The sequence below is a fragment of the Patella vulgata genome, chromosome 7 (genome assembly GCF_932274485.2).
Source record: "Patella vulgata chromosome 7, xgPatVulg1.2, whole genome shotgun sequence".
Lineage (NCBI taxonomy): Eukaryota > Metazoa > Mollusca > Gastropoda > Patellidae > Patella > Patella vulgata.
Window position 1 is genome coordinate 56,601,366 of NC_065885.2, and position 67,260 is coordinate 56,668,625.

Genomic DNA, 67,260 nt, shown 5'->3' on the forward strand with positions numbered 1-67,260 from the left:
TACTGTTTTGCTCCGAACTGGGCTAATGAAGACGGGCATACGCCATACAGTGTGCTATGGGGGGAATTTTGCCCGGACAGCGGCACTACGGCCTACTCTTATATCGAATTCCAACTGCCAAGGGATCTTTTACGTGCACGCCAATGTGTACACGGGACCTCGGTTTTTTGTACCACCCGAACGACTAGACAGCTGTCCTTGTCAGGCCCTCCGTTCTGCATCACTGACAAGGGAGAATCACGCCGGAAAATCTGGATGAACTTTCTCGGCCAATGCAGAGATCGAACACCCGACCTCCAGGCTAGCGAGCCCGCGTCTTTAGCCACTACGTGATCCCTTTGAGTCCTTGACCATGACAAAACATGGCCTAAACCCTTCAGTAGGCCCTGCTGTTTTTTTTTGATACCCATATTTATAGTATTTTCTGTAGCGGCGGTCTAGTGCAACCACGGACTAGTGAACCCGCTACTGCACCTGCCGACTAGTGAACCCCTCTGCACTTAAAACAGGGTTACATAAATTATCTGTTCGGGCACTTCAGAATTTAAAAAAACTAAAATGCTCAGATGTAGGCCATGTCATTTGGAGCTGCCTGGGCCAATTTCCCCCTTTTCTGTTCGATGCTAATGATCAGTTATTTCTGCTGTTTGTGTTGCTTATTTCCTCCCACAGCCATATGGCCTACATATGAGCGTTTAGTATTTTTAAATACTCTAGTGCTAGGGAAGACAATTTAAATAACTGCATGCGTGTAGAGGAATTTCCCAACGTTAGTCAGGTATATAAATGGGAGGAGCAAGAGATTTGGAATTTTATCAATTATACCACGTGATAGGGCCTAACACTTATTGTTTTTTCAGGTCAGTTATCAACAGAGGAAATTCATTCAACTCAGTAGTATATTGATTCGGTAATAAAGATCCGGAGTAGGTCAAGGTCAAGGTGGCAAGAAATCCATTCATTCAGTGTAAATGACCGCGGTGCACAAGGCCAAAAAGCAAATACGCGTGTTATCTGGCCAATCCTATGTTATGAACCAAAATCGCTGACGGTAAACGGTGGCTATAGAGTTTTTCTCCGTTTCACAAGTCGTTATATAAATCAATTTTAGCATAGTTTTCTAGGACAAATTCCAGCATTAATCGTAAATTTAAATTATATTAGACAGAGAGACCGAGAGAGTGAAATGGGGTATAACGTCCACTCGACACAAATAAACCAGGTCATTTCGGGACTAACATAATTCAATTTTATTTCAATAATTCGCTGGCGCAGTGGGAGGAAACCGGAGGGCGGAGAAAACCCACGAGGTTGGACAGGCGACTCTATTCCTTGTCAATTGTACATCGGGGGAATCGAAACCACACTAGCTGACTCAATGACAGACCTTATGATGCAGCGCGGACGCGCTAACCAATCGGCCCACCCCCTTCCCCGTAAGGAAATAAATAATTAAAATCTATGTTTTGGAACCTTAAAATAAACGATTTTTTTTCTAAAAGCACATATTAATGTAATATGAATGTATGTAAAGTGATTTATATTCACGTGTTGAAAATAATATTGTAATTTTTGATCAGTTATGTTCAGTGAAATACGTGAACAGTTCAATTTGAACGGCAATCGTTTATGTGTTGTTTAATGGTCGAGAGCGAGACATTAAGTAATATATTGTAACAACATGAGGGTCGTCGGCCCGAATGTTTTTACAATATATTACGCAATGTCGTAAGCTCGAGACCATTAAACATCTTAAAATACTGACACTCCGCACGAGCTTTTACGTCACACTAGTCCAATATCTCACGGTATGAATAAAGTACCATTGGCAAGTTGCCCGTACGATTATTTGAAATAATGGTACGCCAACATCAAAGGGTGACGTCACATCTGTATTTTAAATCTGCTTAATCCATTCTAAACGATATTTTATTGTTATTTTGTCGTTTATGAATCGGCCTGTACTAATTACTTCCACATTGTCTTGTAGGATAGTTTTTTATTTGTTCATTACACAATGACACCCGCAACCATAGAAGTACACGACTCGTGTGCTGATTATAAAATGTTAATTGTGTTCTAAATATTAGATATGGGATCCTATAATTTCACGGCAAGATTAACAACATCAATGTTGATTCAAATTGACCAATATTGAATTCTAATTCGTGTTTTCAATTTCAAATATCATTCGTTGCATGGTATTGTTTCGTTTCGTTTGCCTGGGTCGGCCTCTCATTTTCCGGTCCATAAAAATTATTTATCAGAATGGTTTGTATGTGGGGTGCGGTGGGGTGGGGGTGTCAACGTTGAATTCAAGAAATGCTGGAATTTGTTCATTGATTAAGACACTACCGCCCTTTAAAACAGGGACGGACTGGGATCCGGGGTTCAGGAGCGCTACCCCTTTAAGGGTTTCCGGGGTTGAGACATGTTTTGAAATACTGACCGTGAGTGTTTATCATGAATACCAAACCTCAAGTATAAATTCATCAGTATCTACAAGCATTATAGTGAATCAATAATACTTTCGAGTTTCATTTTGTAGGCTGTCTTTTGTCTGTGAAAATGGTTTTTATTTATATAGTCAAGAAGTAATGGGTGATGGTTACTTATTTATAAGTAATTAAAATTACTTTCAATGTAATAGGCAATGGTAATGAATTACATTGCTATAAATGAGAAAGTAATTGTAATGATTACATTTAAAACGTAATGGTAATTATCCGCATTTCGTCTCTTATATTTATACCCAGGAGATATCGCCAACTTGCTATCTTAATAATAATTAAACTAGAAATATTTGAAAATATACATGATAAGAATAAAACATATAATAGTCCATGTGACAGACCTGGGATTTTGGAACATCATTACCAATTTGATGAATAAATTCAACCATGATTTTCAGTTAGCCTGGTGGCTGAAGTGTTGAAATTTGGTTGATGGACTTCCGGGTTACTTTGCTAAATTGCATTTTGGCGGCCATCTTTAAAAATGGCCGCCATTATTTCATTCATCGGGGAAACCTTCATAACTCCTGAAAAGATCGACCTATGGATATGGAGTGTGGCTCACAATGTTCACAAGAAAATGCTACTTCTGGTGCTATATGATACTTGTTGTTGAATGAATCATATATTTTCCAAATCAACAGATTATTCTGGAAAAATCAACCTTTTGGCATTTTTATTTTCCCAGGTTTTCATGATTTATTTTATAAGTTTACTACCAAATCATGTTCAGAGTAATTTTAGCCAAATTATGTGTGTGGTCTTCTTAAGTTATTCAATTAGCATAAATAAATACGCCCAGTGGTCCTCCCTATACAGCTGCGGTGGCCGCAAACTCAACAAAAGTATTAAGTAGACTGTCAAATTTAAAATGTTGAACGTCGGCGAGGCAGGGCACAAACTTAGTGAACTTTTAGCTAGTGTGTCACAATCGAAACGATATTTGGGGACGGGTTGTATTTGTGTCAAAATTTGTCCCTAAAGACAATTTTGAGATTATGTCACTTCTGTGACGTCATTTTCGGTTGGGGTTCTGTCCAATTTCCAAATGGCCGCCATAATTTAACGAAAAATAAATTTCTAGTTAGGATGGTTGAGTATCATGCAAGTTAGGGCTTGTGATATATCATATATAGGGTTTTCGTAGCCACTGAATTTGAAATTGAATTATTTATTGGAATTTTCGATGAAACGGAAAGGATTGTTCCGCACAGGTATTAGCTTAGAAGGGACAAATACAATTTGTAGAACCAGATATTTGATGTTAGTGAACCCATTTTTCCAGGACACCTGTTTCACACAAAATCTTATTTTCTATCCAGACGAACCTTCAGTATAATTTGTAACATGTTTAACATCATATCTTTCCATGCGAATTAACAATAAATTGTTCATTCGATAAAACGGAAACATTTGTTATACTTGTAAAATAAATACCAATTGTTTATATGATACGTTGAAGTCTACCATGTAATACGGAAATTTGCAACACGTTTATAAGCACCATATCTTTCTACATGAACTAACAATAAATTGTCCATTGGATAAAAAGGAAACATTTTTTTTATATAACTGTAAAATAATATACGAATTATCGTGTTAACATATCTTTTGCCTCCCTTTTCAGGGGTCCCTAAACTAGTCAATGTTCTTGCGTAGTCATGAATTTATGTCGTTTTTGATGAATTATTAAGATATATGCATAAGCTAAAAACGCCAGGATATACTCTAGAAAGTACCATTTAAATTACAGTCAGTTTTTTCAAAGGGAATTTCGAGCCTGGTTGTAGAGAACCCTGTCGTTCACCTCGCGGAGCAAAGATAAGCCTGTCCTATCCTAGGTATCATATGTTTAATTTTATGTCAACTTCACAATTGTCAGTATAAATATAACATTTACTTGACAATTATCACAATTTTCCTCTGGCCTTAAAACATTTTAATTGGATTTTTGTTCCTGGTGTTATAAGCTTTCCAAATATGTATAGTTTGTTTAATAGGGAGGACCTTGTAGCGGAACAATGTTTCTAAGCACGCTAAAAATTTTGGCTGCAGGCCTACTAGACTATAAGACAAAAGTTGCCGGGCATAGAGGCGTTAATGTAAAAACGGACCACATTACCATGTCTGAACGAATAAGAGATCTTAAATTCTTAACAACTGGATATATCATAAGTAATTCTCAATACGGCTAAAAATGGTGCAAAGGCATAGTAGATGAAATTAAAATGCCTCACTATTTTGGTGAAATGTCTTGTGATCGGTGAGATCCAGAATAATCAATTCCATATGCCCTATTGTATTGTTAATGGTTTTTTTGTAGGGGTAGCATAGGATGTATCATTTTTAGCAGTATCATTAACATCATTTTCAGCATTAATTTTTGAGTTTTTATTCATGTTCAGTGAATCTGAAAACCTTATAAAAGAGATATTATAAGCTATATGAAACAGTCATTCATGTTATGAAAATTCTGGCCGCCATTTTGAATTTTCCCCATCTTGAATTTTTAAAACTTTTTGTTTAGATTAAACATACATTATGCAAGAGCTAAATCTGCCTATTCCAGGTCTTTCTTTAGGCCTGAAATGTTTTCTAAATTATTATTTAGACATTAATTAACTGATCCAGGACATAATCAACTTTCGATGGCATCGGATTTCTCCGATATTAAATAGATTAGAACGGTTCAGCCATATTTTGATTTAATCTAGAAATGGAGCACCCTTTCAGTTGGATAGTACATGTCATATCAAACAATGAAATGACTATTATCTGACATATTGGCCATTTTAGGAAATTTTGTCGCCATTTTTAATTTCCGCCATCTTGGATTTGGGACACTCATATTAGAGATTATTTTTTATGATCAATGTTTCTGATATCTATTAAATCACTTTAGTTGATCAAAGAGATAATTTGGCTTATATGGGTCTGAACACGATTTGTTAGTAAACTTACGAACAGACATGAAAAAAAATCAAAAATGTTGCTTTTTTAAGATTAATCTTTTATTTTAAAACTGATAGTATTGATTAAACAACATATATCATATACCAGCAGATGCAGAATTATATTATGAACATTTTGAGATATATTACATATCCATAGGTGAAACTGTCGAGGGGTTATGAAGGCTTCCCCGACTCGCACTATTTCAAATAAGAAAAAAAAACGGCGGCCATTTTTAAAGATGGCCGCCAAACTGACATTTGGGAAAGTGATCCGGATGTCCATCAACCAATTTTGGAGACTTTAGACCTAAGGCTAACTGAAAATCATAGTTAAACCAATTCATCAAATTGGTAATGAATATCTGCCTGTCACATGGACTATAATACAAAATGTGATATAAATTAACATATTACATTATTGAGATGTCACTCAAATATAGGTATCTACTGAATCAATGACTAAGATCCATGTTAAGTAATATTAAAGTATTTTAAGATAACTGTTCAGAAAAGGTAAATTAGTTGGTTCGGATTAGAACGCTTAAGGTTCGGAGTAAAGATTAACTTTAAAGCAATTTAGATAGGTAATTACATGTACACTAAAATCTGTACTATAACACTGCTATAGAATTAATGTTAAATTCTATAGTTTTCTATAGAATTAACTTGTATACTATATAGAGATTATTTGGTGCAATCTGATTAAAACATGGGTCCTATTTCGTTTCTTTTTTTTTTGTATAGTTCAAAATTTCGTTTTATTTTTCTGTCTAGGATCTGGAAGAATTGTTATATAACTTGCTTTCTGGATGGCATGAGGGAGTAGCCAATGAAACCATCTGTTACGGCGACTTCTTGGCGTGCGATGCACGGAACTGAGGATAAACCACTAGAAACGTCAACGCTGATTGATTAATCAATGTCTGGCGTCATAGGGTCAAAAGCCGTTCGTACGACCTCTGACACGACCTTTTATTACAACCAGTCAGATGTTCATGTAGTGTAGGCCATGGAAAGTATAAAAAACGAAACGAAATATAGATCTGTATTTTAATCAGATTGTGCTGCTATAGAATAAGTTATGAATTGCTAGAGAAGTAACTTGTATACTGGAGTATGGTGGCTGAAAGCGTCCATTTAGATCGGCGGGTTTCTAGATACAACGCGAGAGTCGCCGTTAAGCCAGCATGACGAAAAAGGCGCCGAAAAAATCGGCGACTTTTTCGGCGACTTTTTCGTCGCTCTGGCTTAACGGCGACTCTCGCCTCGGAAGTTTATAGTTAGTTACATGCGCAATGGTTACATGTTACACACACAGATCACCAAATATTTCTACGCCGTCACCCACCAATGTAGGGCGAAAGTTATTTTTAGTCTTTCTCTCCCTTTCCCTTTTCCATGACGATTTTTGGTGTAGAATCGAAGAAAGGGGTTTGAAAATACATTTTCTGTCATGTTTTGGTGAATATTCATGATTTTGAGGGGTCGGTTAGGTTGAAATGTAGGGCCGAAAATTGCATCTTTACTTGTCTCTACTTCCAGCTTGTGTATTTCAAGTTTTTCATGGTGAACCTCATACATGCTTTTGTACAAGAGTTTGTCACATGTTGCTCCATCTGTGGCAGAAAGCGTTCTACTAGTCTGGAGGCCCAGCGCGGGGGGGGGGGGGGTCCATCAAATGGGCACAAAACCAGACCCAACTTTTCTAGAGTAAAATTTTGCGTAGAATACGATGCCGAGTGGTAATCAGTCCGCCGTTGGGGCCTTTTCGAGATATTCGGGGTCAAAGGTCAAATGGGTTCATTTGCACTGACAGTGAATGCGCGGTTATTCTTGTATCATGAAAATAAGCTGAAAATGATCGAAAGTAATCACACTTTCAATAAAAATGTAAACTTGCTAAATTCACCACTCGGCATCGTATTCTACGCAAAATTTTACTCTAGAAAAGTTGGGTCTAGTTTTGTGCCCATTTGATGGACCACCCCCCCCCCCCCCCCCCCGCGCTGAGCCTCCGGTCTATTAAGCTATTAAGCCAGAGCGACGAAAAAGTTGCCGAGAAAGTCGCCGATCAGTGTTATGTAACTGTATACAGTTTTCGGTACTGTTCTATGGAAAACTATACCACGACGAAATAATCATTTGATTCAATAGATTTTAAAGCTAAACGGGAGTCACGGTGGCTAAGTGGCTAAAAGATCAAAGATATACTCACTCTACAATACAATATATATAAGTTGTGACTTTTTTACCTGTGTTTTTTTTACTGTGTTTTTTTTTACTGTGACTTTTTTTCCTAGATTCAAGACGCTGGCTCGCTAGCCTCGAGGACGGGTGTTCGATCCCTGCATTGGCCGAGAAATTCATCTGGATTTTCCGACGTGGTTTCCCCTTGTCAGTGGTGCAGAACGGAGTGCCTGACAAGGACAGCTGTCTAGTCCTTCGGGTGAGACGAAAAGCCGAGGTTCCGTGTATACATTGGAATGCACGTAAAAAATCCCATGGCAGTTAGAATTCGATATAAGAGCAGGCGATAGTGCCGCTACCCGGGCAATTATTGTTGGTTTACTGTCGGCTTATTCTGATTAAAAGGAGACGGGGAATATGGCATTATAAAACAAATTCTAAATTGGATCTTAAATTAAAATATATTACAAAACAAATTATTCCGTAGTCAGTTGTTTTATTTAACTAGGGGATTAAGGAATCAGTCAGGCGTTAATGAATACACAGACCGGCTGTATATAGGTAATTAAGAAATAAACATTCAGAATATGCATTCGATCACTGGCGTCTGAGGGGATTAAGAGTGTTTTCGATAATTGGCAAAGTCGTTTTTACGGGAGGTCTATATGGGGTGTTCCCACTTAGCCGGCAGGCTTTGATGTCAAATTTTGCCGCTAATCCAGAGTTAATCCTAGAACAATGGTGTTATAAACTATAGTCCATATCTTTTTTAAGACTAAAACTGTATTGATTTTAGCAAATTTAACTTTTATTAAATAACATTAAATAGCTTACACATATAAAAATATATTGATTTTAGCTGGCGTGGTTTCGATATCCCGGTCGTACGTGACAAGGAGTAGGGTCGCCTGTCCAACCTCGTGGGTTTTCTCTGCGTCCTCCGGTTTCCTCCCACTGGCTAAAGACGCCTACGTGCACGCGAATTATTGAAATAAAATAAAATTGAACCATCCGAAATGACCTAGTTTGTGTCGAGTAAGGTTAAATCCCCCCTCTCTCTCTATCGTACAACAATTAAGTATATAATTTAGTGTGACACTTAGATTGGATTATGTATATATAGATATTTTATTTTCCTGCATATTTCTACTGGATCATGTTTTGTGTATATTCAATATTAGATGCCAAATTACAAACTGTGTTTAATAAAGTCTTAGAATAATCTGCCAGTTTTTGTTTAATGTTTAATATCAGTGAATATGATACATATTTGTCAGTGGTGCAGGACCGGAAGCCTGGCAAGGAAAGGCACCTAGTCGTTCGGATGGGACGAAAAACCGAGGTCACGCGTACACGTTGGCGTGCATGTACAAGTGACCTTGACAGATTGACGTTGAGATAAGGACAGGCCGCAGCGTCGCTGATCGGGCAAAATGCACGGCTAAATCCATTTGTTAAGACCAGCTCAATTTTTGCCAAGGTCGTTGAGATGTAAATAAGGTTAGGGCATGTGTTTGTTGGCGAGATTGTAGGTTAGGGTAAGCATTGGGGCTAGGTCCAGGGTTAGGGTTGGGATTAGCGCAAGCCCTGTTTACATCTCGTGACCTATGACGATAAATTGAGCTGGCCTTATCATTTAGTACTAACCCAAAATGCACCTCATTGTATATTGCATGATGCGTGTGCCCGTCATCATTATCCCGGTTGGTGCAGAAGAGTAGGACGCCAATCCCCATTTCATTTCATTTTTACTCGGTGCACTATGGTCTAAATACAACATATATATAATAATAAGTTGATGATGGACGCCTTGTTATCATTCATTACAGGGTTTATGTAAGGTAATGATCAACATTAATTAAACTAACGAAGCTTATTCATTCACGTAGCTTATTTCAACTCAGTCAATGATAAGTCTAATTAAAACAAACACATTAATCATCGCAACTAGGTGGCCGGCTAATTCAATTTTAGATTTTAGAAATAATATGAAATGCAATAGCAACACTATTAAACCAAGGCAAAAGGTCGGGCGTCAGATATAGATAACATTTAAGGACACTCATACGTGCGCATTTGTTTTCATGAGGGGGGTGGGGGTGTCTTTATAAGCAGTCACGGACGTGCCAATTTCCAATAAGGGTCGGCATTTGACAAGGAAAAGGGTCGAATGCCGGATACAGGTAAAAGAGAATATGCGACTACGTTAAATGTGGGCGTATAAAAATATATCAATGAAGAAAAGGTATAATATCTTTGTTTTTGTTTCACCTACTCACATTGCACGCGTTAATCGTAAAGGTAACGCACATTCCAGGTGAAGGAAAATACGTACCGAGATGATGTAACAGATTTTTTGCCAACTTATCTCGGGAATATTCCTATACAATTGTTCATTAGTTTTAAAGTGGAACTCATACAACTATACAAAGAGGCTTCGTGCACAAAATGTGAGGTGTATTCGCAGAGCGGGGATTAATATAGCTTTGGGGGCCTTAAACTTTATGGTGTGCGCATAATTCAAAATGTGAGGTGTATTCGCAGAGAACCCGGATTATCACCTTTGGGGGCCTTAAATACTGAAAACAATAGGATGCGCGCATGATTCCAACATAATAATAATAAAAAAAAACCCAATAATTTTGCAGATATTAAAATAATTTTTTTTTTTGATCATCTGATCGCATAATTCTATAATGTGGGGCTCCCTTGTGTGGACCCTGATTAAGTTTCACTATTTGCACCATGGTAAAACCAGCACTGGAAAAAATGGTTAACCCCGGACTGTAGGCAATCGTACACATGTCCATTACCATGGCACTGGTTCACTAACCATGAGTTCCATGGATTCCATCCCGGTGTTGGTCGAGGAAGTTCCCCGGGATTTTCCAAATTGGTTCCAGCAATGCAAAACGTTTACAAGTAGTTTCAAGTGAGCTTTGTTTAACGTCCTACTTGCTCAGAAAGGGCTAATAAAGACGGGCTTACACCATACAGTCTGCTATGAGGGCAATTTTGCCCGGACAGTGGCGCTACGGCCTACTTTTATATCGAATTCCAACTGCCAGGGGATCTTTTCAGTGCACGTTAATGGGTACATGGGGCCTCGGTTTTCCGACCATACGTTGTCCCTTGTCGGGCCCGCTGTCTTGCATCACTGACAATGTGTAACTTCCTCGGCCGACGCAGGGATCGAACAAGGAACCTCCAGGCTAGCGAGCGAACTTCTTACTCATTTAGCCACCATGGCTCATCGGTATCAAAATGGTTGCATGGGACGAATAAGGGGTTTTATCTGTTGCTCTATAGAGATACAATTTCGTTTAGTTTTTATCTGATATTTTTTATCGAAATGCAGTTGCTATCTACCTTTTAATAAGTTTGTCAAAGTATTTTGAGTTTCGGTATGCGGTTAAATGGGCATTATTCAAGGGCCAAATCTGCCCACTGCGGGTCTTTCTTAAGGCCTTAAATATTATATAAATTATTAATTAGACATTTATTAACTTGCCAAAACCATAATCAACCCACGATGCCGTCGGATGCTCGAAATTCTCAACGGATTGACAGTTAATGGTTTAATTAAAAAATGGATAATCGAGACATTGTTTACTATCGTAACAACGGTAGCAATGCCACTCGACATTCCACTATTCTCCCAACAGCCATATATAACGTTGCTCAGAATGAAGTAATTTGACTGAAATCTTCAAGATATTCCCTTTTCATTATCTAGTTTTTAACTATTATAGCGAGAACTGTCAGATCCTTATCTAAATCCTACATAATACATGGTTAATGAGATTCATGCCAATACCGGAATTATCTTGAATTTTATAGTACATATTATTTGCCTTGTAAAAGTCAAATATTGGCTCTTTAAAGTTACAACTAGAAATATACACCGGTTAAATTGCCATGACATACATACAATAGTCCTACGTCATGACTTGGAAAATTACAACAGGTAATATAATGTTCAACTATTGGTCTACAGGAACGGACGATTCACAGACTGAATAATTTACAACTTTCCTCTTGGAAACAGGCCAAGAAGTACAGAGATCTTTATCTTTAAAACCAACTTTTACATTTCACCCAAACAGAAACCCCTTGCATATTCCCACCCCTTACCGCCTCCTCTTTTTAATAAAGGTTCTGTTATTGGGTATATCTTTTCTCGTGTGTTTGTGCTGTATTTTTGTTTGGGGGGGGGGGGGAGTGGGGAGCGATATAGGCCAACAACACCCTTCATATATATATTCTAATTTACATAGGTCGTTGAGGTTAGGGACAGTGCCAGATTAAGACATACGTTTGCGGACACCGGAGTACTTAAGTACATGCCCTTCACCTTTCCTAACAAAGCATTAAACATACATTATGCAAGAGCTATTTCTGCCTATTGTATGGCTTTCTTTAGGCCTGAAATGTTATCTAAATTATTAATTAGACATTAATTAACTTATTCAGACCATAATCAACTTTCGATGCCATCGCTAGCCTATGACATTTACTGAATTTGAATAGATTTTGTGATGGATGATTTAACGTCAAAATGGATAATCGAAACTTTGTTTTTATCGTACCACCTTTAGTAATGATGATCGAAGCTAGGCCTAAAATTCAATCGCTAATATTTCGGTTCAGAGTGGAGCAATTTGACTGAAATTTTCAGCACATTCTCTTTACCTTATTTTTTTAAAAACTATAATAGCGAGAACTGTCAGCTATTTATCGAATCTCCCATAATGCTTAGATTTGAATACGCCATGTAGGTTAAAAGGAAAAGTACAATCTCAAATCACGGAATGTTCGCTCGGTAGTTAGCATTGTATGTCAAATCACAAATTGTTTACGCGCTCAAGAAATCAACGAATCAATGATACGTTGATAACCCAAATTCCTGAATAAAGTCACATTCAATTTCCAACAACGCAGAGTTGGTTTAATTCGTTTCAAGCGATGTAAAATTCACAAACAAAATTAATATATTCAAATTAAAATATAATATGAATTAAAAAACCAACATATAAATTATTTACATAAATCTAGTCGAACATATATATATCTTAGATAAATCTGTTATATACTCAGACGTGTATATTAGACGGGTATTATGTATTATAAAAGCTAAATCTGCTTATTGTTAGTCTTTCTGTGGACCTTAAAATTTGATATTAATTATTAATGAGACATTTATTAAAGATACATTATTAAAGGTACATTATGGGAGATTAGATAAACAGCTGGCAGTTCTCACTATAATAGTTAAAAACTAGATAATGTTAAGGAAATTTGCTGAAAATTTCAGTAAAATTGATCCACTTTAGAGATTGAATTTTCGGTCTATAGCCTCGATCACCATTACTAAAGTCGGTACGATAAAAACATAGCCTCGATTATCCATTTCGTGATTAAATGATGAATGAAAGTCGAACAGCAAATCGGAACCTAATCCAATAAACATCGCAGGCTAGCGATGACACGGAGAGTTGATTATAGTCTAGATAAGTTAATTAATGTCTAAGTAATAATTTAGATAATATTTCAGGTCTAAAGAAAGATCTGCAATAGGCAGATTTAGATCTTGCAAAAGGTATGTTTAACATGACAAGACCATAATCAACTGTCGATGCCATCGGATGGCTCCGGTTTTAAGTAGATTAGAATGGTTTGGTCATTTAATGATTTAATTTAAAAATGGAGAAGCGAGGCTAAGATTAGAATGACCCGTATGGTAGTTACGATTAATACACAAATCTTGTCAAAACGACAACCATTAGATATCGTCGCTAAAAATAAAGTAAATTTTCAATATTCATTTTGCATTATTCATATTTGAAATATTATAGCGAGAACGCCCAACTCTTTTTCTAAATCTTACATAATGTCCCTTTAATGTTATGCACTTGATAATATGAAATCATTTCAAAAATCGTCAATCATACGTTCGATGATGCATGTGGATCATATATAGTGGTAGAGCATTATAGTCGGTTTCTAAGAGCGTTGCCCCAAAAGAACAAGATGGGTAACGCTTGGGGCCCAATATTTGATTCAAGTCGGAGTTGGCCGCCCCCCCCCCCCCCCAAAAAAAAAAACAAAAAAAAAAACAACAAAAAACAAAAAAAACCCAAAAAACAAAAGCAAAACAAAACAACAAAAAAAACAAAACAAAACAAAACAACAACAAACAAAAAAAACAAAACGAGGTCCTGTTTACACCTTGGTCCGAACGTAAAAGAACCCTCGACTACTGGAATTTTCCTCATGGCATACTGCATGGCGTGTATCAGTAAAGTAAAAATACGATAAACACATTTTCATTCATTCATTGGTTGAGGACAAATAACCTTGTGACGAGTGGGAAATTACCCGCGAGAGAGATTATTTTTACCATTGTTAAAGTCACAATGACAAATCATTTATTATCTTATCAGTGTTATTGCTGGAATTTTCTGTTATGTTTGCATTTTGATAACATTTAGTACATCGCGCTAAGTTGTATGGTTGTTCAGATAATGAATGTCAATACCACGTGTGTCCTACGCACTTGATTGACAACCCGAGAGCGCAAAGTCACCAGATGTAGTGTTACAACCCCGTTGACAATCTTATGAAATGAAATGGAAATTGACGTCTCACTCACTTTTATGCACCAATCTGCTCAATGGATTGGAGTGGAAAAGTTGGATGTTAAACCACATTACATTCATAGACATGGTATGAATAGTATGCGAAATTTCAACACAAGGGAGATAACTACATATTTAACAAAGAAATTTTACGAACATAAAATTGATATCGACTGGCGGCTTTATAAAAAAAATATAATCAGGCAGAATTTATACTCCCAGAACTAAAGATTATGCTGGTATGTAGGATATTAAAAGATCGGTTGCCAGGCATTACACAATGGTTTCTCTTGGTTATATTCCTGATTGTTTTCAATTTTGAGTGAAGTCTGTGTCACTACAGGCCTGGGACTGTACAGCGCAGTGGACACATTCGTTTTATTTTAATTGTTAGTTTGTTATTTCTGCATAATATGTCTTGTCCGTATATTATTTTTGGTGTAAATTATGTGTGGTGCAGTCCCCCTGCACTTACTATTTAGAGATATGAAATGGGGTTTAAGTCTTATTGTTTTGCTCCTCCAACTGGGCTAATGAAGACGGTGTGATATATGGGAAGTTTGGTCCGACAGCGGCGCTATATTGGGTTACAACTGCCAAGCCAAAGTGTACATGGGACCTCGTTTTTTTTCATCACATACGAACAACTTTATGTTGTCCCATGCCAGGCCCTCTGTGCCGCACCACTGACAAGGGGGGACCATGCCGGAGAATCCTATTGAATTTTCTCGGCCAATGCTGGTATCGAACACAGGACTTCTGGGTTAACGAGCCAACGTCTTACTCACTGAGCCAGCGTGGCTCCAACCATCTTTAAATTCTAAAGCCTCCACAACACAAGCAATTATACAGAACAGGAGTGATGACATGCGGTTGTATAAAAAGAAACAGAAAGGAAAGGAAAACTTCCTATTTTTCGGCTCCAACCTTGCTAATGAACATGGGAAAAGAAACAAAAACAAACTAATTAAAATGCAACAGAGTTTATTTACATTAACATTAAAACGTGGCCATACATAACAACAAAGGATAACATGGTCCTTCCGTAAGATTATTTACATAGTCTCTCTTTATCTCTTCTGCAAAAAAATATATGACTTTCTAAAACTAATTAAAATATCTTAAAACTATCTTAACATGCCCTTAAAGATAACCCATCAACAGTGTGACTATATATATATATGTATTTTATGACATAATGAAGCCTGAAGAAGGCCAAACCAATTTAATTTTTAGTTCTTCAGGGTCTCAATAATTCGAGTCTTGTGAGTTTTGTCTTAAATTTCAAAACTGAAAAATGTGGAATTAAAATCGTTTGAGTTTGAGATGAGAAACCAAATATTTTTTTGCCTTTAAATGAATCCCCTCCCCCCTCATGAAATAGGAAGCAGAATTTGAACAAGTGTTCCCCTGAAGAACAAACTTCAAATTGGTGTGGCCCAAGTAAAACAAATTATTTACACTAAAACAATCATTTAAAGATGCATCATGTAAGATTTAGATAAAGAGTCGGTCATTCATGATCAATCATTACATACATCTTTTGAAAACTACAGTGACAACTTGGCTCAGAATAAAGTAATTTGAATGAAATTTTTAATATATTCATTTTGCATTATCTATTTTTGAACCATTATAGCAAGAACGGCCAGCTCTTTACATGCATCTAAATCTTACATAATGCATCTTTAACCAAAGATAAATTGTTATACACATTAACTACCATACATGATTCAAAATAAACTCATGTCACCAGTGATGTGACAAAATAACAAAACATGAAAGGAAAAATTTCATGCATTTCAATCATTTTTCATCTTTGAGAATTACCAAAATTCTCTGAAAAATCAAAATGATAATAAAAAATGTCATTTTTGTGCTATATATACATATATCTGAAATAATACTTTAATTTGACTTAGCCTAAGCTTGTAACAAATCTTCGGTTTAAGAATAATTTCAAATTTTGATCTGCCTACATTGTAGTTTTTAGATGTACAAATACATGATTTTGTTTCTAGAGTGAGTCCAACTTATACATGGATAGAGTGGTTCATGCCTCAAATATTTGTCCTTATAAAATTCAGTTTTTATGTTAAGTCTTATCATATAAAATTCAAATAAGCCCGAAATATTGTTGGTTTGTTATGAACCACTCTAACATGGACTATAATCAACAGAACCGGTAGTGTTAAGGAGACATTAAATTAGATTTTTAGACAAAATACATCCATTACTGATGTAAAAATAGGTTTATTTAACATCCACGCACACCGGGTGATTAAATATAGTATAGTAACCTTAAAAACAAACTGACTTAATAAAATAAAGAGCACTGACTGAGTTAATAATTTTTCGATTCAACATCATCTACACAAATTGATTATCTCTGTATGCTTGAGTACATATTTGCAGCTCTAAAAAAAATGCAGTGCTTCCAGGTTTGATATGAACATGAAAGTTAGTTACTTCACATAATTACTTATTTATATCCAGTTTTTTGAACACCTTATACTGGTCTTAGTGGTCTATCATGCAATATATAATATATGAAATATATTTTTTGGGTGATAGTGATACATGCTTTATAAACAATGAATAACTTTGAATAAAACCCTATACTAAACAATTCAGTATAAAGTTAAAGAGGCACTAGCGCTTTAATTCTTGGGAGGTCTTTTGTCATCTGGTAATAACATTGTCAATTTGACATTAAAAGACTATATAGCAGAGAAGCTACAGAGTACACTGTAACCTAAATATTCAAATTGGATGTAGCCTTGATATTCAAACGGGATCGTACACAAAACTTGAGATAAACTTGCTTCATTATTGCTGAGAAATAAAAGTTTTAATTGCCATTTAAGAGTCATACAATTTTCTTAAGTGTTTATTCATAAGTAGACCTATAATATAAGCCTTGACCGATTAAGTACCGTACGGTAGGTTAATGTTTGGATTTTTGTTAGGCAGTGGATATTTAACCGTATACAGCAAAGTATCTACTTCCGCTATTTTACCGTACATCGTTTCTGATTGGCTAATTTGTGTGATGATGTCATACCTAATTCAAAATGGCGGAAAGTACAGATGTTCTGAAAATAGGAGATAAATTTGAACCCTAACCCTAACCCATTTTTCTAATCCATCAAAATGGGAAATTAAATTAAAATAATTAAAATAGTGTGTTCTTAATTTATTTTCAAATTTTGGGATTAATACTGATTTTTAAGATAGCCGTATACGGAAAAATTCATCTCATGTACGGTCAAATAATCCAGGAACTGACACTTGATGACGTCACTATATTCCAGCCAATCAGAAATGATGTACGGTAAAATAGCGGAAGTAGATACTTTGCCGTATATGGTTAAATATCCACTCCGTTTTTGTTATTTAAGTAAGTAAGAGAGCCTTTCTAAGACTTTCCTTTATCTAAGATTAATACATCTATTTTGTTTGGGGAGAGTGATAATGCCTCTTTAAAGATCTGCAAATTACTGTAACAACAAAAACTATTATCACATTAACATGAGATTTGACAATCTTAATTTCTAAAAACATTTCTCTATTTCTTCTTTCTCTCTTCTGAACATCTTGGACAGAACCATTTTCCTTTAGGCTTAGCATTCAGTCCGACACAGGCAAAATGAAACCACTCTATTGGACAGTCCGGATTGTCACAGCCTATCATTTCTCCATATGAAACTTGGTGACACAAGCAATAGGTCGGTTCATTTGGATCGACTGGCATGTCCAGAACATCTGATGGATGCGTTATTGAAAGCGGGTATGTGGAGATAACTGGCTCTGGTTCTTCAACTAGAGCTTGCCCCTTTTTCTTCTTCTTCTTGGGAATTTCGTCGTCGAATTCTTCTTTCAAAGACTTGCGTTTTTTCTTGTCTTTTAGTTTGTCCCTTTGTTTATTGTCCATATCTCCAATTTTAGACGAATTCTTATCCTTCAGCTCGGCCTCAAACCTGGCCAAATCAGCATCAAGTTTTCTGATATGTTTATCAACAAGTTCGTAAGTCTGCATGGCCAGCTGAACTTTATCATCACCAAATTCTTTACTTTTGCTGAATAACCCATCGATTCCGCTCAGTTTTTCTTTCCGTTTGTCTGACGATAATGTCTTTACGTTTTCTAAATAATCCTTAGTCAGACCGTCAATTTCTTTCATCAGATCTTGAGTTCTCTGGTCAAGATCGCGCATGAGATTAAAATTTCTCTGTAATTCTCCTGGAAGTGATTCTAAACTGTCAAGATAATGTTCTAAATACATAGCAGTGGCCATCTTGACTGAATTAAATGGACAGTTGCTTCTAAAATCGGTGTTATGGACTCAACGCAAAAAATGCATTAAAATTGTCCATGTTCAGCATAGGGCATGATCCCTTTCGCTATAATTTATTTAATCTTATTTAATTAATACATGATTTCAAAATGATTTTGATTACTGAATTATGGAACTGTTTTTAAAAGATTTATAGTTTCAAAGAACGCAATTATTTGATCCATGGTCCAAATAAATACAACACCATGTACAAAATAAAATGGCGGGAATCCCTAGCATGCAAGTCTCGGTTAACAGGACACTCTGTGAACATTAAATTTTACATTGTCGATCTACCTCGATGGCATTTTAAATCGTACTCGCCTATGGACAAACCGAAGCCCACACACACATACGAGTCACACAAAGCTCTATTTATATGAATTAACAATTATTGGGTTGATTTAAAAAGGGGAGTAAGATTTATATTTTTTTTTTATTATGATGGAGAGTAGTTATTCTGAGTAGGGACTCCAGTCTATCTAACCAAGTCAACTAAATGAAAGTTATGTATGATGTCAGATTAATAACTTTTAGCATGGTTTTCATTTTGTCAGTGTTGCAAGAACAGTGTCCATAGTCGATCAGATGGTACGAAATGGATGGAATTCAAAATAGAGTCCTGGCAAAATATAACTCATAGTTACTCATAATAGTCATAATATGCCATATGGCATGCGCGTGGTCAATGATACCTGTCGCTCGTACGGAGTAGAGAAGTAAGATGGGTTGAATGCGTGGGTTTTAGATCATAAGGTCAGATGGCATGGTTTTGATCCCAAGCTAGAACATAACAAGGAAAAGTACATCGAGAGATAGAGAAATGGGGTTTAACGTCCACTCCACACAAACTAGGTCATTTGGGACTAACACATGGTTCATTAATTCAAGGGGTCTTTAGCAGTGGAGGAAAATGGAGGACCCAGAGAAAACCCACGAGGTTGGACAGGCGACCCTAGCCTACTCCTTGTCCCGTATACCATTGAAACCACGGCAGTTAACTCAATGACAGACCTTATGATACAACACACACACGCTAACTATTCGGCCATCCAACTCCCCTGGAAAAGTAAAGAACGTCTGTCCAACCTCATGGGTTTTCCCTGGGTCCACCGGTTTTTTCTCCCTCTGCGCAAGTCCTTTGTTCGATCCTGTCGTTGGCTGAGAAGTTCATTGTGATTTTACGATGAGGTTTCCTCCCTTGTCATTGCTGCAGAACAATGCCTGTATAGCGGTATAACATAGTCATTTGTATGGGGTGAAAAACTGAGGTCCAAAGTACACATTGGCATGTCTGTTAAAAAGAACCCTTGGCAGTTTGAATTTGATATTAAGGCCGTGCAGAAAAGTAGGATGTTAGACCCAGTTTCATTTTTCCCTTTCTTTCTCTCTCTCTCTGGCAATCTAATTAAAATACAGATCGATGATCTGACCAGTTGTTTTTTTTTGTTTTTTTTGGGGGGGGGAGGCGGCGTCAGAGGTCATACGAGTGACTTTTGACATTATGACATCAGATATTTGATAAACCAATCAGACCGTTTCATTGGCTAATCCCTCACATCATCCAGATAACAAGTCTTCCAGATCCTAGTGTAGTAAAGATAAGTAAAACGAAATTTTGAACTATAAAAAATGAAACGAAATAGGATCTGTGTTTTAATCAGATTGTCTCTAGAGAATTCAAGTGATTGAATTACCAAGATACTTTAATCTAACTCATTTCTTTCTTTACAGGTGAGGAAATACAGGTGAGGAAATATGGAATTAAATGATATGATGACTTAAAGCAGCATCCGGTAAGATTTGATGAAGAGCTGACATTTCTCGCTATATTAGTAGTTACAACATAGATATGGTAATGAAAAGAGAATATGCTAAAAATTTCAGTCAAATTACTTCACTCTGAGCCAAGCAATTGGCAATGCAATTTTTGTCTAGCCTCGATTGTCATTACTACTGTTGTTACGATAATGAACAAAGTCTCGATTATCCATTTTTACGGTTATTTCATCAACCACTGAACATATTTAAATCTACTAAATATCAGCCATCCAATGGCATCGAGAGTTTATTATGGTCTTGGTAAGTTAATTAATGTCTAATTAATAATTTATATAATATTTCAGGCCTAAAGATTGGAAGACCTGCAATAGGCAGATTTAGATCTTGCATAATGTATGTTTAATGGACTTATTCCAGCAAATGATACATGTATGGCAACAATAAATGCAGAACTTGCCTTGAAAGCAGCACAGTCTGGGAATCTGGAATATTTTCATCACTATGAGAAAACAATCCAAGATGGTTGTAATGGTCATGAGTTGTTGTCAATCACCCATAAGAAGTCAGGTGACAGCTTGTTGCACATAGCAACCAGAAACGGTCATTTAGAGTTACTACAGTATTTATATGAGCACAGTGGAAATTTAGAGATAGCAAACTTTGATGGGAAGAGGCCTATTCATGAAGCTGCCCAATACAGCCAGTTAAAATGTTTACAGTATTTATTAAAAAATGGAGCTGTTGTGGATTGCTTAAAAAGAGCTGATTGGTATTGTTCATTTCTGTTCTCTTCAGTGTGGACCTGGATCATTGACTAGGAGGTCCCAGGTTCATTCCCAGTGTTGACTGAGAAAATTAATTGGTTTTCCCTTTTCAGTGGGGCGTCAGTATTGCTGCTCCCTTTGCTCAAAAACTGTACACCTAAACAAAAAAAATTATTAAATCCGTTAAAGGGACTATCCCTTATTTGAACAGTCTCAAAAATAAAAGTCTTGAGTATGTATGAAATTTAAACGCCAAAATATAGATAAATGGTATTTTGGCCGTATCTCAAAATTTCAGCTCAAAATATTGAGTCGTTTGGACGTGACCGTCAAAACTGCTTATCCGGACACGTAACCCTTTTAAGATTCTGGGTCAATTTTTTCGTTGGGAGACCTGATAATCGACTCCCGTTCATTGAGAGGTCTATACAGTGAATGACCCAAATACTGTATTTGATAATGAAAGGTAAATTTCACCTACACATTATTTTTATACAAAAAATGTCTGGTTTTATCTAGACACTGCATAATACAGCTTGGACACCGGTCTCCATTTCCAGATGAAGACTGACGGGTTTCAGTTATTTGAAAACTTATCACAAATATTGACTTAGTTGCTCGGCCCTTAGGTAGAGGATTTTAAGGGATTTAAAAACAAAATTAAACAGTTTTATTCCCCAGAAAATTATCGGGATTAGCCCTTGAAGGTATAACTTCTATAATAGGTTTTTTGCAAACAAACGGGAAGGACAGACAGAGACCATTTCATTTTTAATGTTCCTACCTTAACTTAAGGATGCATTATTCAAGAGCTAAATCTGACTAATGCAGATCTTTTGTTTGGCTTCAAATGTTATATAAACTATTAATTAGACATTTATTTACATGTCAGGCCAATAATCAACTCTCAGGACTTTTTTGACTTATTTAAATACAATTGGCAGTTTCCGGGTATTAATGATTTAATTTAAAAATGGATAATCAAGACTTTGTTTATTATCATAAGAACGGTAGCAATGACAATTGAGACTACATTGTTCTACTCAGAATGAAGTACCGCCGGTAATTTGACAGAAATTTTCAATATAATCCCTGTCAGCTCTTGATCTAGATCTTACATAATGCATCTTTAAGGTGACATGAACAATTAAATGTCTATATATGATAAAATGTTTCTAAATGTCTATATACAATATTATATATATTTAATTATATTATAATAATTCTAAATACCAAGAATTATCTTTTATTTTGTAGGACACCATTGATGCTGGCATGCACAAAGAAAGATATTGAAATCGTTAAATTGTTGTTGAAATATGGAAGTAATCCAGCCCTGATAAATAAAGATGGCTGGAATTCAGTTCATATAGCATGCCGGTACGAATCTCGTTAATTAAAGGGGGAGGTATGATGATACAATAACCAGGAGACCCAGGTTATGATCCTAGTTCAGGCCGAGAAAGTTCCCCAGAAACAGTGGTGCAGGACGAAGGGTCTGGCAAGATACAGCGTCTAGTTGTTTTTAAGGGGGTGGGGGGTTTGGATGGCTGAATGGTTAGCACATGCGCGCTGTATCATAAGGCCTGTCATTGAGTCAACTGGCGTGGTTTCGAATCCCTGGTTGTACGTGACAAGGAGTAGGGTCGCCTGTCCATCCTCATGGGTTTTCTCTGGGTACTCCGGTTTCCTTTCACTGCTAAAGACCCCTACGCACTAGCGAATTATTGAAATGAAATTAAAACCATATGTTCGTCCCGAAATGACCTAGTTTGTGTCGAGTGGAAGTTAAACCCCATTTCTCTTTCTCTCTAGTTGTTCAGATCCCAGTGTACACGTTGAGGTGCACTTAAAGGAACCCTTGACAGTTGGAATTCGTAATAAGAGTAGGCCATAGTGGCACTGACTGGGCATGATGTATGGCCATCTTCATTAGCCACGTTGCTGCAGAAAAGTAGGATGTTAAACCCCATTCCATTTCATTTCTTAATGGAAAGGGAATATTTTCTTCATACACATTTTATGGGGACAGCGACATTGAACCCGTGGGTGTAGACTAAGACGAGTTTTGCCAATCTGGTTCCCTCTAAATAACAAACTTGTTAGTCTCAGAAAGTGTTTGAAGATGTAATATTGGTATTTATTTGTAGAGAAGATAGTATTGATATTGTTCAACTATTACTAGAGTCTGATGGTGGCATGATTGATGTCCGTAGTAAAAATGGAAGAACAACTTTACATACTGCTGGTGAGTATAATCTCTGTCCTTGACAGAAGATTGTCAAGATTTTAAACTGAGGCCACACCAAATTTTAAGCAAAACATAGTTAAAAATTAAGGCCCATCAAATGATTTTAGTGATAACAGGTGACATAATCTTTTGATTATATCCCATTTATGCTGAATATTGACAATTTTCGATTCATCATATCTGAACGGAATTGAACCATCCATTTTGGGACTGACATTTGGTATAGAGATGCAGCTTTTACAATATTGTTGTTTGCAAGGGATTCCTCAATCTGTCAAATCAAGTTCAGAGACATTAAATGCTTTAATTTGCTCTAGATCAAAGAATATTAACCGCTTTGATATTTGTGCATGTATTAACAAAATCTTTCTCCGTTCCTCATGAAAACTCCCGCATTTCTGCTGAGAAAGATAACAGTTTATTGGAGGTTGTCTAACATTTGAAAATATCTACATCTTGTTATATAATCATGGCCGTTTTTTTGCACATTTGACCAATTTCCCCAAATTGGGCCCAGCACTAGAAAGTGGCCCCAGCAGCTCACCAACTTAAAAATTTTCCAGGCAATCTGTTGTCAAAATTATCTACATTTTGTCAAAATTATCTACATTTTGTCAAAATTATCTACATTTTGTCAAAAATATCTACATTTTGTCAAAATTATCTACATTTTATCAAAATTATCTACATTTTGTCAAAATTATCTACATTTTGTCAAAATTATCTACATTTTGTTAAAAAAAACCCACTACATTTTGTTAAAAAAAAACCACTACATTTTGTTAAAAAAAATCATCTACATTTTGTTAAAAAAAAAAAAATTTACATTTTGTTACAAAAAAAATCTACATTTTGTTACAAAAAAAATCTACATTTTGTTAAATCTATTTACATGTATTTTATATTTTGAATTATTATAATTGCTTGAATTATTTCAGCATTGAATGGGTGTATGAATACAGTGGATTATATATTACAAAATTCCTGTTTATCTGTGGACGAGAAAGACAGCTGTGGAACAACACCATTAATGGACGCTATGAGAATGGGTCATCTGGAAATCGCTAAAACTTTAATAGAGAGTTACCAGGTTGTGTTTAAGATTAAATAACTTTCTAAATTTTGTGTAATGATAATGTTAAACTTTGAGAGAGATATCTTATATCCTGTTGGCATGAATGACAGTTACATATTAAACTTGAACTGGTTTATTTTATCGGTCAAAAATGCTAATTATTTTGTGTAATAGTAAGGAAAATGGAATAAAATGAACCTACTTTCTTGAAATGAAATGAAATGGGGTTTAACGTCCTATTGTTCGCTTCGATAGGCTAAAGAAGACGGACACACGCCATGCACTGTACTATGAGGGAAATTTTGTCCTACTCTTATATCAAATTCCAACTGCCATGTGATCTTTAATGTGCACACCAATGTGTACACGGGACCTTGGTTTTTTGTTCCATCTGAACGACTAGACAGCGGCCCTTTGTCAGGCCCTCTGTCCTGCACCACCGACAAGGAGAAACAAGCCGTAGAATCCTGATTAACATAATAGTAAGCAAATACAGTTTTAAGAATAATTAAATGTTAAAAGTCTGGGATAGTTCATAACCTTAGATAGGCCCTCGAAGAATCTGTAATATTTTATGACATTAGTAGGGTGACCCACCATAAATAAATATCTCCATATATCTCGACAATTTCGCCACAATATTTATATATATGCCAAGCCTCAAATCAGTTTCACACAATTATAGTCACTAAATAAACGATCATGTTGTACTTAATAAACTATGACTATTAATCATCTATAAATAATAGACTGAAAACTGGTTCCATGTGTCGTCCATAACATCCAGACACTCTTGAGTAAAAGATAGGTTACATGCCCTTGTTTTGAAATTAGTCTCGCTTAACCAGTCTATCGACCATTCTAGGGCTGATTGACAGGTCGGGATAATCAAGACTACTTTTTTACGAAACATAACAGAAAGCTAGAACAAGAAAATGAATTTAGAAATGAGCACGTTAGCTAGCTAAACAATTGTTTTAAGAAGCGTGTAAAAGTAAAATGAAACTACTGCTAGTATCATGTTCCTGTCTAACCCGAGTGCTTCAGAGATATTATTTGTACCAAACCAAAAGATGCCGCTCTTAACGGTACAGTTAATGATAAAGCGATTTAAAAAATGAAACGAACGTAATTTCTAAATCTGCTGTAATAACCAAGAAGCTTAATTTTACTGCTATTCAAAATCGTCAACAATAAATTTTTTACGGCTGTAATAGTTGATAGATTTGTAGAGAATTGCACGTGCCATGGCTATTTATAGTATCATACTGTCAGAAAGTTGGACTCGACACGGCGAATGTGCACGCTTCAGTGGTAGTCTCGAACTATCAGCGGTTGACTATTTCTGTAGGTGCATGGGTCACCCTAACATTAGAAAAGCCCCTTCACACCTAGAAAATTAATATTTTGTTTCTTTTTCAGGCAGACGTAAATATATCTGATAATGAAGGGAGACAACCGATACATGTAGCCAGTCAGACTGGACAGTTGGAGGCTATCAGATGTTTGATAGATAAATATAATATAGATGTTAATATAGCTACATACTCTACTGGTATAACATCTTTACATATAGCAGCCAAGGTTAGTTATACACCATACTTTACATATAGTAGCCAAGGTTAGTTAATATAGTATACTTTACATATAGCAGCTAAGGTTAGTTAATACAGTATAATTAACATATAGCAGCTAAGGTTAGTTATACACCATACTTTACATATAGCAGCTAAGGTTAGTTAATATACCATACTTTACATATAGCAGCCAAGGTTAGTTAATACAGAATACTTTACATATAGCAGCTAAGGTTAGTTAATATAGCATACCTTACATATAGCAGCTAAGGTTAGATTCACTATTCTTTAAACTTGTCATTCTCCTATGGAGGAATTTTAATCAGTGAAGAATTTATGTCAACGTAGGAAGTCCAAATGGGGGGGGGGGGGAAGAATAATGTATATTAAATAAAATACCAATATACACAACCATAAAGGAAGATCATAAATTAACAGTTAAAAATGCATCTTCAGTTTGGAACTATTGATCTGAAAGGTTTATAATATTTAGATATCTGCAAATGTATCAAAAATGCCCCAAAATTTATCATTTCCATTAAACAGCATTCGGATAATGGCTTACAATTTTTTAATAGTTAAATCAGCATTTGATGTGACCAATCAACATCCGTTATCAGTTAAAAATGATTTCCCAGGCAGTTAAAAAATAGAGTTATTTCCCTTGAATGGGATATCGACATCCAGAATTTTTATACATTATCTGAACTTTCTTTGGTTGGTCGGCAGGTCCTAAGGAGGAATCCTATCATAATTGATAAAGAGTCTGCCCTTGTCTCTGAAACCTTGTAAATAAGAGTAGGCCGTATTGCTACTACTGTCCAAGCAAAATTTCCCTCAAAGCACACACTGTTGAGCATATGCCCGTCTTTATTGGCCCAGTCAATTCAGAACATTAGGAAGTTAAAGGAACAATAACACTCTTAAAGATTAATAACACTCTTGCTGGCTTGACAGCTCCAGAAAATAAAAAAATAGCCTTATTCTAAGTACTAGATGTGTTAGTGTCCTACCTGTTGTGTAAATTATCCATTAAATCCTATTTTACTTGTCCAAAGGGTTCAAAAATATTTTTAAATCCAAGTCACATTTGAAAAGCTTTACGTCAGGCTTTTCAAATCATTTAGTTGAATTTTTCCAATTTTTTAAATTAGGTGTGTTAAGATGAAATTTGTATCATCAATTAATTGGAATATTGTAAAATAGTACAATTTGTTGACCAGAATAAAGATTGGGACATATTATTCAGTTACAACAAGAGTGGTATTGAGCCTTTAAACCCAGTTTCATTTATATAATAATATATTGATTCCAGGAAGGTCAGTTTGAAACAGTAAAATTATTATTATCTTATGGTGCTGATGTTAATAAAACTGACTGTAAAGGTAGAACAGGTGTGTATATTTTGATATGCCCAAAAGTAAGGGGGGTCTGCTGCTGGGGTAAAGTGTCCAGCCACAGTGGCTAAGTAGGTAAGACCCTGGCTCGCTAGCCTGGAGGTCGGGTGTTCGATCCCTGCATTGACCGAGAAAGTTCATCTGGATTTTCTGGCATGGTTCCCCCTTTGTCAGTGATGCAGGACAGAGGGCCTGACAAGGACATCTGTCTAGTCGTTCGGGTGGCTAGGTGGTTAAGACGCTGGCTCGCTAGCCTGGAGGTCGGGTGTTCGATCCCTGCATTGGCCGAGAAAGTTCATCTGGATTTTCTGGCATGGTTCCCCCTTGTCAGTGATGCAGGACGGAGGGCCTGATAAGGACAGCTGTCTAGTCCTTCAGATAAGACGAAAAACCGAGATCCCGTGTATACATTAGAAAGTACGTAAAAGATCCCTTGGCAGTTGGAATTCGATATAAGAGTAAGCGATAGTGCCGCTGCCCGGGCAAAATTTCCCTCATAGCACACTGTATGGCGTATGCCCGTCTTCATTAGCCCAGCATAGGAGCAGAACAGTAGGACGTTAAACCCCATTTCATTTCATTTCATTTCATTTCATTACCTCAGTCAGTGAAGAAAAGTAAGATGTCAAACTGGTACACTATTTGATTTCGTTTGATAAAGTGGACATGAATTATTCTTTAACTAATCATAAGGCAGGATTGTATAGGATGAGAGAACTATTTATCACAGTTATGTCCCTTAGATTGTGGTTACTTATTAAATGAAGGAGATGTGGATGAATGTGGTACATGTTGCTTATTATTTTATTGGAAAGTTTACAAAGAGGTGTGTTAGTTATGCACTTCTATATTTAGACAACTTGATCATTGAATCTGCTGATTACCATTACCTACATATGGCTAAGTGGGTAAGACGCTGCCTCACTAGCCTGAAGGTCGGGTGTTCGTTCCCTGCATTGGCCGAGAAAGTTCATCCAGAATTTCCAGCGTAGTTCTCCCTTGTCAGTGATGCAGGACGGAGGGCCTGACAAGGATAGTTGTCTAGTCCTTCGGGTGGGACGGAAAACCGATGTCCCGTGTACACATTGGCATGCTCGTAAAATATCCCTTGACAGTTGGAATTTGATATAAGAGTAGGCCGTATTGCTGCTGTCCAGGCAAAATTTAACTCATAGCACACTGTATAGCATATGACCGTCTTCATTAGCCCAGTTCGGAGCAGAACAGTAGGACGTTAAACCCCATTTCATTTCATTTCTTGTTTTAGATTGTAATATTATATTTCTGTTTCAGCCCTTGATATTGCCCAAGGTGCCAGAAAACAAGATTGTATTGAAATATTACTCGGACAAGGTCCTAGAAACGATCACATAGATTGAAATAGACTAGTATCCAGTGGACCGAAACACGAAACACGTGTTATCTCATAACATCAGACAGTCGGTGCAGAACAGAACTCTAAACCCCATTTCTTTTCAGTGGTTTTGTTTTTGGTGGACTGAGGTAGTAAGAATCAAATCTTCGGAGGAATCTTCCACAATGATCGATATTTCAAACAAGTCACTAACTGATGTGACCTGCTGGCCTTCTTTCACTGATAATTTTGACCAGTTGTCAAAGGTAAAACCCACCACTGTGCAAAAGGTGTGATTTGATCATATATTTGGACTAAGAACACATTCAAACTAATCAATCTATCACAGATTTGCTTCAAATTCCTCTCAAAGCTTTCTATTCTTGGGGAGATACCGAATGCTATAAATAAACTGTTGTTAGACATGGCGTCAGTCAGCTCATTGAAGGATGGTCCATTTTGCAGAATGTATTTTTCGTTTCTTACTGTCCATTTATCATAACATATTGCGGCCTAAGTAAATTCTTAATTATTTTCTGTCAACTTCCTTTTTCTGTGTTTAATTGCAGAGTCTTTTGTAGTTGACACTTCTCAATGTTCCCCAAACTGCCTAACCATTTGATCAAGAAATAACAACCGGTCCCTCAGTCAAGCTAGCACACAATAAGCTGGCAGGCAACAGGCAATTGCCCGTCAGTCTTACCCTGACATTTTTGCCCAGTGCTTGCCTAGTGCTTGCTCCATGGCTGATTTTCGGGTAATCCAGTATTTTTCTAGTATATTTAATTGGATCAGTGGTTATGAACGCGCGACTAAAAAAACTGCCGTAATTATCATAAAAAAACTGTCTCTAAAACCTGTCATCTGTTATGATACATAACTAGAACATTTCCTACCATATTTTGCAATGATATACATTGGACACCGCTATCCTTGGAAAACGGATGGATGCGCTAAACCAAAACTGTCACTAAAAGCTGTCTTCTGTTACGGCACATAAATAGAAGAAAGACATTCCCGGAGTTTTAAGGAATGCCCGAAGTGTGGAAAGAAGTACGGGAGTATGGGAGCACAAATACAAAGGTATAATCCAAGAGGCCATCGGAGCCAATATAGATGTAGAACCGGAGATCATGTAGGGAGCTATCGGAGACCTGCATGAAGTACACCAGTCTACCACCATATTTCTACGGATATTATCTTAGTGACGTAGAGCACACACTACCCACAGAATCAGAGGATTTAGCAGCTGAATCTGCCTCATTCGTTCCTTCGTTTCTGAGGTTTTGAAATTACGTCCACTTCCACCAAGGGTGATGTCATAGACAAGGATCTGCCTAAGACTCTAACGCTAGATAAAAGATCCAGAATCCGTTATTTAAAAGAGGAACTACTTGGATCCCAGCTTAGAAGCACAACGGTTAGGAGTAGATTTCGTTAATTCAGCGTTTATCAATAGTCCCAAAATGCCCCCAATTTCATCTAGACCAGCACAACGTATTGGTTTCGCATCTGTCCAAGGTCCTATGTAAACATTGGCGTGCTCGTAAAAGATCCCTTGGCAGTTGGAATTCGATATAAGAGTAGGCCGTAGCACTGCTGTCTAGGCAAAATTTCTCTCATAGCACACTGTTGTATGGCGTAAGCCAGTCTTCATTAGCCCTGTCGGAGGCGGAGCAGAACAGTAGGACGTTAAACTCCATTTCATTTCATTTTCTGAGTTAAATACCAGACTAATGAATCGAATTGTGAAATAAGAAGGCAAGTATATTAGAGTTTTGGTGTGAATTATTGGGGTCATGAAAGGACGAACCCTATATCTAGTCAGCGTCTATTTTAAGGATTTTTTGTCGGGAGTCACGTTTTCTAGAGATAAGGATGGAGAAATTGTTTTAAAACTTGATAGGTTGGATTTAGCCCCTCTCAGCCCTTTCATGTTAATCTATAGAGCTATCTTAATTATACCGTGGTCACCATGATGTGATTAAACACAGTCCAAATGCCCCCTCTTCATTAGCCCAGTCGGAGCAGAACAGTAGGACGTTAAACCCCTTTTCATTTCTTTCCTATCGATGCCGTATGTAGTGCGTGTGACCACACGCCCATCCCCTCTGTATAGAAATGGACAAACAGCCCTTTTCAGTGTGTTGTCAACGTAAACGGTCGTATATTGGATAAATTCAGTCAGATTTGCGTGGAATTTTATTTTACGTATATAATCAAACTGTCTTCATACACATACCACATTTATGTTTTATGTGCTCGTTAACGTATTTTAGATACTATTATCCTATAATTGCGTTTAAGATTATCGATCTTCCAGAAAAAACCCCAACCGATACTTAAAAACCTCATAATTAATTGTGCGTGGAAGCTATGTTAATTAGTTGGAAATGAATAACCAAAGAACTAATTCCGCTGATAATACATAAATCCTATATGAATTTCTTTAACGAGTAGGCGATTCTTTATCTTCATTTCTCAGCCCGGCTTACATTCTTTAAAAATGTCGAGTCGCCCCACAGGGGGTTGTAAAGAAATGTAAAGCTATATTTTATCCACGTCAAGAGCAGAAGTCTCACAGTAACATAATATATCTTTAATGATATATATGTGGCCATAATAGAGTTTTGACGTTGTTGTTTCTAATTATAAGTAATGTGAAAGCGATATATGACATAACGCACCTTGGGAGTTGGATGGCCGAGTGGTTAACTGGTTAGCACTCAAACACTGCTGTAACGAAAACAAATTTATGTTCCAAATTATGACTGGTCAATAGTCCGATTAACAACCAATACCTAACTGCGTAACAATATCATTCGGCTTTAAATAGAGTTCCAGATATGTTTACGCATGCTCCTCGCAGTGATTCGTTTGATTAGACATAATCCCACTCAAACACTGCTGTAACGAAAGCATATTCTTGACTGGTCAATGGTCCGATTAACAACCAATACCTTATGACATACCTATATGACATAACGCACCTGGGGGGTTGGATGGCCGAGTGGTTAACTGGTTAGCACCCAAACACTGCTGTAACGAAAACAAATTTCTGTTCCAAATTATGACTGGTCAATTGTCCGATTCGGCTTTAAACATAGCTTCAGATATGTTTTACTTAACGTTACGTCACGCCTCACCTAATTTATTACGCTAAATAGTGCATAGCAGAATATTGTAGAAAAACTAAATGCGTGACAAACGAGGCTTTCAAAACGGTAAACAATACTGCTTGAAGACGAACAATACTTTCGCCGTTTTTAATACATTAAATCACTGTCAATAGTTTTAGGGAAGACCCCAAATTAAACGAAGTGCTGTCATGTTGCTGTACTTATAGGCGGGTCAAACTAACATTTAACGTAGAACAAATTGCAACAAAAGGTTTTTTGATTTCTATTGACTCATTATGATGTCCTAAGTAAGGAAAAGAAAGTTTACCAAAATCGGAGTCCAAATAAGGCCAGGGGGCGTGGCCAAATCCAAGATAGCGGTTGTCGATCAAAAATTGCAAATATCTCTAAAGCTATTGGATTTAGACACCATAAATGTATTGCGGACAGATAGGAAATCGGTATCAGCGAGTCCAAAAATTGCGACGTTATGTCTCTATGACCTCATACCAGATGTCGTATTTCTTCCAAAATTAGTTCATTTACGCATCTTAACAGCAGAAACGAATGTTGGGATGATGAAGAAGAACAATATGTTACAAGTACGGAGAAGGGGGCTAAAAGAACTACTGCTGGATTGCCGATATGTGATACTATTAGAGTAGCTGCAGGAACACGGATTCATTTAAATTGTTGAAGAAATGAAATGAAATGAGGTTATACACCCTATTGTTCTGCCCCGATTTGGGGGGGGGGGTGGATGGCTGAATGGTTAGCGTGAGTAGTTATGGTGCCTGTTCAGGGACGCACGTGCTGCGCATGCGCGCACGGATGCGCGTGCATGTGCGTGAATGTGCGTGCACGTGACCTTGACCTTGCACGTGCGTGACCTTGCACTGAATGACCCCGTGACCTAGTTCGTCATGACCTTGCACTGAGTGACCCCTTGCACGTGCAGTGACCTAGTTTGAGAAAGAGAGGGCGCGCGCGCGCGGGAAGAAAGAGAGAGAGAGAGAGAGAGAGCAGAAGGAAGAGAGCAGAAGGGGAGAGGAGGGGTAAGGGGAGACCAAAAGAAGGGGAGACAACTCTTTTGCATTGATTAAGTTGGCCCTGAAAAGGGCCGTTGGCCTCACTAGAACGTGAGGGTGCGACGCACTTTATGTCGGTTGCGTCTGATGGTCTCCACTAATTCGGGAGGGGGTCTTTTCCTAGGAGGTGTTTTTAATACCTCGTCAGGTAAGACAAAGATATCGTCAGGGGTAATCACGGCAAGAGTATTCCCTCTGAGATACAAGAGCGTATCTACGTTGAGGTTTTCCTCGAGGCGAATGATGGGAGCGCCGTCAGCCATTCTGATACTGAGAGAGGGATGGTCCGTCGTTTTATTACCGTAAGGACGAATCCATTTGACGGACGAGTCCATTCATGGAGTGACGTCATAGGACGAATCCATTTGAGGGTATGACGTCACAGACGAGTCCATGCATAGAGCGACGTCACGGCGCTTAGCATAACGTGATGCAACGTTATACATCGTAGGGTGTACGTTGGAGGCTAAAAATAGACGTGATGTAACGTTATACAACGCATGTGCAACGTTATATCACGTGGGGTGTACGATATCGAACGTTTGATGACGTCACGGCATAAGGGGGATAAAAGGGAGAGACGCGATAGGTTTGAACACTTTCATGCTATCACCGAACCGCGCAAGATGAGTTTTTCATTACGACCCGTCGATAGAAGATACAGTAGATTGTTCAGAACCGAATCGCTGTGTGTGGACATAGACTTTTTGGAGGATTGGTCCCACGTTCTGGCCATAGATGTACCACAGCAATTACACGACACCTTTGAGGCCATCATTGAGGAAATTCGTCGAACCTTGGACGCTAGAGAAAGTGACTACGTTAGAATCGCCATTAGTCACCCAGGGCTCAAATCACCTATCTGGTTACCGTTTCGTGAGCATCGTTTGTTAAAAGCCGAAGACCTTTTACAGAAAGTGGCTGCCGTATTACAGAGTAATGAAGAATTTCGACTGGATCAGCGCATGTCTATGAATATATGTCACGTGTCTCTTCCGGATGGCAGGGGTAGCGGAACAAACGTGAAGAAGAGACACAGTGCTAATTTCGACGAGTATTTAAAGAAAAAGAAATGCCTCGTCACCATTAAAAATGCCGACGAATTATGTTTTCAGCGAGCTATTGTCGTCGCTCGTCACTATGCCAACAAACAGGACACACCTGAATGGGAAAGAGAAAGGAACAGATTACAGAGGAGGGCAGGACCCCAATCGTGGCAGACGAAGAAAACGGAAGCTCTCATCGAGGCCGTGGGTGGCACCAGGGAAGCTTGTACGGGGATGGAAACGTGGGAACTATATGCCAAGTATTTGGGTCAACAAAGATACCAACTCAACGTTTTCTCTCAAGTCATCTTTGGTAAGGCGATCTATCGCGGAACAAAATACGTCACCGGAACACCAAAACATCTGAACCTGTATTTACACAGCAGACATTATGACGTCATTACCTCCATGCCCGCCTTTGTGGAAAGGTCGTATTTTTGTGAGACCTGTCAGGTGGGATACAATAGTGCCGAGAAACATTCGTGTCACGTCATGTGCCAAGGTTGTAAGAAAGTGGGTCCACCCTGTCCACCCGATCCCAATACAAAGACGTGTTACCGATGTCATCGTGTGTTTATGAGCCGGCAGTGTTTCGACAACCATCTCGCTACCCGTTCCAGAGCCAGCTGTAGTGTATGTCATCGGTGGAAGAAATGTGAAAAATGTCAAAAGGAGTGGGACGTCATCAAAGCCAAGCGAAATTTAGAAGAACATCGATGCGGAGAATACCAGTGCTCCATCTGCCGAGAGTGGCACACGGCCGCAAAACAGTTTTGTTACATTCAACCGCTGAAATCACCCATCGACATGAATGAAGACAGAAAGACCCAAATCGACAAACAGCAGAAAGCAACGCTGACCCGCTTTGTCTTCTTTGACTTTGAATGCCAGCAAGATTCCGGTGAGCACATACCCAACTTATGTGTCCTGCAAACCTGTTGTCACTTTTGCCTCGATAATCAAGAACCCTGCGAGAACTGCGACATGTACTGGAATCACCAACGGGAAATTGTTTTTAAAGGTCAAGACACGCTGGATGATGTGGGAAAATGGTTTTTGCAACTCGCTGCTCACGGTACGGTGGTAGATGGTCGGAAACATGACAGTCACGAATCGAGTCCCGTGATCGCCGTGGCGCACAATTTCAAAGGTTACGACGGACTGCTGATTTTACAGACGCTGCACAAACATTCCATGGCGCAACCCGAAGTGATTATGAACGGGGGTAAAGCGATGACGATCACTGTCGGTACGGTAAAATTCATCGATTCCCTCAACTTTTTACCGATGGCTTTACGGGACATGCCCAAGACTTTTGGCCTGCAAGAACTCAAGAAAAGTTACTTCCCTCACCACTTTAACAGACCGGAGAATGAAGATTACGTGGGCGCCTATCCTCCCGACACCGATTACGATCCAGATGGTATGAGTGTATCGGAACGAGAGAAGTTTCACAAGTGGTACGAACAACACAGTCACGACGTCTTTGATTTTCGTCAGGAAATTTTGGCTTACTGCCGCAGCGATGTAGATGTCTTGCGCCGATGTTGTGGTGTATTTCGCGAGATATTTCTCATGGACACGGGCATCGATCCCTTCGAAAAAAGCCTGACCCTGGCCTCTGCCTGCAGTCGCGTACTACGCACACACTACCTGAAGAAAGACACCCTCGTCGTCATTCCTCGAGCCCTGATGCAAGAACCGAAACCGGGTCAAGACTGGCATCGCTTCCAGCCTCGACAACAGTCCAACAAAGCCCTTCGATGGTTGGAATGGGAACAACATCGACAGACCATGGCCGCTTTCCGAAACCAGACCCCACTACCCAACATTCGACACGCCCGCAACGGTAGTGAATGCCGAGTCGGCCCTTACAGTTTGGATGGTATGGACACGACCACCGGTACAGTGTACGAATTTCACGGGTGTGCCTTTCACGGTTGTCCCAAATGTTTTCCGGGCCCCGTCCAAGACGTTCAACACAAACATCCCTACGACCCCTCTCGTAGTATGAGAGACTTGTAGCAGAAGACCCAAGAACGTCACCGCCGACTCCAGGAACAGTACGGTATGCAGACCATCCGTGTCATGTGGGAGTGTGGGATGGAGGAAGAACGACGCCAAGATCCCGAGATGAACGAATTTCTGAGCGGATTGGAAGATCAGCAATGGCCGGCCCCCGAACCTTTGTTGCCCCGTAACGCTTTCTTCGGCGGGAGAACCAATGCCATTCAACTGATGGTCAACGAGTCGGCCGAAGACATGCGCTACATCGACGTAGTGTCTCTCTACCCCTACATTTGCAAGTACGGTACGTTTCCCATCAAGGAACCCACGATCGTCACACAGCCCGATCAAGACCAGTGGCAGCAGTACGAAGGGTTGATCCAGTGTTCGGTTTTGCCGCCTCGTGGCCTGTACCACCCGGTGCTTCCTTTTCGACGCAAACAGAAATTGGTGTTTGCCCTGTGTCGAAGCTGCGTCGACGAACACATGCAACAAGGAGAGATTGCCGAATACCAACCTTGTGATCACACCGATGAACAGCGAGCCTGGGTGGGTACGTTTGTCACCCTAGAACTGAAGAAAGCGGTGGCCCTGGGATACCAAGTATTGAAAGTGTACGAAGTCTGGCACTGGAATGAATTCAGCACCTACGATCCCGAGGCCAAAACAGGAGGTTTATTTACTGGGTACATCAATCACTACCTAAAGAAGAAGATGGAAAGTAGCGGTTATCCCGACACTTGTCACACCGAAGAAGATAAGACCCGCTTTGTGAACGACGTGTACGACACCGAAGGTATTCGCCTGGATCCCGCCTCCATAAAACCCAACAAAGGTATGCGGGCGTTTAGTAAGCTCCAATTGAACACAGCGTGGGGGAAATTCGGACAGAGAGACAACTTTCCCAAGACCGAATACATCACGGAGCCCAGCGACTATTTCGAGAAAATGTTGGACGTGACCCAGACCGTGCGAGATGTCCAGTTGGTCAACGACAATATGGTATTGGTAGAAACACTGAAAAAAGATGAACACGTCGCACCCTGTCCCATCACCAACGTAGTGATCGCGGCCTTTGTCACCGCCCAGGCCCGCTTGAAACTCTATTCCGTCTTGGAAAAGTTGGGAGAACGTGTTTGTTATTTTGACACGGACAGCGTCATCTACCAATACCACTCCACCTCATGGAATCCCCCGGAAGGTTCGAGTTTGGGTCAATGGAAGAACGAGTTGCCCGAGAATGTTACCATTAAGGAATTTGTCAGCGGAGGGCCAAAGAATTACGCGTACAGGCAAAGTGATGGAAAAACTGTCTGCAAAGTCCGGGGATTCACCCTGAATTATCGTGCCTCCCAACAACTCAATTACAACATCATGAAAGAGAATGTACGGCACGTCAATCAAAACGAATCGCTTGTCATCGCCAATCCGTTCAAGATTTTCAGATCACGTGACCGACGTCTCTGGACACGCCCCGAGAACAAAAGATATAAAATCGTGTACGACAAACGTTTTGTTCAATTTAACGACGATGGCCAACCGATCAACACTTACCCCTATGGATACTGACTTTCGTGTGTCAGGGCGATGGCGACCAAACAGGGAAGATGACGAACCGGCGGAAAATACAGATTTGATCGAGAAACTAAGACGACGATGGCTCAACTTTCGGGTCTGCAACTGTTACTTATCCATCATAGAGGAAAAGCAACGCGAGGAGTGTATCGGCTGCAAGTACGAGCATCCCAGTCAGAGATACCATTCGTGTCTGGGATTGGGCGTGTGTTCCATAACGGGCGTACCCTCACATCCCGTCGACGATTACAGTCACTACCTCTGGGTGGACGAGCCGAAACCAGAAGACATCGATAGCGTGCTCGGCAGTATGATGGACGATCCACGGGACCGAGTCAAGAAGTGGGAGGATGAACAACGATGGCGAGAAGACGTCGACGAAGCCTTGAAAAAGTTTTGGCGTGTGGTTCCGGGATTTAAGACGGGGTTGATCAAACGCAAAGACGAGTTCCTCGAACCCAAAGACGAAGAGAATCCCATACGACGGTGGATAGACGAGTTACCGAAGAAAAAGAAACGATGGTCCCTGGATCAAATGGATATCAACGTCATGTCCGGCAAGCCGGGAGAAGGTTGGGAATGTATTGGCAGACATCTAGGAATCAGAGAAGCGCGGATCAGTCAAGCCAAGATGAGTCATCCTAACAACGCGCACATGCAGATTTTCACCGTCTTTAATCAGTGGCGACAAAAACACGGTAATCGAGCCGACCTGGTGACGTTGTTGGAGGCCTGTCACGTGAGTGAAGCCGTCATCGATTGGGAAGAAGTGCAAAAGTACGTGGAAAGCCTGGAAATCATAGACTAGAAACGAACCAATAGAAACGAAGGAAAAGAAAGAACCAATCAAAAGAGAGTGACGTCACGGCCAAGACTATAAGAAGCGAAGTGTCAGAATCAAATTTCATTCTGCTCTCGATGGCTAGTCAAGCTTGTTTCTCTTGTAACAATGTCGGACACTGGTATAGAGACTGCCCTACTCGTTCCCAACAACAGCAACGAAAACCAAGACAAGACAGACCAGCTTATGGCTCCTATGGAAGTTGTTACCTCTGTGGAGAACCAGGACACTGGGCACCCCAGTGTGGAAAACGAACCGAAGCCCAAAAAGCGAAGAGTGACGAAGAAAGAAAAGACACTGTCAAACGAAAGTGTTACGGAGTCAAGAGACCCACCGACGACAATCACAAGTGCCTCAACTGTGGACAGCTCGGCCACGGCCTGCTCGAGTGCCAAGAAGAAATCCAAACAGAAAACAACTTCGAAGCCATCGCCAGTCGCATGTTCGACAACAACATCGATGTGCCCAGAGACAACACCCGCAGTCAGCGATACTGGTACTGGTGTGGAGAAGCGTTCGAACTCTACAGACGCTACAAAGAGAAAAAGAAAACAGCCGACGAAGCTTTCCAGTCCACCAGTTATTTCCCCGACTACCAGTGAAACCAGTGAAACCAGTGAAACCCCGAAGCCGACCGTTCTCTTGTTGGCGGAGAAGGAAGCAGACAGTTTTTCCCGAGCACTTATCCAATATGCGGGTCCGAGAGATATGACCGAAGTCTTGTCCTATCCCCCCTGTTTCGATATGAGCGAATGGGTACCCGTCGTCGTCACGTTTGCCGAATTGGAAGACTGGCACACACACGATACGATGCAGAAGCTTTTGGGACATGTGTATTGGATTCCTCGCGTCCTGCGAAACGTACCCTGGCTGCGACAAGAGATCCTGAAGAGACAACGTGATAACTAACATTTTTTCTTTTCCTTTGTACTATAGGCCATGTTTTTTGTATTTGTATTGAATGCCATGCTATGTTTGTATTTTTTGTAAAATAAATTCTGTTCTTGTTTCACTCCATGTCTGTTGTTCTGTGGTGGGCGCGAAGGTATAAAAGGCAGGGGAAAAGGGTAGGGGGAAACAGTGCAAGATGGATGTGGCGTTCAAACACCCCTTTACCATGTTAGTCAGCGGTCCAACGGGTGTTGGAAAGACGGTCTTTGTACAGAAATTTCTCCAAGCGTCCCTGTTCGACATCCCTCCCCAGCGCATCGTGTGGGCCTATGGGGAATGGCAAGGGAGTTACGATCGCTTTCCTTACACTTACGTCAAAGGTTTGACAGACATTGACGACGTGATGGAGCAAGTCAAGGGTCCACAAGTCTTGGTCGTGGACGATTTGATGGGAGAAGACACGGAGATATTGCAAAAGTGGTTCACGAAAAAGAGTCATCACCACGACACGAGTGTCATTTACATTGTGCAAAACTTGTTCGACAAGCAACAGCGTACCATCAGCCTGAATGCCCATTACTTGGTCTTGTTCAAGAATCCCCGAGACGCCTCACAAATTGGCGTGTTGGCCCGTCAGATGTACCCCTCCCACTCCAAGTATATGCAGGAAGCTTATGCCGATGCGACGAGTACCCCTCGCAGTTACTTACTCATTGATTTGAAACCCGATACGCCCGAAGCTTTGCGTTTGAGATCCAACATTTTACCCCAAGAGGAACCACCCATCGCCTACGTTCAAAAAGTATAAAAGGGGGACCTGTCACTCGACTTGATTCTGTTAGTCACGATGGCTCGTACGAAGAATACGCAGCGGAAACATCCGCCTCCGACCCTTCCCAGAGCGACGTTCCCGACCCTGGCACCGGACCTTCGTGATCCCACGGTACGAAGGCAGACTCGTCCGAGAATGAGGGCACCCACAACACAATGGCTGCCCTCGTTGACACCACCTGGGAGCCCCATGTCTCCCTTACCGGCCACGCCACCACGTCTCACCTTACCGGTCACACCTCCACGCCACACAAGATCCCCTTCTCGGTCTCCCTCGCCGATCATTCGTCGACCCCGAAGAGAAAAGAAGAGTTCTATGAAAGGATTGAAGTCCTTTATTCGCAAGTTACAACATCTGACTCCCGATATGGCTTATGGACAGTTGGTCAAGAATACGGGTAGGGCACGTCTTGGATTGTTGCAGTGGTTCAAGTTGGCGGCCAACCATTTGTTGAATGGTAACATTCAACCATTGCATGCCCAGCACAAGAAATGGGTGGAACGAAATCGACAAGTGTTGAGCCAACTGACCGAGAGAAACATGCCGACGGCCGAAAAACTCTCTCTGATCATGAAACCTGGAGGACGTGGGTTCTTCGGGGGGGGGGGGTGTTGATTCGTATCTTGCTGCGATGGAAGGAAAGACTGCAAGAGGAAAGAAACAAGAAACGAAATAAATTCGTTCGACGGAACGTTCAGCGCGGAAGGGGTCTGAGTCCCGAGGAGTTGAAACAATATCAAGCATTGCTTCGCAAATTGACTAATCCACGAACATCACCCGTCGTCAAACAGCGACTTCTCAATCAACAAGGTGGTGCCATCGGTGCATTGCTCGCTATGGCCCTCCCAGCTTTAGCCCCTTTGGTATCTAAACTATTGGGAGGACAACAAGGTGGTAAACATCCCTTCATAAGAAGGAGCGAGAGAGCGAACGCTATGGCCGCCGAGTTATCTAGATTATTTGGGGGATAAGGGAAAAGGTATAAAAAGGGAACCGGTGAACGGCCCCGAGCTCAGTCATGGACACACTGCGGTACCTGTTGAACACTGCACCCAAAGACCGACCACTTCTGCTCGAGGCTCAACCCATCGTCGACGGTGTGTGTGAGTGTATTGGAAACCTGATTCGCGGCAACGTTCCTGTGACCAAGAACGTGGTCAAACGTTTGAAAAAGGACGCCCCCTTGTTACGACGTTTGGGCACGTCTAAAACACCTTGGAAGACCCGTCGGCGACTTCTGAAGCAACAAAAAGGGGGATTTTTCAAGCGGTTGGCCCGGTCCTTTCCGAAAGATGAAATTCGCCAAGAAAATGAAACTGGTGCCCTTCGACGGTCCCACCGACGTCAAACCCATCGAAGTCAGACATGTGGAACCCGCATACGATCGAGATCCACTGGAACAGGTCGTCGAAAATGTTTACCAAGACATGCAACACGTGCTAAACGATCCCACACTAACCGACGAAAATAAAATGCAACGATACGGACAATTGTTACAACGTTTTCAAACGATGCAAAGGAAAAGAAAGCAGGTCATTCCCTTGTCGGACGAGAACATACCCGAACAAAAAGAAGAAGAAGCAACCGTGGTCTCGGAGGACCCCATCCTGGAGTCGGTCCCCCGGGTCTTTCAACATCGAGCTCGCCTTTTGTTGAAACACCTGAAGGAGAAAACACCTTGGTCGTGGAACGAGAACTTGGAATTGGTTCGGAATGGCGTACCCGTACCCGGCACCAATGCCATCGACATCGTAAACGATTTGGTTCGTCGGCGAAAGAATACTCAGGCTCCACTGGGATGGTTTGGCGTGATGCAAAGTTTGAAAGTCACGAACGTACCGCGCGAAGCCATTGGCAATCAAGAACGATGGAACGTGTTGTCCACGCCACCCACACGGACTCCCGTTCCGCCGCGACGCCCGAGAAAGAAGAAAATCTCAAGTACCGATACCCCGACTACGAGTACACCTACTGGGCGAGTCAGATCTACATCTACCAAGCGAGCCCGATGGCTCCCCTTGCAAAAACTATAAATAGCCTGATCACATGGAACCCGACAGAAACATGGAACGAAAGCTGAAGAAAGTCTATTACGACCCGAAACACCCGGCCGCTTTTGGTGGAGCCCTGGGTCTCCACAAAGCAACCGGTGTGCCCTTGAACAAAGTCAAAACATGGTTGAAACAACAAAGGCCGTACACCTTGCACAAACCACTGAAAAAGAAATTTTCTCGGACTCCCACCGTGGTGGCCGGCATAGATCATCAGTGGCAAGCCGATTTGAGCGATATGTCGGCCTTGGCCAAACAGAATGAGGGATACAGGTACTTGCTGTGTGTCATCGACGTGTTTTCCAAGTACGCTTGGGTGTTGCCCCTCAAAAACAAGACGGGAGATAGTTTGGTGGACGCCTTTCGTCGCATCTTTCAAAGTCGACAACCCCAGCGACTTCAGACGGACAAAGGCACCGAATTCCTCAATCGAAAAATGCAAGCTTACCTGAAAAAGAAAAAAATTCATTTTTTCGTGACACACAACGTGGAAACCAAGGCCAGTGTGGTGGAACGATTTCAGCGGACACTGAAAGAGCGCATGTGGCGATACTTTACTCATCGACAAACACAACGGTACATTGACGTGCTAGATGAATTGGTTCGGGCTTACAACGCCAGACGACATCGGACCATCGGTATGGCACCCCAAGACGTTCGTCCCGAACACGAATGGATGTTGACAACACCTCCACGCCCCCGCAAAAAGAAAAAGAGAGCCATGGACGTCGGTACGACCGTACGTTTGGCTTTACCGAAACACGGTGCCTTCGACAAAGGTTACTGGCCGAACTGGACTCTGGAAACGTTTAACGTCGCACCCAACGTTGGTCCCGGTTACAAGCTGTTGGACGAAAGAGACGAACCCATACAAGGTACCTTCTATCCCGAAGAATTGCAAGCGGTTCAAGTCAACGACGACGAGATCTTTCCCATCGAAAGAGTACTCGAAAGAAAAAAAGACAAAGTGTTGGTGAAATGGTTGGGTTATCCGGCGAGTTTTAATTCGTGGATCGACAGGACCAGTCTCCAAAACGTATAAATAGGAGTGAGAGACGCTCACTTCAGTCAACATGCAAGACGAAATCACGTCCACATCCGCGACATCCCACAATTGGTCACTCTTGGGAAAACGTGTGCCCCAAGCGGAAATCGTCTTTTTCTGTCAAGTGATTTTAGTGTACGTCGTGGCAGGTGTTTCCTTGTCCCAATTGGCTTTCAAACCCGACGGATCACAGACCACGTTGTGGACGGCCTTGCTCTCCAGTACCCTGGGTTACCTGTTACCTTCTCCGACCTTGAAAACCAAACACAATGAACAACGATCGACCCTTTTACCTCACGCTCCCTAGTGACAGTTCCATGTCGTGGTATCCCGACAACACCGTGTCCACGTATCAAACACACCTGGATCCGCCCCTTCTCGTCGATCATCGGGAATGGGAAGTGGGACTGTCCATGATCACGTTACCTGACCAATGGAACAACATCGATCACCGACACAATACGATCGGCTTACGCGTTCATTCTTGGTCGCCCTCGAGCGAAGAACCCGAAGTAAAGGTATGCCGGGAACACCACAGCATCGATCCCTCGTATTGTTTCAAGGGTGTCCAGGGCGAAGAGGCCAAGGGATCGATCGAAATGGAAACACACATCAAGAGTGACAACTACGAGTCGCTCAAACATATCCTGGATGTCCTGAACACTAGACTGGATGATTTGTGGAATCTGGCTCCCATCTACAATCATTTGGCCAATCAACCCGTCCGCTTGGATCCCAACAACAAGGAAATGACCGACCACGAGAAGAAACAGCAGAGCGATTACGAAACTCGAGAGATAATGCGTCAAGGGGCCGTGCAAAGAGGTTCCTTCGTTTCTTTCAAGAAAGACCACACCAACGATAAAGTGTATCTGAAAATCAATCACGTGCAGACGCTTTTCTACTTGGACGTATTGCCGAGAATCGAAGTTCGTCTGCGGGGACCCATAGTGTCTATGTTGGGATGGTCGGGAAACGAAATGATGATTCCCCTGCAGTCCATAATAATGACCGGCGACGATGGCCAAAGTCTCCTGCCTTACTACGCTCACCACACCCCAAATCTTCAAATCCATTACGATCTGTTTTACGTGTACACGGACATTATTGCACCTCAGATTGTGGGCGACATGCAGGCTCCCCTGTTGGACGTGATTCCCAGTCGACGATTGTATCATCGTCCCGCCAGGATTCAATACTTACCACTGAAGTACAGTCGACTAAACTCCATTGGTCTCTATATAAGGAACGGAACGGGAAACGCCGTGCCATTTCTCGACGGTAAGGTGGTGGTCCAACTTCATTTCCGTCGCCGACGATGATTCAAGTGTACAAAAGTGGAGTGCTCAGACAGCGAGGGGCCGGACTGGTAGTGTACAGAGGGGGAATTCTGCGACAACGGGGTGCCGGGCGATGGTCGGGATTGTTGAATGCCGTCAAATCCGTGGGAAAGACTCTGTGGTCGGCCGGCAAAGCGGCCGTGAAAAAGAATGTGGCCCAAGTGTTACCCAAAGTGGGACAGAGCGTGCTCGACGCCGTCAGCGGTCGGGAAAAATGGAACTGGAAGAAAGTCGCTCAGGACACGCTTCGGCCCGCGGTGTCCAACACGATGTCCGACACACTCAAGAACGTGGTCGCCCACCTGGAACCTATAAAAGACCCCTCGCAATCCCCGTCCACTTCACATCGTCCAAAGAGGAAGAAGAAGACACAGGTCACTTCTCACAAACGACGCAAATTAGATATCTTCGATCATGGCTACGCAGGTAATGCGCAATGATTCCTGTCCCTGTGCGCGAGACGAATTGCAGAATTTGTTCAGCGTACCCGACACGCAGACGGCCATACACAAAGTGACCAATATCAGAAAGTATCCCTTGACACCCGACTTGAACCACGACGGACCCATCGAATTTCATATTTCCAATCACACCAAAGATTACATGGATTTGGCCAACATGACGCTGCACCTGGCCCTGAAGGTGACCAAGAACGACGGGAGTGACCTGGATGCGGACAGTCAAGTCGCACCCGTTAACAACCTGTTTCATTCGTTGTTCAAAGACGTCAAATTACGCTTGGGAACAGCTGCCGAAACCTTGGTCACCACTTCTCTGCCAAACTATGCCTACCGGGCTTACTTGGAGAATTTGTTGAGTTTCGGTAAGGGAGCCAAGAACGATCACCTGTCGAAACAAGTCATGTGGGAAAAAGACACAGCCGGTCAGTTCGATTCCACGAGATCCGTCGCCACCACGGTGGACGGTGTACGACAGGCGCCGAGTAACAAAGGATTGGAACAACGTCAGAAAGTCATCGCTGCCAGTCGCACCTTTGAACTGCAGTCACGTCTACACTTGGACATGTGTCTACAAGATCGGTATCTGCTTAGCGGTGTGGACGTGCGATTGAAATTGGAAAAACAATCCCCGAAATTTTTTCTGATGTACGGCGAAGGCAACGATGCAGAAGACTACAAAGTCGAATTCACCAAAGCCTACCTGAATATCCCGTTCGTCACACTGAATCCCAGTACCCGGACACGCATCGAACAGCAACTTCTATCATCCAATGCCAAGTATCCGGTGAATCGCGTGGTGGTCCGAGACATGGTCATTCCCGACAACCGCACTCATCACATCCTAGGTAATCTGTTCGACAAGGAAATCTTGCCGAAGAGACTGATCGTAGGGTTGGTGCGCAATACGGCCTATGACGGAAGAAAAAACAGAAATCCGTTCCATTTCGAACACAATCAATTGGAAAATATCAAGCTGACCAAGCACGGGGAAATCGTGAGCGAATACGACGTGAACTTTCCCCAGCGACAAGCCATCGCACCCTACCTGGATTTGATGAAAAGGGTGGCCGTCTTAAACACCAGAGAAGACCTGGACCTCCCTTTCCACGACTATATTAATGGGTACAACCTGTATTGTTTTGATTTGACCAACGACCACGGAGCCGACGGTAACTACTTTCATGTGAAAGAGACAGGTGAACTGAATTTGGAACTCAAGTTCGGTGCGGCCCCGACAAATCACCTCAGTCTTGTTCTGTTTGCCGAATACGACAATGTCTTGGAAATCGACCACTTACGGAAAATCATCACCGATTGGTGAGGCTCTCTCCAACCGACAACTGACACGAGCTTTAAAAAAACATCTCCCCGCTCCCATTTTCGGAGGCGTGTGGGCTCGTAATCACCTGGATATACTGCACCCGACCTCGTACCCCAAAGCCTACGTCATCAACACGGACGACGAAGACCAACCGGGCAAACATTGGACCGTGTTTGTGTGTGAAGGGCCAAATCACGTCACCTTCTTTGATTCCTATGGTTGCCCCCCTGATATCTATGGAGACGCCTTTCGACGTTTCGTTCAAGATCAACGACTCGACTACCAACCCAGATGGATTCAAGGACTCGACAGTGTCGTGTGCGGACATTATTGCTTGTATTTTCTGTGTCATCGATTTCACGTTCCTTCCCCATATCCCCTTTCCGTTTTCGGTCGCGTGTATCGTGTAAACGATATACTCGTCGAACAATGGGCTAGGGATCATTTTCCCAACTTGCAACAGGAACAGAAGAAGGGTCAACGATGTCGATGCTTTTTTGCTCTGTAAATATGTTTTTTGTAAGTTTGATTTGTCATGATAAAAAGTTTTGTTCAATAAAATGTAGATGTTTCCAATACCTATCATAAGAGGTCGAAACATCATCTCAAATGCCAGAAGCGGCCAAGGTATTTGGCGGAAAAGCCGAAGTGTTCCTGTTAAGGAACCCTCACGTTCTAGTGAGGCCAACGGCCCTTTTCAGGGCCAACTTAATCAATGCAAAAGAGTTGTCTCCCCTTCTTTTGGTCTCCCCTTACCCCTCCTCTCCCCTTCTGCTCTCTTCCTTCTGCTCTCTCTCTCTCTCTCTCTCTTTCTTCCCGCGCGCGCGCGCCCTCTCTTTCTCAAACTAGGTCACTGCACGTGCAAGGGGTCACTCAGTGCAAGGTCATGACGAACTAGGTCACGGGGTCATTCAGTGCAAGGTCACGCACGTGCAAGGTTAAGGTCACGTGCACGCACATTCACGCACATTCACGCGCATCCGTGCGCGCATGCGCAGCACGTGCGTCCCTGAACAGGCACCATAACTACTGCGTGCGCGCGCTGTATCATGAAGTCTGTCATTGAGTCGATTGGCGTGGTTTCGAATCCCCGGTTGTACGTGACAAGGAGTAGGGTCGCCTGTCCAACCTAGTGGGTTTTCTCCGGGTCCTCCGGTTTCCTCCCACTGCTAAAGACCCCTACGCGCAAGCGAATTATTGAAATAAAATTAAACCATATGTTAGTCCCGAAATGACCTAGTTTGTGTCGAGTGGACGTTAAACCCCATTTCTCTCTCTCCGTCTTTACCCCGATTTGGCTTCCTTAGTGTACTACATGTATGAGGGAAAATTTGCCCTGCAATGGCGCAACAGCCTTCTCGTTTATCGAATTTCATCCGCCAAGAGGTCTTTTACTGGAGAAGTAGTGCATCAAAGGGTGAATGGGTGGGGCTGTTCAATTTTGACATTTCGCCCAAAAATCATCAGAAAGATTTATATTTTGACACCGGTTTCGTAGATGTGCCCGAGATGTGTTACAAAACCAACTTTCGCGGTAATGTGAATAGCACTCCCTGGCAGTGTCCCCAAAAGCATTAATACTTTATATGTGGACAGATAGGAACTCGATACCAGAGAGTCCAAAAGGGTGAAAATCGGTCTGCCCTGTCCATGCAACATTCATTGCACTTGCACAGTACAAGCACAAAATGGGTGTCAAACATTGAGTCGCTGAGATCCTTAATGTTGCTCCTTCATGACAGTGAGATCCAGGCCCTAGGACAAGCAACTCGGCGAAAGGCTTTGAAAGACACATAGTCAGCGTCACTTGGCGTATATCTGGGGTAACTGGAGGTCACTTTGCTAAAGCACATTGGTGGGAAAAGGGTCCTCAATTTGCAAAAATGTCGAAAAACCTCGAGATTTTTAGCACCTAATAAAACGAAGACGAAAGTAGAAGTTTCGCTTTCAGTTTCGTTCTTAGTGATCGGATACCAGTCAGCCGACCTAGAGCGATCATTCATTCATTGTAGCGTTCTACAGACCCGGATACCCTGACGATGACGATAGCATCAAACGGAACGGGTCGGGGCTCCAGGGCACTAAGGCTGGGGCAGGTGATTTATAGTTTTAAATTTACCAATTATTCCAAAAAAGTAGAACTGACAGAATCCGATTCTAATCTTCCCCATGGAACTAGATATATACCTACATTCAGAAAAGTTACCGGTTTTCTTCTGCTTTACGATCAAGTAACAGTGTGTTTTTTTATTACTTAATACCAACAAATGTATTTTTTAAACATTACCATTACGCGGCATACCTCCGGGACCCTGGACAAATGTCGCAGTTGCCCCCCCTCCCTCTCCTACGGGCCCTGCTTTATTTCCATTGCAAGGCTTAACCTGGTGTTTGACTACCGGACTAGTACCATTAGCCTGGCTCATCAGGAAAAATACATCTCAACAGACTTTCAGCTAGAGCCCGTGGCTAAACGTAAAATGTCGGGTAGACCAGTTTTCATCTTTTTGAACTCTGTGGTATTGACTTCCTGTCTGTCCACATATACGGGGCCCCCAAAACGTAGTTCTTTAAGTGATGCTTTTAGGAACACTGCCAGGGGGCGCTGGTCGCATTACAGCCAATTTTTTTTTTTTTTGGTAACACATCTCGAATACGCCTGTGTCAAAATATAAATTCTTATGATGATTTTGGGGATTAACCTACTTCTGAGTGGCCCAAATGTCAAAACTGGTCAGCCCCGCCCATTCAACCTTTAATGCACTTCTCCAGTACAAGAACCCTTTGCAGTTGGAATTCGATATAAGAGTGCCTTTGCGCCACTGCACGGCAAAACTTCCCTCATAGCACACTGATGGAGCCCAGTTGGAGCAGAACAGTAGGACGTATGTGTATCACCCCATTTCATTTCATTTCTTTTTATTGATGTAGGCCATTTTTGTCGACAATTGAAATGAATCCTTGTTCCTACGGCTACTGTAATAGTATCACCTTTCGACAATGCAGCAATATTTATATACTTTTAGCTTCCTTCTACGTTATTGTAACACCTTGTTCTTCTTTATCAATCCATAATGGACATACCCTCATCTTTGCATCAGCATTCGTTTTTACTAATTTTGGAAGACATGCGACGTCTGATATGCCGTTGTGACGTCACAGTAACGCCATGACGTCGTAGAGACATAACGTCGCCATTTTTGGACTCGTTGGTACCGACTTCCTATCTGTCCGCAATACATTTAAGGTGTCTAAATGCAATAGTTTTAGACAGCCGCCATCTTGGATTTGGCCACGCCCCCTGTCTTTATTTGGACTCCGATTTTGGTAAACTTTCTTTTCCTTAATGAATCAATAGAAAACAAAAAACCTTTTGTTGCAATTTGTTCTACGTACGACATCATTTAGCCGTCGTTTGACCCGCCTATTATGAGAGATTTGATTGAACAGCTAGAACTGACACACACACACACTCTCTCTCTCTCTCTCTCTCTCTCAAAAGCTCAAGTATCAAAAGTCAATCCAGCAATGGTCAGAGCGGGATTTCAGGAATATATCTATCATAAGAACTGTCATTGAGTCAACTGGCGTGGTTTCGATTCCTCAGTTGTACGTGACAAGGTGTCGCCTGCCCAACCCCAACCTCGTGGATTTTCTCCGGGTCCTTTGGTTTCCTCCCACTGCTAAAGACCCCTACGCGCAAACGAATTATTGAAATAAAATTGAACCATGTGTCGATTGGGCGTTACCCTCTCTCTCTCTCTCTCTCTCTCTCTCTCATAACGCACCTCATATCTTTAAGAGAACCATAGCAATAACCATGTGTAATACTGCGTCTATATGTAATTTAAAGATGCATTATTCAAGAGCTAAATCTGCTCATTGCAGGTCTTTGTTTTGGCGTTAAAATGTTATATAAAATGTTTTTTAGATATTTATTAGAGAGAGAGAGAGAGAGAGAGAGAGAGAGAGAAATGGGGTTTAACGTCTTCTCGACACAAACTAAGTCATTTCTGGACTAACATGGTTTTAATTTTATTTCAATAATTCATTTATGCGTAGGGGTCTTTAGCAGTGGGAGGAAACCGGAGGACCCGGAGAAAACCCACGAGGTTGGACAGGCGAAACCACGCCAGTTGACACAATGACAGGTCTTATGATATAGCACGCACGTGCTAGCCATTCGGCCATCCAACCCCCCTGATATTTATTAGCATAAGCCCATAATCAGCTCTGTAGATTATCGCATGGCCGTAATGTCGCGTAAAATTAGATGTCGCATTGTCGGATTAAAATGTCGTGTTGTCGCCTTTCCAAAGCAATGGTACAAGCGACCATGCTCATCTCAATATTAAGTATATGTATACTGATCCTGGTGTTGGTCACGACTGTTCCCTGGGATTTTACAGCGTGGTTTCTCCCTGTCGGACGAAGGGCCTGTCTAGTTGTGGAGATTGGACAAAAAGACCAGCTCCTGTGTACACTTTGGCGTGCACATAAAATAACCCGTGGCGGTGTCACTGTCCAGGCAAAATTGATAAAGCTCATCCTCACACTGTCACAATACTTCACACCAAATTTTGGGAGTCGCAGTGGATCAGTAAGTAAGTTACTTGCTCAATAGCCATGATGAGGTCTGGAGTTCAATTCCGATGTTGGTCGAGAAAATTACACAGAATTGTCCAACGTAGTATGAAGGTCGACATCACGACATCACGACATGACGACATGATACCAATAGGACACGACTTCATAAAACATATTTCATCGTTTTATTCTGTATAATACAATTGACACATAAACTTCTCTGACTTAAACCAACAGTTTACATATTAATGTTTTCAATCACACAAAAGGTTTCAGACACTGTCTTCATGCATGGGGATCACGTTGGCTAAGTGGGTGATTCGCTGGCTCGCTAGCCTGGAGGTCGGGTGTTCGATCCCTGTATTGGCAGAGAAAGTTTATCCAGATTTTCCGGCGTGGTTTCCCCTTGTCAGTGATGCAGGACGGAGGGCCTGACAAGGACAGCAGTCTAGTCATTCGGATGATACGAAAAACCGAGGTCCCTTGTACACATTGGCGTGCACGTAAAAGATCCCTTGACAGTTGGAATTCGATATAAGAGTAGGCCGTAGTGCCGCTGTCCGGGCAAAATTTCCCTCATAGCACACTGTATGGCGTATGCCCGTCTTCATTAGCCCAGTTCGGAGCAAAACAGTAGGACGTTAAACCCCATTTCATTTCATTTCATTTCATGTCTTCATGCATGATCTTAAAGAAGTAGGCCTAACGAGTAATTTCCGAAACAAGTAACAAGTAATTTCCGAAGCGTTGTTGAATCCAGCCAGAATTCATTATGAAACTGAATCTTTAAATTTGATACTCGGTTGGTTGACTCAGTTTACTCATTTCCGAGATTAAGATTAGATTGTTACATCCCAACATGTCGATCGGACACATAAGGACGTATTTTCACTTGTTATCACTTTAAATTAAAGAAAACACATGTTCTTGGAAGAGAACCATATCGAATTTAGGAAACGAGGCAGCTGTGGTCATGGTGAATGTTTTGGTGCTTTACACTAAGTTTTAAGCCCGCGGGGTGTGGGGGGGGGGGCTGGCTCGCCAGTTTGGGCAGCCTTCGGATGCTGCTGTATGGTCACGACCATACGACAAAGTATAGTTCGCTCCACTCGAACGGAAGCCGGTTCGACTGTAGTCGTCAGAATTGACGCAATTCTCTTCATTGTACTGCTACAAAACGCGCTTTTGCTTTTCGAAAACTTTGATATGACCACATCCGTTTTCTTTGAACGGAAATTTCCCTATTAATTTGCCAAAAGTTTCTGACTATGCTGAAAAAAACTCTTCTCGAGATAGAATATGGTAACGTCGATTTCAAGAATCTACTCACAGTTGAGATAACGAGGTGCATCAATTTTTAATTGTGGTCTGAAACCGCTAGCTAATATAACGATAAGAATTATACCCCTTTATTTTCGGTAAAAATGTCTGACAAGAAATTTTTTGAAATAGCAACATTGCTTCAAACTGAGAAAATGTTTGACAGGCTAGTGTTATTTTCACATTCATCAGGTTTTTGCACTTTTGGCTGAGCTTCGATTAGTGGGAAAAAAAGATTTCTACTATAATACTGAACTGAATGAAAAAATATGATTATCGCTCTACATGTATATAATATGAAAACTACTTAAATATATTATCTGAATTTAAATAACTCTCAGGTTCTGGGGCAACATTGGTAGGATAAGTTCTTTCTTCAAATTAACAATTCCAACATAACAGGTGTTTTGTTCCGGCCGCCATTTTTAATATGACTTGATCAGCCTCATCCGACCTCGAAAGATGGGTTAACCATGGTCGCGACTATTGTCTAACCATTTCATGTTCGGGTGCGCATGGTCGAGACCTAGTAGAAGATTTTGATGAACTGAAGGCAGCCCAGGAGGTTGCGGGTTTAGCCCCATTGTTGGCCGAGACGTGGTTTCCACTTTGTCAGTGGTGCAGAACGGAGGGCCTGACAAGGACAACTGTCTAGTCGTTCGGTTGATACGAAAAACCTAGGTCCCACAGTCGGAATGCGAAATAAGCGTAGGCCGTAGTGCCGATGTCCAAGCACAATTACCCACATAGCACACTGTATGGCATATGCCAGAGCAGAGAAGTAGAATGTTACCCCCCCCCCCCCCGCCCTCTCTCTCTCTCTCTCTCTCTCTCTCTGTATTGCCAATGCTGTGTTTGGGTAGTCCTACTGTTCGTTCGGCCAGACACTGCCTGTTATATTTATCAGTTAAGTTTTCCCAATTCTTTAATTACTTTTGATAATCTACAGATGCCATTATAATTACATTTAACTTGCATTTGACTTTCAATTTTTTTTTTCAGATCTCGTCGATAATTCCCCGAAAGAGCCAAGGACTCACATTATTGCTCCCAATTCACCAATGGCAAAATGGCGAATTGGTTTTCAGTTTGTCGATAATATTTCTTGGTCTGTTGGTAATTTGTTCCTCTTGGCGAAATGAAATTTCCTTAAAATAATTAATTTCATAATGACATTTTTTGTATAAACCTAGACCAGTCAGTCACTGGGGAGTCGTCATCAGAATATCTACGACCGAGTAGCAAAACATAAACATCTTCTGCTAGTCATTCGGTTTTCTTTTTTTTACTGATAAAATTTAATAACAGAGAAGGCGTATGTTTCGTTGTCAAGCAGCCTATGGTTATAAAATTTGGGAACACGATTTATTTCACTCTAAACATGTCTGAATTATACCTACTAGCAGAAAATGAAGCAATTAAACGCCATTTCAGATCATTTTCCGACGAATTTGCCGACTCAATACACTATGATATTCACTTAATGTAGGAGTTGATTAAGCTCTTATTAATAAACAGTATTATAATGAACATTATCGCTCATAGTAATCTAGCAATTATACTGGTGTCTTAAGATAATGTTATGGTAATGTCTAGATTCCAGACGAATCAACTGATTTGATTTACAATTAGTTCATATAAAAGTTGTCGCCCACCATAATAGGACCTAACTGCATTCGATATTCTTATTGTATATACCACTCACTGCATATTTTGTACGGTCATTAATCTACGCTGTTCGTGATCTGAAAGAAAAATCCCAACAAAACAACGTAGTGAAGAATATAGCCGTAAAAGGAAAAGAGAGGCTAAGACAAACTAAAATGACTGTTAAAAGTCAGAGTGGTCGGATTATCTTGGTTAAATCCCTCGAGTTGTTGTTATCTTGCCATTTCCGTGTCGTATGGTTTGCCCGTTCCTTAGAGTTGTAACGGGTTCTGTGGATGTACGACTCATTCCGCCATCAAAACGGAGAAAGTGACTCGTTGAGTATAGGGCAGGTTATAAGCCTGTCAATAGCCTACCTCTGACATCACGTGAAGGAGTCCATGGCAGCTAGAAATAAGAATAGACAGCAAATGTGGCGCGTATAGCTATTTGCATTAGCTTAGTTTGTAGTTGTACTGGCAATTAAGACGTTAGGCCTCATGACATTTCATTTCCCAGGGATTCAGTAATGGTACGTTCCATTTTGCTTGTACGCATCTTCTCGGCGTTACCGTGCGCGTATGTTGTAATACTCTGTCACTGTGAAGATGGGGAAAAGTGCAATAAATGACTGTGTTAGATGATTATTTCACGGTTCGTGTATTTGATTATTGTTCATTTCTTTGAATCTCTGAAGAATTAATCCATATTGATTTCCTTAATGATGACGGGCTCGTGGTATTTTCATGATTCAATTAAATGGAGAATCTGATATAGATTCTATGGAAATAAAAAGAGTAGAACATATATTTTACCTGCGATATCGTTATTGTGGAAGCAGACATTAAACGTTATGGACGTTACAGGTTATATGAGATTAAAGGGAGTAGGACATCTATTGTTAGCTATAAGAACGTTATAGCTTCTATGCGATTAAAGGGAGTAGGACATCTATTGTTAGCTATAAGAAAGTTATAGCTTCTATGCGATTAAAGGGCGTATGACATCTATTGTTAGCTATAAGAAAGTTATGGCTTCTATGCGATTAAAGGCGTATAAATGAAATGAAATGGGGTTTAACGTCCTACTGTTCTTCTCCTAAACTGGGCTAATGAAGACGGGCATACGCCATACAGTGTGCTATAAGGGAAATTTTGCCCGGGCAGCGGCGCTACGGCCTACTCTAATAACGACTAGACAGCTGTCCTTGTCAGGTCCTGCATCACTGACAAGGAGAAACCACGCCGGAAAACATACATTGTTAGGTATATGAACGTTATAGATTCTATAGGATTAAAGGGAGTAGAACATATCTTGGGGTATCTATATGGAGATTATAGCTGAAATGTGAGCGTATAAACATGGGATATTTGTATTTAGCAAACCTGTTTTAATGTAACATATTGTGATAAATCACTAGAAAAGACACCAAAAGTTTTTGCATTGCACTTCCCAGTAGGGGATAATTTACGTCGCAGATTGCACAAGTGACACGATTATTACTGTATTTACATGTCGTCCACCCTTTTCGTTTTTATAGTGTTTTACAGTCATGATCTGTTGTATTAACTACTTTGGTTGTACGATAGCATGTTGGGAGAGAGAGGGAGAAATGGGGTTTAACGTCCACTTGACACAAACTAGGTCATTTCGGGACTAATATATGATTCAATTTTATTTCAATAATTCGCTTGCGCGTAGGGGTCTTTAGCAGTGGGAGGACGACCTGGAGAAAACCCACGAGGCTGGACAGGCGACCTTACTCCTTGTCACGTACAGCCGGGTAATGGAAACCACGCCAGTTGACTCAATGACAGACCTTATGATACAGCACACACGTGCTAACCATTCGGCCATTCAACCCCACGATAGCATGTTGGGGTTCTATAAAACAATTATAATGCTAATAACATTACAACTTATGAGGGGGAGGGGGGTGCTTATCTCACGTTTAATTCATCTTTTAAGGTGGCTTTACGCGCAAACATTGTTTTTTTTAATTTGATGATATATTTAGGCTAAAAACATATTCAAACTAATTATCTATAAATATTTGCTTCAAATCCCTATCAACACATTTTAATCGCAAGAAAACTGCCGCAAGAATCTATTTTAAGTATCCTTTTTTGTCACGTGACTTGATTGAGGAAGAACCCAAACAACTTGCATTTACCCTAAATATGGAGACTTAAGTAAATTGTTGGATTATCGTCTGCTAACTTCCTTTTCCGCCGTTATATCGCAGAGTCTGCTGGACATTTAAGTCTCGCAATGTCCTCAAAACTGCTAGCCATTCGATCAAAGCACACTAAGCGCTCCTTACGTCACTCGACCAGACAGGCTGTCAGTTAATGACACCCTTCCATTTTCGCCACGTGGGCGCTCATATGTGTTTTTCTAGTAAGCTTGAGTGTCTGTACTTTCCACATATATTTAGTATCATATATGCCATACTTTTGTTTGACAAAAATTACCCTATAAATAATTTATAATGTCGTGGGTATACATCTTTAAACACCACCATTTTAGTTTGCAGAGATTGTAATGAAGTTCAACATCTCATCAACAACACAATACTCCGGTCATTTTTTCAACAATATATAGCTATTCTGTTTAATGTTTATTTATCCGGCAGTTAAACGGCAGCTGGCACAGAGAAAAGAGTCTCACATTTTGACGTAATAAATAAATCTCTTCCTTGTGAATAGATTATGTTATTACAGTAGATGAACTGTTGGTGATCTCCTAAATGGAGTTAATTACCTTTTCTAGAAATCTACTTGACCCGGCACATTTCAAGAAGCGTTCGTCACGTCAACACAGCAGTGTATATCGTTAAAACAGAATAAGGTTTTTTAACTGCATTTTGTGATGTTAATAATTTTTTTATTATTTGCTGAAGATAATGTTTCTTTTTTTTGTTAACCAATTATATTACATTGGGTCGAAGTCCTGTTGACGGATTTAAATGGAATCAATTTTCGATGAGGTCGAACGCTTGTCGTTTATTTTATAAACGCGTTGGTTTTTTTTTTACATTTTCAATCAATCTGATTAAAATACAGCTCTATATTTCGTTTCGTTATTTTATACTTTCGATTGCCTACACTATCCTACTGTAGAAAAAACAAGTAAAAGGAAAATTTGAACTGTAAAAAAACGAAACGAAATCGGATCTGTGTTTTAATCCGATTGATTTTCAATAAAATACCTTAAACTAGCTTCATTCTCCACAGTTATATCATGGAGAGGACACCACCACTTGCATTGAGACGCAAAACCAACAGTCCGAGAGGACACCGTCGCTGGGATCGAGACGCAAAACCAACAGTCCGTATGTAAAACCGGTTTTATCCGCGGCTGTAACTGGAACCACAGAACATCACGAAGGGACTATCAGTGAAACCAGAATTCCCATGCCTCCTATCACAATAGACAACAGTGGGATATCTTTTTCTCAGATGATAGAAATTCACCGCCTTAGGAGTAAACCTCGAGTGGAGTTAGCGCCTGGGAGGCACTCAGTATGTAGCAAACTAAGAAAGCGGTGAGCTACTGTTTCTGACCAGCCACGAGGACGACCAACTATTGTATTCAACCACCATATACTTAAGAAAATCCATTGTTTAGGCCACCCCCAGTCGTTTTTACCCGCAAACGAGGTAGCAGAAAGAGTAAACCCTCCAGAACCGTTACATCTGCAGAGAGGGGCACTGCAATCAATGCAGATTCAGAAGATGCAGAAGCCGAAGGCATAATTTGAGCATCGAAATAAGCACCCTACTTTGTTCCACTGCCTTCATGACTTGATGTGATCGAATGTGTCCCATAAAATTATAAATTGTATTTTGAAGGGTGACTACATTGACCTTTCGCAAATTTCAAAAGTTAATAAAGCACATGCCACTAGATGCTGGAGGCCAATGTTTTCAGAGCAGTATACACATTGATTCTTTCACGTTGGAGAGTTACATGTACCATTATCTAAAGGAAACAAATTGCAGACATTTTTTCCCCATTATGGATGTTCATAATAACACAACTTTATGGATTTACTACTTCTTGGTTTATTACATGCAACGTTTCAATACTCTTACAGGTATCTTTATCAAGCAATGATCAATAATGAATAACAACTTTACATTTATAGTACATCCATGAGTAAGAACCATTTAACAATAAAAACATAACATTAATTAAGACTATAACAACAAACATTTCCCTTTGAGTATGGCTTTACCATTTTTCTTCAATCTAAGGTGTTAAAAGTGGGGATTGAAGCCACCGCCTAAGCTAAAATGCAATCAAAACCCATTACCCACACCATCAAATATTTAATATGACTAATTTCAATACATTATGCATAATTAGTTAGGTTGAACCCACCCCCTCTTGCTCATACATTTACCATATTATTATATAGAAAATTTTTTAATTATTGTTCCAATAGAACAAATAAATAAGTTATAGTAGCCCTTATAAATAATAGTTCCACTGATAAATAAAATTTTTAATTTCCACTCCACTGATACGAATAATAACTTATAGATCCACTCCACTGATAAAAAATTATTTAAATTTTACTTCACTGATAATTGATACTTATGGTATCCTATTGTATAAAACTTATAAATAGTTCCAATAATAGATAATAACTTGCTTAACACAATAATTCATTCCATACATTAGAAATGGCTCTTCCATTGTCTTTATTCATTTTTGGTTTTTGTCTTCGGATTTCTAATGCTTCCCACAAAACTCTTTTCTTCCATACTTTAATATTTTTGGTAAGCACATTGGTGTTGTCCCATTCTATGTTATGGGTAGGATTGTTTATAATATGTTCGGCTACTGCAGATTTGTTTGGTTCCATACGTCTAGTTGCTGCTTTGTGTTCTTTGAGTCTCACTGATAATGGTCGGCATGTTTCGCCTATGTAAATGGATTTGCAATCGCATTGGATCTGGTAAACTATACCCTTTGGGTCCACTGTTGGTATTTTTGTTCTCCCATGGGCGTTGATAAGTGATTTTAATGATATCCCCCCACTAAATGTTACATCTATTTGCAATCTAGTTAGTAATCTTTTAATTTTATAACTTGTTGGGCCTATAAATGGAATGTTGATATGAATTGGAGCCTTTTCTTTACCTGTCACGTTTGGGGCTTTGTTCAGTTTTTCTGTGGTACTATGAATAACTTTTTTGACAAATTCTAATGGGTAGTTGTTGTTTTTGGTTAGAGATTCAGTAATATGTTCAATTTCTTCTTCAATTTTGTCATCAGTGCAAATATTGTGAGCTCTTCTGGTAAGTATCGAAACTATTCCTGCCTTGGTTGTTGTTGGGTGGGCTGAAGTGAAATTAATGTATTGATCTGTGTGAGTCGGTTTTCTATACACTTTTGTAGTTAATTTATCATCATTTCTATCAATTAGGATGTCCAAAAAGGGTAGTTGTTTATTATTTTCTTCTTCAACTGTGAATTGTATTCGGGGATGGATTGAGTTGAGGTGGTGGAGTAGTAGTTGGTGATCTTCCTCTTCCTTCATAACAACAAACACATCGTCCACTTTCCTAAGCCAAATACTAGGTTGGAATGGGGATACTATCAGGGCATTTTGCTCAAAGGCTGTCATATATATTTCGGTGATAACTGGACTTATTGGTGATCCCATTGGTAAATTATGGATGTTATCTAAAGGGAACGAATTGCAGTCCATCCATTATGGAGGTTTCGATTTGGGGGGCGTTTTTGTTTATTATGGTTCTCCATAATTTGCATCAGAGATACTTTGCTATAATGTTTGCCATTGCACCTTCTGAAGATGCATTTTGGTTTATAATGGTTCTCCATAATGTGCATCGGAGATACTTAGCTATAATGTTTCAGAAATCGCCTTCTCTACTGTTTGACAATGATCCTTCAGAAATCCCCTGCTATTATATTTGATAATGATGCTTCAGAAATCCTCTGCCTTTAGATATCCCCCGCTATACTGTTTGATAATGATCCTTCAGAAATCCCCATAGTGTGCACTGGGGTCTATTTGTTATGTTCCCGGTTTACCCGGAAGTTTTTGTACATATTTGGCCTCCATACGTTGCAATGTCGGTAATTTGTTATTTAAAAGTGTTTTAAAGGTTTTACTGGAGAAAATATTTACTTGTTTGGGCGGTTGGTCATGGCAGCAGTTGCGTAATTTGTGTGCTGTCGCCTTGGTATGGTGAACAGGTTAGGAATTGTCCTCCCAAACCCTGTTCCTTAGCATTTGCACACACACAAAACATTTGAATTAATGCGGTTTTCATTCCTGTTCTTCCAGGCTTAGATAATTAACTCCTGCCCCTCAGAGTTAATTTTAGATCATTAGCCCCTGCTCCTCAGAGTTAATTTTAGATAATTAGCTCCTGCCCCTCAGAGTTAATTTTAGATAATTAGCTCCTGCCCCTCAGAGTTAGAGTTATAACGTCGCCATTTTTGGACTCGTTGGTACCGACTTCCTATCTGTCCGCAATACATTTAAGGTGTCTAAATGCAATAGTTTTAGAGATATACTATTCAAAAAAAGTAGGGGATATTTGATTTTGGGGGCATAATACTAAAATATGCAAATGACTACGAAAAAAGTCACTATAGAACCTAACAGAAGAAACATTTCCAGTTACATGTGACGCCCAAACGCACCAATAGCTACCGCATGGAATGCAGGTGATGCTTGGGATCATCATGGGGGTCCAACCCAAGATTTGCACGACTCTGACTTTGAATGTTACAGTCATTGTGGCATTGAATTCCAGGGTGGAAACATCAGTTTAATTGTTTTAGTGACCAGAAAACAAATTTTGATATGCGTCGGCTTACCCAAAATGAAAGGTTACGTGCCCTTGGCATGCTACAGATCGGCACAACACAGGCGGTTGTGGCGCGGACGATGAATGTTTCTCAGTCTGTCATAAGCAGGCTATGGTCCAGATACCGTGATACACAATCTGTACAGGACAGACCACGCTCAGGTCGACCAAGGGCGACAACTCAAGCCCAGGATCGATTTATCCGTACCTTGGCCTTGAGAAATCGTGTCATCACAGCAAATCAGATCAGCGCTCGTCTTCAAACAGACACTGGTGTGAGAGTGAGTGGCCAGACGATTCGGAATCGACTGCATAGGGGTCACCTTCGCGCCCGACGTCCTCGCGTGATCCCTTGTTTGAGAGATCATCACATTCAGGCAAGACGTCGTTGGTGTAGGGATCGTCAACACTGGGATAATCGACGCTGGAGCAATGTGATGTTTTCAGATGAGTCAAGGTTCACTGTTGATTTTTTGGACAGACGTAGGAGGGTGTGGCGTCGTCGAAACGAGCGCTTCCAAGACGTTAACGTCATCAGACATGATCGATTTGGGGGTGGTTCTGTTATGGTGTGGGGAGGCATCACTGTTGCTGGAAGAACGGATTTACATGTTGTTGCAGGGCGTGTTACGGGCCAGTACTACCGGGACAACATCTTGGCAGTCCATGTTGTGCCGTTCGCACGACGTCATGGCCGCCGTTTCATCTTCCAGGATGACAACGCAAGATGTCACAGGGCCAGGATCGTTACAGGTTACCTCCAACAACAGAACATCATCACATTACCTTGGCCAGCACTGAGTCCCGACCTCTCCCCCATCGAGCATGTCAGGGACATGCTTGGACAGAGGTTACGTCAACGTCAACAACGTCCTGCCAATGTCCAAGAACTTGCTGCTGCGTTGCAACAGGAATGGGACAATCTGGACCAAAATGACCTTAGACGTCTCATTAGGAGTATGCCACGTCGGATCAATGCTTGTTTGGCAAACAGAGGAGGATTTACCCGTTACTGACTTGGTTGTGATGCTGTGGTAACTTTGCTGTTTGACCCCGGGTATCATTTTACCCTTATAATGGTCAGTCTGTGCCTTACTTAGTCTAACGATCATTTGGAATAAATCGATGAATGTGAACTTCATTTCATTTTGTCATTTGTTTCTTCGTCAGTTTCATTAGGTGACTTTAATAACACTTAAAAATGAAATATCCCCTACTTTTTTTGAATAGTATATTTGCAATGTTTGATCGACAGCCGCCATCTTGGATTTGGCCACGCCCCCTGTCCTTATTTGGACTCCGATTTTGGTAAACTTTCTTTTCCTTAATGAATCAATAGAAAACAAAAAACCTTTTGTTGCAATTTGTTCTACGTACGACATCATTTAGCCGTCGTTTGACCCGCCTATTATGAGAGATTTGATTGAACAGCTAGAACTGACACACACTCTCTCTCTCTCTCTCTCTCTCTCTCTCTCAAAAGCTCAAGTATCAAAAGTCAATCCAGCAATGGTCAGAGCGGGATTTCAGGAATATATCTATCATAAGAACTGTCATTGAGTCAACTGGCGTGGTTTCGATTCCTCAGTTGTACGTGACAAGGTGTCGCCTGCCCAACCCCAACCTCGTGGATTTTCTCCGGGTCCTTTGGTTTCCTCCCACTGCTAAAGACCCCTACGCGCAAACGAATTATTGAAATAAAATTGAACCATGTGTCGATTGGGCGTTACCCCCCCCCCCCCTCTCTTTCTCTCTCTCTCTCTCTCTCTCTCTCATAACGCACCTCATATCTTTAAGAGAACCATAGCAATAACCATGTGTAATACTGCGTCTACATGTAATTTAAAGATGCATTATTCAAGAGCTGAATCTGCTCATTGCAGGTCTTTGTTTTGGCTTTAAAATGTTATATAAAATGTTTTTTAGATATTTATTAGAGAGAGAGAGAGAGAGAGAGAGAGAGAGAAATGGGGTTTAACGTCTTCTCGACACAAACTAGGTCATTTCTGGACCAACATTGGTTTTTAATTTTATTTCAATAATTCATTTATGCGTAGGGGTCTTTAGCAGTGGGAGGAAACCGGAGGACCCGGAGAAAACCCACGAGGTTGGACAGGCGAAACCACGCTAGTTGACTCAATGACAGGTCTTATGATACAGCACGCACGTTCTAGCCATTCGGCCATCCAACCCCCCTGATATTTATTAGCATAAGCCCATAATCAGCTCTGTAGATTATCGCATGGCCGAGATTTAAATGGATTTAAACATCCGCGAAATTTAAAAATTTAACGATAAAATGGACAATCGGGCCTAAGTCTCGATTGTCAAGTACTGTTGCTACGATAAAGTAAGATCTAATACGTTATATCTTTAAGGCACTTCAAGCAATCATAACCTCTCGCCTACAATAAATTAATTTGAATGAAATTTTTAGTATATTCATTTTTCATTCTGTATTGTGGAACTGTCGTAATGTCGCGTAAAATTAGATGTCGCATTGTCGGATTAAAATGTGTTGTCGCCTTTCCAAAGCAATGGTACAAGCGACCATGCTCATCTCAATATTATAAGAATATGCATACTGATCCTGGTGTTGGTCACGACTGTTCCCTGGGATTTTACAGCGTGGTTTCTACCTGTCGGACGAAGGGCCTGTCTAGTTGTGGAGATTGGACAAAAAGACCAGCTCCTGTGTACACTTTGGCGTGCACATAAAATAACCCGTGGCGGTGTCACTGTCCAGGCAAAATTGATAAAGCTCATCCTCACACTGTCCCAATACTTCACACCAAATTTTGGGAGTCGCAGTGGATCAGTAAGTAAGTTACTTGCTCAATAGCCATGATGAGGTCTGGAGTTCAATTCCGATGTTGGTCGAGAAAATTACACAGAATTGTCCAACGTAGTATGAAGGTCGACATGACGACATGACGACATGATACCAATAGGACACGACTTCATAAAACATATTTCATCGTTTTATTCTGTATAATACAATTGACACATAAACTTCTCTGACTTAAACCAACAGTTTACATATTAATGTTTTCAATCACACAAAAGGTTTCAGACACTGTCTTCATGCATGGGGATCACGGTGGCTAAGTGGGTGATTCGCTGGCTCGCTAGCCTGGAGGTCGGGTGTTCGATCCCTGTATTGGCAGAAAAAGTTCATCCAGATTTTCCGGCGTGGTTTCCCCTTGTCAGTGATGCAGGACGGAGGGCCTGACAAGGACAGCAATCTAGTCATTCGGATGAGACGAAAAACCGAGGTCCCGTGTACACATTGGCGTGCACGTAAAAGATCCCTTGACAGTTGGAATTCGATATAAGAGTAGGCCGTAGTGCCGCTGTCCGGGCAAAATTTCCCTCATAGCACACTGTATGGCGTATGCCCGTCTTCATTAGCCCAGTTCGGAGCAAAACAGTAGGACGTTAAACCCCATTTCATTTCATTTCATTTCATGTCTTCATGCATGATCTTAAAGAAGTAGGCCCAACGAGTAATTTCCGAAACAAGTAACAAGTAATTTCCGAAGCGTTGTTGAATCCAGCCAGAATTCATTATGAAACTGAATCTTTAAATTTGATACTCGGTTGGTTGACTCAGTTTACTTATTTCCGAGATTAAGATTAGATTGTTACATCCCAAAATGTCGATCGGACACATTATAAGGACGTATTTTCACTTGTTATCACTTTAAATTAAAGAAAACACATGTTCTTGGAAGAGAACCATATCGAATTTAGGAAACGAGGCAGCTGTGGTCATGGTGAATGTTTTGGTGCTTTACACTAAGTTCTAAGCCCACGGGGAGTGGGGGGGGCTGGCTCGCCAGTTTGGGCAGCCTTCGGATGCTGCTGTATGGTCACGACTATACGACAAAGTATAGTTCGCTCCACTCGAACGGAAGCCGGTTCGACTATAGTCGTCAGAATTGACGCAACTCTCTTCATTGTACTGCTACAAAACGCGCTTTTGCTTTTCGAAAACTTTGATATGACCACATCCGTTTTCTTTGGACGGAAATTTCCCTATTAATTTGCCAAAAGTTTCTGACTATGCTGAAAAAAACTCTTCTCGAGATAGAATATGGTAACGTCGATTTCAAGAATCTACTCACAGTTGAGATAACGAGGTGCATCAATTTTTAATTGTGGTCTGAAACCGCTAACTAATATAACGATAAGAATTATAACCCTTTATTTTCGGTAAAAATGTCTGACAAGAAATTTTTTGAAATAGCAACATTGCTTCAAACTGAGAAAATGTTTGACAGGCTAGTGTTGTTTTCACATTCATCAGGTTTTTGCACTTTTGGCTGAGCTTCGATTGGTGGGAAAAAAAGATTTCTACTATAATACTTGCACAATTTCAACTCAACATCATGAAAAAATATGATTATCGCTCTACATGTATCTAATATGAAAACTACTTAAATATATTATCTGAATTTAAATAACTCTCAGGTTCTGGGGCAACATTGGTAGTATAAGTTCTTTCTTCAAATTAACAATTCCAACATAACAGGTGTTTTGTTCCGGCCGCCATTTTTAATATGACTTGATCAGCCTCATCCGACCTCGAAAGATGGGTTAACCATGGTCGCGACTATTGTCTAACCATTTCATGTTCGGGTGCGCATGGTCGAGACCTAGTAGAAGATTTTGATGAACTGAAGGCAGCCCAGAAGGTTGCGGGTTTAGCCCCATTGTTGGCCGAGACGTGGTTTCCACTTGTCAGTGGTGCAGAACGGAGGGCCTGACAAGGACAACTGTCTAGTCGTTCGGTTGATACGAAAAACCTAGGTCCCACAGTCGGAATGCGAAATAAGCGTAGGCCGTAGTGCCGATGTCCAAGCACAATTACCCACATAGCACACTGTATGGCATATGCCAGAGCACAGAAGTAGAATGTTACCCCCCCCCCCCCCGCCCCCTCTCTCTCTGTATTGCCAATGCTGTGTTTGGGTAGTCCTACTGTTCGTTCGGCCAGACACTGCCTGTTATATTTATCAGTTAAGTTTTCCCAATTCTCTAATTACTTTTGATAATCTACAGATGCCATTATAATTACATTTAACTTGCATTTGACTTTCAATTTTTTTTTTCAGATCTCGTCGATAATTCCCCGAAAGAGCCAAGGACTCACATTATTGCTCCCAAATCACCAATGGCAAAATGGCGAATTGCTTTTCAGTTTGTCGATAATATTTCTTGGTCTGTTGGTAATTTGTTCCTCTTGGCGAAATGAAATTTCCTTAAAATAATTAATTTCATAATGACATTTTTTGTATAAACCTAGACTAGTCAGTCACTGGGGAGTCGTCATCAGAATATCTACGACCGAGTAGCAAAACATAAACATCTTCTGCTAGTCATTCGGTTTTCTTTTTTTTACTGATAAAATTTAATAACAGAGAAGGCGTATGTTTCGTTGTCAAGCAGCCTATGGTTATAAAATTTGGGAACACGATTTATTTCACTCTAAACATGTCTGAATTATACCTACTAGCAGAAAATGAAGCAATTAAACGCCATTTCAGATCATTTTCCGACGAATTTGCCGACTCAATACACTATGATATTCACTTAATGTAGGAGTTGATTAAGCTCTTATTAATAAACAGTATTATAATGAACATTATCGCTCATAGTAATCTAGCAATTATACTGGTGTCTTAAGATAATGTTATGGTAATGTCTAGATTCCAGACGAATCAACTGATTTGATTTACAATTAGTTCATATAAAAGTTGTCGCCCACCATAATAGGACCTAACTGCATTCGATATTCTTATTGTATATACCACTCACTGCATATTTTGTACGGTCATTAATCTACGCTGTTCGTGATCTGAAAGAAAAATCCCAACAAAACAACGTAGTAAAGAATATAGCCGTAAGACAAACTAAAATGACTGTTAAAAGTCAGAGTGGTCGGATTATCTTGGTTAAATCCCTCGAGTTGTTGTTATCTTGCCATTTCCGTGTCGTATGGTTTACCCGTTCCTTAGAGTTGTAACGGGTTCTGTGGATGTACGACTCATTCCGCCATCAAAACGGAGAAAGTGACTCGTTGAGTATAGGGCAGGTTATAAGCCTGTCAATAGCCTACCTCTGACATCACGTGAAGGAGTCCATGGCAGCTAGAAATAAGAATAGACAGCAAATGTGGCGCGTATAGCTATTTGCATTAGCTTAGTTTGTAGTTGTACTGGCAATTAAGACGTTAGGCCTCATGACATTTCATTTCCCAGGGATTCAGTAATGGTACGTTCCATTTTGCTTGTACGCATCTTCTCGGCGTTACCGTGCGCGTATGTCGTAATACTCTGTCACTGTGAAGATGGGGAAAAGTGCAATAAATGACTGTGTTAGATGATTATTTCACGGTTCGTGTA

At 40.6% G+C, this 67,260-nt stretch overlaps 2 protein-coding genes across 6 annotated transcripts; one reads left to right on the forward strand and one right to left on the reverse strand.

Moving 5' to 3' along the window:
- Positions 1-15,259: 15,259 nt before the first annotated feature.
- On the reverse strand, positions 15,260-18,603 carry LOC126826839 (inhibitor of growth protein 4). The gene has a single exon (XM_050555945.1). The coding sequence runs from the start codon at positions 18,587-18,589 to the stop codon at positions 17,861-17,863; it is 729 nt and encodes a 242-aa protein (XP_050411902.1). The 5' UTR covers positions 18,590-18,603; the 3' UTR covers positions 15,260-17,860.
- Positions 18,604-18,857: 254 nt separating this feature from the next.
- Positions 18,858-53,811, forward strand: LOC126826824 (ankyrin repeat domain-containing protein 16). Of its 5 annotated transcripts, none has more exons than XM_056102451.1 (9): positions 18,858-19,219; positions 20,363-20,424; positions 20,755-21,179; positions 22,432-22,554; positions 23,325-23,422; positions 24,364-24,515; positions 25,923-26,084; positions 27,393-27,471; positions 53,355-53,811. In XM_056102451.1, exons 3-9 carry the CDS (start codon positions 20,806-20,808, stop codon positions 53,492-53,494), a joined length of 1,128 nt encoding a protein of 375 aa, XP_055958426.1. In that variant the 5' UTR covers positions 18,858-19,219; positions 20,363-20,424; positions 20,755-20,805; the 3' UTR covers positions 53,495-53,811. The 5 variants fall into 5 exon arrangements, with proteins under 5 accessions (XP_055958426.1, XP_055958427.1, XP_055958425.1 ...); XM_056102452.1 differs by having other exon boundaries at positions 18,858-19,038; positions 20,361-20,424; XM_056102450.1 differs by having other exon boundaries at positions 18,858-20,424.
- The last annotated feature ends 13,449 nt before the right edge of the window (positions 53,812-67,260 follow it).

What these genes read in the sequence shown, in the direction of transcription:
- LOC126826824 (XM_056102450.1), top strand. Translation starts at nt 20,806, where the DNA reads ATGTTTAATGGACTTATTCCAGCAAATGATACATGTATGGCAACAATA. An exon ending in AACAACTTTACATACTGCTG is followed by an intron (nt 23,423 to 24,363) that starts GTGAGTATAATC and finishes GAATTATTTCAG; the next exon opens with CATTGAATGGGTGTATGAAT. An exon ending in TGACTGTAAAGGTAGAACAG is followed by an intron (nt 27,472 to 53,354) that starts GTGTGTATATTT and finishes TTTTTTTTTCAG; the next exon opens with ATCTCGTCGATAATTCCCCG.
- LOC126826839 (XM_050555945.1), bottom strand. Translation starts at nt 18,589, where the DNA reads ATGGCCACTGCTATGTATTTAGAACATTATCTTGACAGTTTAGAATCA.